The sequence below is a fragment of the Physcomitrium patens genome, chromosome 2 (genome assembly GCF_059467195.1).
Source record: "Physcomitrium patens ecotype Gransden chromosome 2, ASM5946719v1, whole genome shotgun sequence".
Taxonomy (NCBI): Eukaryota; Viridiplantae; Streptophyta; class Bryopsida; order Funariales; family Funariaceae; genus Physcomitrium; species Physcomitrium patens.
Genome location: NC_143411.1, coordinates 5647653 through 5719741, shown reverse-complemented (window position 1 = coordinate 5719741; position 72089 = coordinate 5647653). Strand labels below are relative to the sequence as shown.

Here is a 72089-nt window from a genome sequence, read left to right as displayed (position 1 = left end):
TTCGATGGAATATCAAGACCAAGCGACCATGCAATAAGTTGTACTATCGAAGATTGGGACCATTTATCATCCTGAAGCAAATCAATCTAGTGGTGTACCGTCTGGAATTACCGACTTCTATGAAGGTACATCCAATCTTTGATGTTTCTCTGTTGGAGCCTTATCGAGAGTCGTCTTTTCTTGGAAGAGTGCAATGTCCGCCACCTAGTATTGAGATTAAGAACTACAAGAAATACGAGGTTGAAAAGGTGCTAGATTCACGGCGAAGGTGGAGCAAGTTGAAGTATCTTATTCATTGGTGCGGCTACGACATTAACGAGTGAATGTGGGAGCGAGCTGAAAATCTTACCAATGTACTGCAAAAGGTACAGAAGTTTCATCAACAATATCCTCATAAACCTAAGCCAGTTCGACAATAGCTTCCTTCTAAAGCTTGCACATCCAAGAATATAAGAAAGGAGGAGAGCACCACTAAAATTCGCAGTTGATGTAGTTATTTTCTCCAAGATAAAGTAGAATTTTTTCAGTAGCCATAGTTTGGTCTTCTGATATGGATAGCCAAGAGATAGATACTATGCCAATCAGATTATTTCAACTGACTAGCTCACGAAGGTGACCCCGAGATGAAGAACCACCTACACTATGATGACGACAGAGGATACCGAGTAACCAATCACTAGTGATTGTATTTGAGTCCGAACTTGCTTACGATGGTCAGCCAGAAGGCGTGTTTGCAGGACAATTTCACAATGAGGACACGGAAGTTCATGCTTGGTCAAAAATTGAAGGAGTGGGCCACTACCGTTGGCTTTAAGGGCCGATGAACCACTTGCTTTATGAACAACAGTTGGAGTTCATAGCAGACGTTATGCGATAGATCTTCATTTTTTTGCATTGGTACTGAATAACAATAACATTGCTTCTTAGAGACCTCGAAGCTAAAGGAATAGATGATGTTAGGGACACATTCCTTAGAACGTTCTAGAGACAAGTTTCTAGAACCTTCTAGAAGCAAGTCTTTGGAACCTTCTAGAAGCTTCTTAGTTAGTAGAAGATGTTAGGAACATAGTCCTTAGAACCTTTTAGAGATAAGTTTCTAGATCCTTCTAGAAGCAAGTCTCTGGAACCTTCTAGAAGCTTTCTAGTTAGTAGAAGTTAGTTGAGAAGCTTCCTAAATAGGAGTATATATTAGAATCGAGGCTGAAGAGTTCTTCAGTCTCAACAACACATCTTTTGGAGCTCTAGCTCACCTCTCTGGTGTTGTTCTTGTATTCATCTGATTAATCTAGTTCTTGCCAATTCTTCTTGAACTTCTTGTTAGATCTCGAGTCTATATTTCTGTGTCCGTGACACACGATACATTCTTCTACAAAATAAACACCTTTCTTTGCTAATTATGGTTATCATCTACGACTTGATACTTTTGACTTTTTAAAAGTTGATAATCTTGTTGTGAAAGATTTGGCGATTCATTTATCAGAGCTACATGCAACGATGAAGGTGCTGTTAAAAGAGGCTCAAGAACAACAAAAGGTCAATGCGGATGTCTATCGAAAGGAACAACCACCATTCCTCTTGGGTGATAAGCTACTTCATCACAATATCAAGACCACTCGTCCTTGTGACAAGTTGGACTATCAAAGGCTCGGACCATTTTTTATTTCTGCACAAATCAATCAAGTTGCATATCGTTTACATCTACTGGAGTCAATGAAAATCCATCCAATATTCCATGTATCTCTTCTTAAACCACACAAGACAATGGACATACCAAGAAGACGACAAGCTCCACCTCCTCATACAGAAGTGGGCAATAATGAAGAGTTTGAAGTAGAAGAAGTCTTAGATTCAAGGCGGCGCCAAAATAAATTAGAATATCTTATCCATTGGTGCGGATATGATATAAGTGAATGCACATGGGAGCTAATAAAGAATCTTACAAATGTAGCAAAGGTGGTGGAGGCTTTTCATTGACGACATCCATCAAAATGAAGATGAAAACCTTCTTTATAAAAGAAACAACATCTAAGGAAGATAACATTCTACTTTCAATCCTTGTTTGTTGCTTCTTTGTAGTTGTGACGCTCAAGAGATGGAGTACCAACAACCAGCGGATTCGACTCAAGAACCTTCATTTGTTGACCTACCGGATGAGACATTACGATTGTCACAACCTTCAAGACAATGCAATCGAGATGGAGATCTTCAAGAACGACATGTTCTTCCTCGAATAGATGGCGAGATACAACGCGTTTGGTATCACGATTTGAGAAGGGACTTCTGATGTTTGGTGATTTTGCTAGAGGTAGAAACAACTCTTGATGGTGTTCCAAATGTTCTATTCAAAGGAAGTTATGAAGGCCTCAACAATGATCAAATAACTAGGTGGTCTTCTCGCCTTGGTATGGAACACTACCGATGGTTGAGAGGCCCTATCAATCATCTTCGAAGAGAACAAAGATCAGAGTATGTGGCGAATACAATTCGTCGCATCATAGATTTTCTCAACATATGATGACCGCTCCTCGTGGAACTCGTCCCTAGAAGGGGGGGTAATGTCTTAGATATACTCATATAAGCTAGTAATTACATATACAAATAGGTAGAAGTAAGTAAAAGTAGGTAAAAATAAGTTAATTCTATAATATTTAATATAAAAGCTTCCTAGAAGCTTTATAGACATTGCTTTGACTTCATAGGTATCTTTAATTGACTTTTTGGATTAGAAACGTGGTCAAAAAGTTGGCCATGTACCACACATGTTGTTAGCTTAAAGATCAAGCTAACTATGTGGTCCACACATAGAAAAACTTATCTTGTAAGTCAAGGTATGTATCCTACAAAGTCAACACATATTGGAGGTCTTATAGAACGTTGCCACGTAGCCTCTAGTTAGATAGTATATATAGAGAGAAGAGTGAAGCCTTCTTCACTCTTGTCAACTCCTTTCTTGCTTCTAGTCTAGTTTCAAGGGTTTCTAGTTTTCTTGTCTTTTGGCAATAGCCATTCCAGTTTCTCTTTCAATATATATACTTGTTTATTTATATTTTGTTACCTTTCTTTGAGTGAAGGCTCACTTCCCTGAATTTCTTTTTTATCGAGTTCTTGTCCTTAACATTATCCCAATGTGTTGCTTCGTTCCATTTTACTTCTTTAGTTAGATCTAAAAAGGTACTACTTATAGTAGCGACTTTTACCTTATCTTCCAATTCATCTTTCAAGTCAAGTCTCTGTAATAAGTTGTCTAGCACAATATCTTGTCACACTTGCTTATACTCAATTTGGATATCAAAAAGTTTGTTTTTCTTTTTCTCAACAATGATGCCATGATTTCATATTTTTTAGATGTAAATCATATAGCAAGGATCGATGGTTAGTCCAAACAACCACTAACTATTTCAATAAATAGTGTCGCTATATTTTTGTAGCATGTATAATTATTAATTATTTTTGATCACGTTGTCATGTTGTGGTTTGGCTATTATATGAAAATAATATAATTATGTACATAATATATAATTTATTAAGTAACAGTGTGAGAGCCATGTTAGTAGATTTTAGTTGGTTGTAGAATATAATTTGATTATTACTATGTTAAGAGGTTGTTTAAAAAGATTACTATAGAATTTGTATAACTTTAATTTTCTTTTGATAGTGGCTTTTAAGATTGGTTTTGGTTGATAGTAACTTCTAAATATTTAGAATCACCTTTGTTAGACATTGGTGACCTGTAAAAATTTATTTTGGTTCTTTTATTTGATGTCTAAAGCATAAATTATATAAATCTTATAAAAAAAAAAAAGATTGAAGAAGGGTTTTGGTAGCAAAGGGAGTAATTAGGGCACCAATATAGATGAATGGAGATGAATGATGAAAATCTCCATTCCTATTGGTTAAAAATCATGACCAATGGACTTTGAGGAGGCTGTCTGAGGCCATATTAGGGATTAGGGTTAGTTTTTTGGGCCATTCGAGCTTTGAAGGCTAGGGTCAGCAAGTTTAGGTTTTTGGCTATGGTTTTGATGCAAGTTTTGTATGGTTTGGAGTTTATATGAAGGAGATACAAGCGCTCAAAGTTAAGGTGTTGATTTGGAAGCTATTGTCACTCTTTTTGTCATAACGCACGCGTACAGATAGCAATTGAAGATTGGCGACTACGACTAGAGAGAACACTTTTGCAGCTACGCTTTTTGCATACTGCTTGTTGGATTCTAAGTTTGGATGAATGAGTTATTGGATTTTGAAGTCAATACATGCAATCTAAGGGTAGTAAGTGACGTGATTTACTAGTAGTTGTGTCTTGAGCTATATCTTGAGCAATTTGATAAGGTTTTTACTTAAAATTTTAAAAAATGTATAATTTCATGTAAGTAAACTTTATGCATAAGTTTTATAACATTTGAGTATAGGATTCTTGAGATATTAAGAAAATAGTGTTTGGATGCTTGATAATTAGGATTTAGAGCATCTGCTAGGATTTCTTAGGTGTTCGAAGATTGGGAGTGAATTTGTAGTTGGTTTTTTTTTGTGGTAAAAGATCAGGATGAATTATACCTATCTTATAAATTTGAGACAAACTAAATAGTTAGAACAAGAGTTATGAATTTCTAAAGTTTGGAACAAGAAAACCTTTTGCGGAAAAAATATGTTTGAAGGAATTTTGTTATATTTTGAGTTTTATGGAAAATAAAGGAGTTTTGGAAGGCTAATACAAGATTCATATAAAGGTTTAAGCTACATTCTCTACATCTAAATACCTAGTGTATTTCCAAAGAGCAAATCAAGCCATATGACAATGTATAGAGTAATTGCACTCTACACTTATCAGGGACATGAATCTCAAAGAAAGAAAATCCTTAATACACTCTTATTTCACTGAAAAGAACTAGAAATTCACTCAAAATTTAATGTAACATTAACTAAAATGACTATTGGCAAAAATAAGAAGACTAGAAAGTCTTGAAATAAGACTAAAGACTAAAACGACATTGACAAGAGTGAAGATGGCTTCACTCTTACCTCCATATATACTCTTTACTAGGAGCTATGTAGCAATGTCCTATAAGACCTCTAAAACATACTTACTTTGCTAGCCACATGTCTTAACTTGTAAGGCAAGTTATCTATGTATGCACCACATGGTTAGCTTTTTCTACAAGCTATTATACGGAGTTAACTTGTTCAACAAGCTATCAACATGTGGTTAACTTATTGGCTAAGTTTTTGACCTACAAACACATCTAAAGTCAAAACTACATCTTTGAAGCTTTTAGGAAGCTTCACTAGAAGATTTTATGAAATTAATCTATATTTACCTATGTCTACCTAATCATATAAGTAATTATTGAAGTAAATGTATATGTCCATGACATTATCTCCTCTTTTAGAGATGAGTTCCATGAAGAGAAGTCTTCATATATTGATCAAGTCTAAAATGTAGTGAATTGTATTCGCCTCATATTTTGATCTTTGTTCTCTTTGAAGATGGTTGATAGGCCCTCTTAGCCATTGATAGTGTTTCATACCAAAGCAACAAGACCACCCTATTATTTGGTCGTTGTTGAGGCCTTTGTAACTTCCTTCAAATAAAATATTTAGAACACCTTCAAGAGTTGTTCCTACCTCTAATAAATCACCAAACATAGAGAGTCTCTTCCAAGGTTGTGATACCAAATACATTGTATCTCACCATTTATTCAACAAAAGACATGTCATTCTTGAGGATCTTCATCTCGATTCCATTGTCTTGAGGGTTATGACAATCACAATGTCTCTTCTAGTAAATCCGCAAATAAAAGCTCTTAAGTTGAATCTGTTGATTGTTGATTCTCCATCTCCTTAGCATCACAAATATATACAACTTACAAAGAAAGTTAGAAGATATAATGTTATCTTCCTTTGATCTTGTTTCTTTTATAGCAAAAATTTGTTATTCTTTATCTTGATTTTGATGGATTTTATTGATGAAAAGCTTCAACTTTCTTCGTTGCATTTGCAAGATTCTTTGATAGCACCCATGTATATTCACTAATATCATATCTGTGCCAATGAACAAGATATTCCAATCTTTTTTGATACCGCCTTGAATCTAAGACTTCTTCTACCTCAAACTCTTGATTATTATCTACTTCTATAGAAAGAGGTGGCATTTGTCTTCTTTCCAAAATATTCACTGTCTTATATGGCTCAAGAAGGGACACATGAAATACAAGGTGTATCTTCATAGACTCTGGTAGATATAATCGATAAGCAATAGAATTGATTTGTTCACAAATAGAAAAAGATCCTAGCCTATAATAGTCCAACTTATCATAAAGACAAGTAATCTTGATATTGCAATAAAATAACTATACTTTATTACCTATGTTGAATTATATTTGCTCCTTGCGATAGACATCTACATTGGTCTTTTGCTATCCTTGAGCTTCTTTTAATTATATCTTAATTGTTGCATATAGCTGTGATAAATGATTTGTTAAATCTTCCATTGCAGGATTATCAACTTTTGAAAAGTCAAAAGTATCAAGTTAAGATTTTAATCATAATTAGCAAAGAAAGATGTTTGTTGAATAGAAGTAAATTATTGTATGCAAACTTTGCTAATTGCAAAAGAATTGTCCAATCATCTTGATGATAGTTGATATTACACCTCAAATATTGTTTCAAAATTTGATTCACATATTCCGTTTGCTCATTGATTTAAAGATGAAAAGCCAAAGAAATTTTTATATCTATCTTTAAAATCTTAAATATGGTTTTCTAAAATCTTGATACAAATTGAGTCCTCCTATCTGATATAGTATCTTTTGGCAATCCATAATAGCGATAGATATTATCGATAAAAAACTTAGCTGTTTCTTTACCTCAAATAGATTTTATACATAGTACAAAATATGCCATTTTGGTGAAGAGATATACAATTATAAATATAGAATCATCGAACTTGAGACTAAAAGATCTATGATAAAATCTATAGAAACAAAAGATCATGGTTGTTCTAGAATATGTAACAGTTGAAGCAGTCCACAAGATCTATGGTTAGGAGTTTTGGATCTTGAACAAGTATCATATAATTGTATAAAGTCTTTTATCGCCTTCCACATTTGCAGCCACTAAAAATCTCTAAATATAAGTTCTAAAGTCTTATTGTATCCATAATATCGTGTTGCTAAAAAATCATGATAAGCTTGAAGGATACATAATCATGCCTTGCTTTCTAAAATATAAAGGCAATCTTTGAAATATAATAGGTTGTTCTTGGATTTAAACTTTAAAGTGTCATAGGACTTAGAGGAAGTATTCTTGATATCATGAATAAGAGGATCAAAAGACATACTTGATTGAATTTTCTTGACAAAGGTTGAATCAACAGTCAATGCTGATTTTATTGCTTGAAGATGAAAATGCTTGGGCTTCAAAAAGATCATTCTTTGTTGATCAAAAGATGCATGTCCTTCTTTTAGTACAAGATAAAAATATCTTGAAAGAACATTGTCATATAGCATGATTTGCTATTTGGAAATATACTAGGTATCTAGCTATAGAGAGTGTAGCTTAAACCTTTATATGAATCTTGTATTAGCCTTCCAAAACTCCTTTATTTTCCATAAAACTCAAAATATAACAAAAACCCCTTCAAAACATATTTTTTCCGTGAAGGGTTTTCTTGTCCTGAACTTTAGAAAATCATAACTCTTGATCTAACCATTCAGTTTGTCTCAAATTTATAAGATAGGTAGAATTCACCCTGATCTTTTATCACAAAAAAAAAAACCAGCTGCAAATTCACTCCCAATCTTCTAACATCTAAGAAATCCTAGCAGATGCTCTAAACCCTAATTTTCAAGCACCCAAACACTATTTTCTTAATATCTCAAGAATCCTATACTCAAATGTTATAAAACTTATGTACAAAGTTTATTAACATAAAATTATACATTTTCTGAAATTTTGAGTGAAAACCTTGTCAACTTTCTCAAGATATAGCTCAAGAGACAACCACTAGCAAATCGGGTTACTTACTATCCTTAGATTGCATGTACTGACTTCAAAATCCAATAAGTCATTCATTTCAACTTGGAATCCAAGAAGTAGTATGTGAAAAGTATAGCCGCAAAAGTATTCTCTATAGTTGCAGTCACCGATCCTCAATTGCTATCTATACATATGCGTTATGCCAAAAAGCGTGACAATAGCTTCCAAATCAACACCTTAACTTTGAGCAATTGTATCTCATTCATATAAACTCCAAACCATACAAAACTTGCACCAAAACCATAGCAAAAAACCTAAACTTGCTGATCCTAGCCTTCAAAGCTCGAATAGCTCCGAGAATCTAACCCTAATCCCTAATATGGCCTCAAAAAGCCTCCTCGAAGCCCATTGGTCATGATTTTTGACCAATAGGAATGGAGATTTTTATCATTCATCTCCATTCATCAATATTAGTGCCTTAATTACTCCATTTGCTATGAAAACCTTTCTTCAATCTTTTTTCTTGTAAGATTTACATAATTTATGCTCTAAATACCAAATAAAAGAACCAAAATAAGTTTTCAAAGGTCACCAATGTCTAATAAAGGTGACTCTAAATATTTAGAAGTTACTATCAACCAAAACCAATCTTAAAAGCTACTATCAAAAGAAAATTAAAGTTATTACAAATTCTATAGTAATCTTTTTAAACAACCTCTTAACAAAGTAATAATCAAATTATATTCTACAACCAACTAAAATCTACTAACATGGCTCTCATCATGTTACTTAATAAATTATATATTAAATACATAATTACATTATTTTCATATAGTAGCCGAACTACAACATGATAGCATCTGATAGACCTTGTTGTTTTTTGGATCGATAAGTGAACTTGAAATTGAAACAAGATAAAGACATGCTCAAATGGGCTTGATGATGTTTCAAAACACGTGCTGACATGAAGTACTCGAGGTTCTTATGATCCGTATATATAATAATTGGACTTAAAGCGCCTTCTAAATAATAACACCATTCTTGAAATAAATCCATAATTACAAAGACCTCTTTATCATGGATCTCATAATTAATTTTGGCTACTAAAATTTTTTTGGAATAAAAAGCTATTAGATGGAGTTTATCATCAATTTCCATTTGTAACAACACAACACCTATAGCAAAGTCTGATAGATTTGTTTTTATAAAAAGTACCTTGAAAAAGTCGACATAATACAAGATTAGTACAGAAGTAAATTCCTTTTTTAAAGCATCAAATGATGCTTCTGCTTCTTTATTCCACTCATGTTTGTTTTTATAAGTCAAACGTATAAGTCAAGCTATAACTTAAAAAAAATTCTTGATGAAGATTCTATAGTAATTAGTAAAGCCTAAAAAGCATTGCACATCTTATATTGTTCTTGGAATCTTCCAATCTATGATAGTTTGGATCTTCTTGGGATCCATGATAAGGCCTTTGTTGGAAATGATGCATCCTAAAAAGTCAACTTGATTAGTATGGAATACACACTTTTTCAACTCAGCATATAATCTTATATCTCTAAGTTTTTGTATCACACAATAAATATGAAGTTCATATTCTTTTATATTCTGAAAATAGATTAGAATGTCATCTAAGGAGCAAATGACAAAATCACCTAAAAATTCACAAAAAAACATCATTCATAAGATACTGAAAAGTAGCCAATGCATTCGTGAGTCCAAAAGGCATGACATTATCTTCAAAATGTCTATATCTACTTTGAAAATCAATCTTTCATTCATCTTCTTCTTTGATACAAACTAAATTATATGCTTCTCAATTGATTTGTAAAAAAAAAAAGAAGAATACAGATATTTTTTTAGAACATTGTTCTTATGATTTGTAAAAAAAAAATATCTGTATTCTTTTTTTAAAAAATTTCTTAGAATTCTTCATATTCGCTAGAAATATCACTTGATGTTTTTCCATCATTAGAAGTGGATGTAGCATATATAGCAAAAGATGATCCTTCTTTTGTAACATACATGAAAACTCTTATACCTAACAATAAAGGTTTAGATATACTAGACTCATGTACTTCTACTTCATTAACTTAATCTTGGATTATAATACCAAAAAAATTAAGATTACAAGAAATCCAATCTATTTGAAGGTTATATTTTTCTAGCCAAAATAATCCTAAAATAATCAGATTAGAGAGAGATCTTATTACATTAAATACTATTATGCTATTATAATCTTTAATTGTTACATTTAAAGGAATAGTCTTATGGATAATATTTCTAAAAGACAACTAATAACCATCTATGACTTCTACATGTATGGATTTAGTTTTTTTGATTAAAGGTATTTTTGATTTTTGACAAAATCTTTGTCTATAAAACAAGCTAAAGTTCCTGAATCTAATAAGGCAAGGACTTTGTGATTTTTAGGTCCTAAACATACATCTATTATAAAACAGGATGAGGGATCTGAGTAGAGAATATGATCTTTACTAGGTATTGTACATGATTCTACTCCATGGTCTCTATTGTAGCTGGAGTAACTCGTTTTTTGATATATTATCTTCTTTGGTAATTGTGCTCCTCATTTTATAATTGTGTTGCTTCTTTGGACAATGTTGATTAGTGCGCTTAGCTTTTCTATAGTATAAACACAAACCCTCTTAGCAACGTCGAGTCTTTTCTTACTTTGTGAGAATTTATAATGTATTGTATCAATTTACATTGGTTTCAGCCTTGAAGAATACATTTCAAAAAACTTAAAAGGTGTCACTATTACTTGACTTGTTCCTCTTGACCCAAGTCTTTGTTCTTGATGCCTTTCAAATAATTGATTATCACATGTAATGGCTTGAGCAATAAATTGTTTCAAAGATTTTATTTTTGGTATTGTTAATAACAAATCTTTGACAATATCTTTCAATCCATATCGAAATTGATTGATGAGTGTTTAATCATTCTAATCCACATCACAAGCAAGGTTTTAGAATTCAGCAACATATGTAGTGGTTGTTCGTAATCCTTATTGTAAAGATAAGAGTTTGGTCTTTGCTACTCATTCTCGATCACTTTCTCCAAATGTCACAATAACACTTCTATGAATGAATTTAAATCATAAAAGAGTCATAAAACTTTTTTCCATTAAAGGTGCAAAACAAGAGAGAGTACTTCCTAATAGAAGTGTGCTTATGAATCTAATTTGAATAGGATGCAACCTTAAATAGAACTTGACTTGTTGCAAAAATCTTAGAAATTTTGAACTTATTCCATCAAACTTCTCAAGTATACTAATCATTATCCCCGTCATACTTATAGAAGTAAAACTCCCTAGATTTGGTTGTAAAGTCGATCTATTTTCTTCCTTTAATTGTACAACTTCTTGCCATAGTATCAAGGACAAGAAAATAATAAAGACAAATAAACAAGTGAGACTTCTTTCATAGAAAGATGAAAAAATAGAAATAACTTGATATATATATTAAGAAAGAAACTGAAATGGCTATTGACAAAAGCCAAGAAAACTAGAGATCCTTGAAACTAGACTAGAAGCAAGAAAGGACTTGACAAGAGTGAAGAAGGCTTCACTCTTGTCTCTATATATACTATCTAACGAGGCACTACATGGCGACGTTCTATAAGACCTCTAATATGTATTGACTTTGTATGACACATGCCTTGACTTACAAGATAAGTTTTTTTACATATAGGCCACATAAGTAGCTTGGTCTTCAAGCTAACAACATGTGTGGCAAGTGGCCAACTTGTTGAGCACGTTTCTAATCCAAAAATTCAATTAAAGATACCTATAAAGTCAAAATAGTGTCTATGAAGCTTTTAGGAAGCTTCTGTACTAAATACTATAGAATTAACTTACTTTTATCTACTTTTACTTAATTCAATCTATTTATATATGTAATTATTGGCTTACATGAGTATGTCCATGACATTACCCTCCCTTCTAGAAATGAGTTCCATGAGGAGCAATCATCATATGTTAAAAAAATCTATGATGTGACAAATTGTATTCGCCACATACTCTGATCTTTGTTCTCTTCAAAGATGATTGATAGGACCTTTCAATCATTGGTAGTGTCTCATACCAAGGCTGCAAGACCATCCACTTATTTGATCATTGTTGAAGCCTTCATAACTTCCTTCGAATAAAATATTTAGAACACCATCAAGAGTTGTTCCTACCTCAAGTAAAATCATCAAACATTGGGAGTCCCTTCCAAGGTCGTGATATCAAATGTATTGTATCTCGCCATCTATTTAAGGAAGAACATGTCATTCTTGAAGATCTTGAAGGTTGAAAAAATCGTAATGTCTCATTCGGTAGGTCAGCAAACAAAGGTTCTTGAGTCGAATCAATTGGTTATTGGTTCTCCATCTCCTAAGCATCACAACTACAAAGAAGCTACAAACAATGATTGAAAGTAGAATGATATCTTGCCTAGATCTTATTTCTTTGATAAAGAAGGTTTTCATCTTGATTTTGATGGATGTCGTCAATGAAAAGCCTCCACCACCTTTGCTGTATTTATAAGATTCTTTACTAGCTTCCATGTGCATTCACTAATATCATATCCACGCCAATGGACAAGATATTCCAATTTATTTTGGTGTCACCTTGAATATAAGACTTCTTCTACTTCAAACTCTTCATTATTATTTACTTCTATAAGAGGAGGTGGAGCTTGTTTTCTTCTTGGTATGTCTACTATCTTGTATAGTTCAAGAAGAGACACGTGGAATACTAGATGGATTTTCATTGACTCTGGTAGATGTAAACGATATGCAACTAGATTGATTTGTATAGAAATAGAAAATGGTCCAAGCCTTTGATAGTCCAACATGTCACAAAGATGAGTGGTCTTGATAATGCGACGAAGTAATCATACCTTATCACCCATGTGAAATGGTGGTTGTTCTTTTCAATAGACATCTGCATTAACCTTTTGTTATTCTTGAGCTTCTTTTAATTATGCCTTTATCGTTGCATGTAGCTCTAACAAATGAATTGCCAAATCTTTCGCAGCACGATTATCAACTTTTAAAAAGTCAAAAGTATCAAGTCGTGGATGATAACCATAATTGACAAAGAAAGGTATTTGTTTTGTAGAAGAATGTATCAAGTTATTATAATCAAACTCTGCCAATGGCAAAAGAGTTGTCCAATCATCTTGTTGGTAGTTAATGATACATCTTAAATATTGCTCCAAAACTTGATTAACATGCTCTATTTATCCATCAATTTGATGATGGAATGCTGAAGATACTTTTATATCTACTGTGATTACTCGTTTTACTTATTCCGGAAGAAACCTCCCAGAATAAACCTATATAAAGGGATTCAAACATGGGGAATGACCATGTATATGAGCTCCAATTGTTAGGATCATGCAATTAACTGCTACTACTGAATGCTTACCATACCAAAGAATACTTAATTTTTCCTCTTATTGTCCACTCTCTCATATCAATACAATAACATCCACGACAACGATTTCACTACCTTGTATAATTCACGAACACACAAGCATATCCCAAATCTTGGAACGAACAACTTCCAATCCATAGAATCTAATCAAGATAATTCCTTCGATTACAATTCCTCTCCACTAAACTTACAACCTTGCTATAAACAATGACTGGAAACTTCCATACGTCCTCAATCTTTCACAACAATTGATAAATAGTGATCCATAAACAACTTTGTAAATCAAACATTAATTCATTAAATTGATTCTCTTCACTAGAATCAATACTAATACGAAAGAAATAAGAAAATTAAAAAGAAGAGATAGCACCAAGCTAATCCCCGGCTCAGTACTATTGTAGTTTGGCCCTCCATTCACAACTCTCACAGTCTAGCCCTCGGCTCACAACTCTCACAGTCTGGCCCTCGGCTTACGACTCTCACAGTCTGGCCCTCGGCTTACGACTCTCACAATCTGGCATTTTCTTTCCCTCTCCCATCCTCCTTATACTACCCCCGAGATACCAACTCCTATACTACAGATGATAACTACTTTTCCTGACTATTCATCCATTCTACCTATTGAACTACTTTTTCAGCAGTAATCTATCCTTGTTTACACTATACACTAGGTATCTATATTCTGAAAATAACTACTTATTCTACATAGCCCCACTCCTAACTATGCAGCATCCTCGCAAACACTCAATTGATACCTATCTAAAAATTATCTAACAAAACTCTACAAAAATTGTGATCTCTCTAGCCTATCTAATTAATCAATTGTCACAGTATCTGTTATTAGTTCCATCGATTTTGGTTCCAACTACAAATCTTCGTCCTCCTCTAATCCTTCCATCGGCTCCTGCCTCAACTGAGCTGAAAGGTCTTCATTGTACTCACCCAGTTCATGGACTTGAGCTTCCAAATTCAAGATCTGGGCATCTCTCAATTCCAACTGGTGCTAAAAGTGACTCCTCTCTTCTGGAACTTCGAGAACTGGCAACGTCGATACTTGTGCTTGACCAATATTGACTAAATCCTCTGCCAATCTTATCACCTCGGCGTTCAAGGCCTCAATTTCAGCCCTTAACCGCTCCATTTCACATTTGTATTGGTCACTCAATACCAATTTCTCTTGCGCCAATAACTCGGTCTTTTCTCGTTCCATTACCAACTGACCCTTCACTTTTTCTAGTTCCAAAATTGAATTACTGCGAGCCCAAAATAGCTCTTACTGTAGGTCTCCACTATGCGTTCTCTTTCTTGTGACTGGCTCCTCAATGTTAACTTTTATTTGCAACTACTACTCTCGAAAATATAAGAAATACAAGAAAATGCCACTCCAGCCAACCCAAAAAAACACCACAAAATGACTTTAACTGGTGCCCCACTCCTATTCTTTTACTACCTAGTGATAATACCAATATGTTATCCATACTGTCCATTGTCGAGGTAGAGAGAGTTTGCCTCAAGAAAACGTTGGACTTCTAGCTGTCACTAATTATTCAATCAAGCTTGAAAATAAGGGAAGCCCTAAGTTTATATATATTTTTTCTCTTTTTGAATAATTACACCAAATACACAATCCTCTAATAACCCACAACTTCCAAAATATGATAAAATCTTCTAAATCCTTGTTTATTTTTATGTGGAGAATTTCCCGAACTTCAACACCTTATATCTCTTAATCCGACCGTCCAAACAAACTCTAATTTTACATGAGGTACTAATGTATTCTTATTAACTTCTACAAAACTTTTCAACCGCAAATTCATTGCAGATCTTGAGATATCTTGAAATCTCTAACAGCCGCTTCAAACCCTTGTCTTTATACATCCGCATGCAATTCTCTTTATATCTCACAAAATGTAAGCTCAAATGCCACGAAATTTGTATGTATAGCTTCTTAACACAAAATTTTACATTATCCAAAAAATTTTGAGCTAAAAATTTGTCTAAAAACTCAAGTTATGGCTTCAACTATTACTACAAACAAACCCGCTTACTTACTGCTTTTGATTTGGAAGCGTCGCCTTCAACTCCTTACAACTCCTTCATATAAACTCCAAAAGTAATAATTCTTTCGTAAAAGATGTAGGCCTTGAAATCATCGTTCTAGTCGCTCCTTCCGATCTTCAAAAGCTGCTGTAAAACTCCTTATACTCTCAAAAGAGTAACAATATGTCGTAAATAAACACCTTAACTTCAAACGGCTATAACTTTTTCACCCTAACTCCAAATCCTCTAATTGTTGCACAAAAATTGTATCCCAAATCCTAAACTTTACAACCTTAGCTTGTAATCTCCAAATGCCCTCAAAAGAGGAACCCTAATCCCTAATAAGGCCTCGGACAGCCTCCTTGAAGCCCATTGGCATGGCCTTCGACCAGTAGGGATGAAGTTTCTCATTCTTTGCCTTCATCCGACCATGCCTTGCTTTCATCCCTCTCAATTAGCCTCCTATTAGTTTATATTTTCATCCTTAGGCTTCTACCTTCTCCCAAGGCTTCATACTAAACATTTAGGTCCTATATATATATATATATATATATATAATGTCAAAATCAAAAGAAATAAAGAAACAAGGTAAAGTTTCTTATACCAACTCCTTTTAGTTTAATCTACTAGCCACTCTAACATACATCTAGATTTATCAACATATAATATGTTTTAACTAATTTTTACATACTGTAAGCATTTACAGTACGACACCGTGAAAGGTAATGAGAAATAATCTTTCTTGGTGGCTGCATTAAGTTTCCAAAAATCCTGATAATTTCCATTCTTTTTTAATACCATCACGATTGGCGACATCCATGCACTATGCAGAACATGATAAATAAAATCCACGTCGATAAGTTTATCTAATTCCTCTTTCACTAAAAGGAAATATTTTAGTTTAAGCCGGTGTTGCCTCTGTCGTACCGGTTTAGTGTTCTCTTCTAAAATAATACGATGCTCACAGACTTCAGTGGGAATACCTTTTAAATCATCATAAGTCCAAGCAAAAGCGGATTTATGATGCAAGAAAAATTTGGTCCAGCAGGTCAACTCTTGTTCTTTAATACCTTTGTAGACCTTAATTGTCTGAGGTTCTGCTGTGGTCGCCAAGTTGATAGTTTGACATAAAGGTACAACGGTGATGTTTTTTTTAATCCCCGCACTGGTTTAAAATCAATCGATAAGTTCGACATGTATGAAGTACTGAATCATGTGTCTAGGGCACTAACATGGTGCACATCATACTTCGTCATCCAATCAATACTAACATAATCCGAGTTTTTTGAGTCCGTCAGGTATATCAAGTACTCCCCCGGACCTCTACATTGATACACCACTCCAGGGTATAGTGCTCCTTCCACGGGCGCCTTCGTAATTGGTGCTACTACGTTGTCATCGGAGCTAAGCTCATCGTCCAACGTTAATTCAGATGCTGGCAATTGAGACTCCTCGTGATAGTGTACAAGGTACATTTGTAACACCATTTTATCTCTGCCTTTGCCAATTGTTAAAGTACTCCGATTCCAATCGTTCTTGGCCTTTGCTTGATAAAGCCAGGGTCGTCTCAATAAAATTAGATATGATAAAGTCAAACGTTGTAACCGAAAGATGATATAGTCGATTTCATATGCAATACCAGTAATCATAGTTTGAACACTCCGTAAGATACCCATTGGTTTAACCCAGCTATGATCTGCCATCCGTAATACTAATATCGTGGGTACTAAGTGTTCCAAATCTAAAGCATCCATTGTATCAGCGTTCATTAAATTGACGCTGGAACCACCATCTACCTGAACACCTGAGATCATAACACCGTCATTCAAAACATCGATGGTTGGTGCACCTGGGTCAAGGTTCAAATTGACTTCACAAACTTCTTTATTACGATGCTTATACCATATTAATGATGAATTCAATGTAGAACGGTACTTTGGTGCGACTGCTAGAAGTTGCTTCATAGAATAGAAGGCCGAATAGCATCCAGATCCTTCAAAATATCATAAGGTTCTATATTTAGGATAATTTCTAATGCCCTCTTTTTTTTCATTGGTTTGAGTTTAACTCCATGAGATAAGATATTCTTCCGCCCTGGACTCGGAATTGGAACAGCACCCGGGGCTTCTTTGGAATTTTCACCCCCGAGAGGATCTTTCAACGGATAGGACGTTTCTCGGAACTGTGTAGAGATTGGAACTGCTTGGAATGGAATTGAAGCCTCCGTTATTGGGACCTCATTGGATTGTGTCACCGAGTCACGTCTCATACTGGATACGAAGTCCGTAACAGGATCTAGATTGGATGGTTTCGATAAATTGGCATGTGAAACCAAATTGAGTTCCTTAGTCTGTTGAGGTCTCAATATTGGGATACGTCCCAATACTAATATTGGTTCGTTTAGCCCCATGGACGGCGCTACTTGCTCTCCTGTGATTAGTTCATCTATATCGTGAATTAGATTCTTGTCTTTTTATTGACCTTTGGTAAGCACTACGTTCACCACCTTGACACGATGTAGTAGTGCGTCTTGTTAAACAGGGCCTTTGTCCTCCGTCGGTTGGCTTGTTTGTATTTGTTGGTCCCGATTATTATAATTAAAGGATGCATTGCATTGCTGATACGTGTGACCAGAGTGCTTACAATTTCCACATATTAGAGCATAGTCATCACTGGCCCTTGGATTAGGACATTCATTCGTATAATGACCAATTTGTCTACAACGATAGCAATGAAGTGGTCTCCTACCAACTCCTTTAGGGATATTGGGTGTCTCTACGGGTATATAACGGCTAAGTTTGTTCTATGTCGGATGAGTAAAGGATCCTGGTTGACCCATTGTTACTGTAGAGTCTGGCATTGGCTTCGTCATGGGTGGATATTGATGGTATTTTGGTTGGTTCATCGCCAATCCGTGAGTATTGGATACACCTTCTTGGTAAAATTCAGAGTTTAGAAAATTAGAATAATTCCTGTTTTATTTATTCGCTCGATTTCCATTCCAGCCAAACCTATTTTCCGTTTGCACTTGATTGACGTCCCATTGAGTTGGTTGAGTCATTATCTAGTTACTGAGTTGTTGTTGCTTTTGTAAATTCCAACAGTTGGTGGTAATATGCTTGCCCCCGCAAAAGGTACAGTGTACAGTCATTTGGGGTGGTGAAGGACATTCTGTTACTAAATGACCTTGCCTCTTACAATTGTTGCACTAGACATTGGGATGCATATTGGTTGATTTATGCCTTTTTTCTTTATCCTTGGCCAGATTCACAACCAATTCATCCATTTTTTTCGACAATGTTAAAAGCAATGACTCATTGGGATCTCTTGATACCAATGCATTTGGCAATTCCTTTGTAAGTATTGGTTTCTGATATGCAGAATAAGACGCATACGGATGTGATGATGATGGTGGTACAGCTTGCAATGGAACGGCATCCACTATTCCCTGTGGAATTGTACCATAATCATTCCTTCCTAGATAACTTCCCGATGCGTCATTCCAATTTGTCATTTGATAACCTCCTTGAGATGGAATCATTGTGGCTCCAACTGTTAAGTTTTTGTCATAGTGACATTCCTCCTATATTTTTGCTCACTTAAGAGATGATGCAATGGTGGCTGATTGGGCCTCCTTTACAAATATTTTCAATTTTGGTGGATGTAGTCCATTAACCAATATGGACAACACAAATGATTTCGGCATTTGGTTATTTGGCTATTTTCAAAGTATATCCGCTATACGACCATAATATGACTGTATCGCTTCTCCTGGTACCATTCTACTGTTCATTAATTTTTCTCCAAGATGTTCTTCAAAACCAATTGGTCGAAAATGGGCTAAAAATATATTTTTCAATGCCTCCGAATTGATAAATTGTCCTACAGGTTGGCGGTTATACCACTCAAACATTGTATCTTTCAATGTTGCTGGCAGCCATCTCAGCCAAATGTCTTTTGTTCTTCCATTATTGGCTACACACGCTATCAAGAATTGAGACAAATGTTGATCTGGATCCACACATGGCAAACCCCAAAAAATAGGTAATGACACAACGCTAGTCGTTCGATCGCCCACTGCATCTATTTGAACTACAATCGGAACTGCTGGTCCTCCAGACGTCATTAAAGATGTCGGTGTTCTGCTCAATTTCTTATTAAAATAAAAATTGTCTCCTGCAAAAGTCTTTTTCGGACTTCCAGGCCTTCTCGATTGACTATTATTATCCCCAAATAATTTTACTGGTTGAATATGCGATAAAAATGACAGGTTTTGATATACTCTGAATTGGTCTTTATTGGTAAGTGATCTATGTCGATCTTCAGAACCAGTCTTGTTAGGATCAAACGTATTTCCAATTGAGAAGATACCTAGTGGGGTACCTAATTCCTCTGTGCCTTCCTCGTTTTCCATTAACGGCTTCGAGAGGTTTGCTGGACTATTAGCAGTGCTCCCCGCGAGTGCACTTGGCAATTTCTTTAACAATATGTACTTCTGAAATATTAGAGGTTGATCGTCTTCTGGGTATGATCGAATATGTCGAGAGGCATGCAACCACGGCTTAATCCAACTTTGTCGATGCTTCTTTTTTAATTTACAATCTTGCTCATTACGCAACAAATTTCTTGCTTGCGATTGCTTTGTTCTTTTTTTTGATTGCTTTATTCTCTTTGCTGTTAAATTCTGATTCTTAATAACCATACTCTTTCATTATTTCTATTGAGTTTGCTTCCTAATCTCTTTTACTGCTTCGACAGTTAATTTCTAACACTGAATAATGTTTTCAATCCCCGGCATCGACGCTAAAATGTGATTACTCGTTTTACTTATTCCGGAAGAAACCTCCCAGAATAAAGCTATATAGGGGGATTCGAACACGGGGAATGACCATGTATATGAGCTCCAATTGTTAGGGTCAAACAATTAACTGCTACTGCTGAATGCTTACTATACCAAAGAATACTTAACTTTTTTTCCTACTGTCCACTCTCTCATATCAATACAATAACATCCACGACAACGATTTCACTACCCTGTATAATTCACGAATACACAAGCATATCCCAAACCTTGGAACGAACAACTTTCAATCCACAGAATCTAATCAAGACAATTCCTTCGATTACAATTCCTCTCCACTAAACTTACAACCTTGCAATAAACAGTGACTGGAAACTTCCATACGTCCTCAATCTTTCACAACAATTGATAAATAGTGATCCATAAACAACTTTGCAAATCAAACATTAATTCATTAAATCAATTCTCTTCACTAGAATCAACACTAACACAAAAGAAATAAGAAAACTAAGAAGAAGAGATAGCACCAAGCTTATCCCCGGCTCCGTACTATCGTAGTCTGGTCCTCTGCTCACAACTCTCACAGTCTCGCCCTCGGCTCACAACTCTCACAGTTTGGCCCTCGCTCACAACTCTCACAATCTGGCCCTCGACTCAAAACTCTCACAGTCTGGCCCTCGACTAACAACTCTCACAGTCTGGCATTTTCTTCCCCTCTCCCATCCTCCTTATACTACCTCCAAGATACCAACTCCTATACTACAGATGATAACTACTTTTCCTGACTATTCATCCATTCTACCTGCTGAACTATCTTTTCAACAATTATCTATCCCTGTTTACACTATACACTAGGTATCTATATTCTGAAAATAACTACTTATTCTACATCCACTTTTAGAATCTTGAAAAGAGTCCATCAAAATCTTGATACAAATTGAGTTCTCTTATCTGATATAATATCCTTGGGTAATCCATGATAGCAATAGATATTGTTAAGAAAGAGCTTGATTGTTTCTTCACCTGTGATAGATTTTGTACATGGTATAAAATATGCCATCTTGGTAAAATGCCAATTATGTGAGCCCAAAAGTTGTTTAACATCGTTGGTTAAACTAAAAAAATCTAAAAAAAATGAGGATTTTGATTATGTTTTGTTATAATAAGTTAGTTATAGACATTAATGTTAGTGGCTTATTGATGATTAGTAGTGGAAAGAAAAATCAAGGGAGAAGAGAGTGGTGGGAAAGATAAGAAAAAGAGCCAAAAGAAAAAAAAAAAAAAAAAAAAAACAAAAAAAAAAACAAAAAGGCCAAGAAGAAAGAAAGAAGAAGATGAAGAGGGACAAGGAGAAGAAAATAATTAGAAGTAAATTTATTGTGATGGGTTTGTCAAATTGTTGGTTCTTAATGATCTAGAACTTAGATTTGGGTGTATGAATAGTCAAACTTGATGTTTAAATATGTTTTAAACACATTGGTGGAGTTAGTTTTGTCAAAAAACGCTTCGAATTGGAGATTTTGGGCATGTCCAGCACTAAAATCGGATTTAGGACTTAGGGTTAATGTGGGCCCTTGATCTTGATTAGGGTTGGTGGATTCGGATGGTGGAGATGTGGCCGCCACCCTTTGGTCTCTTCCTACTTGGATAAGAGGGTGGGGGTGGCCACACTCGCTCTCTCTCTCTTTTTTTTTTTTGGGACGAAGCCATGCCAAATTGCATCCCCACGTACCCTTGTTTCTATAGAGCTGCAATTGCGCAGCTGTAGTGTATTAGTTATCTGGAAATAGAACGTCAAACTTTACCAATAGTTAGATCTTGTCGTTAGCTTCCTCGGGACAGTAGGCACGCTTTGTTTGGAGAGAAAACAAGAAAGTTGTGGTGGTTTTAGTGACAAGGAGGTCAGCTGCTGGCCAGATCTGGAGGTCCGACTTTGGAATGCGAGTGTTGGTGGACAGTATTGAATTTGGAGCTGAAACTTTTGTGGGGGATGGTTCTTGTTGTCAGCTTTGCAAGGACTATTTGCACGCTTAGATTGAGTAAAGGCCAAGGAAGTTATGGTGGTTGGAGTGAAGAGGAGTCGGCCGTGGTGAAGATGTAGCACTCCGCCAACTCAAGCTACTTTGGAAGGTCATATCTTGGAATTCACTCAAGATTTTCAAGAAAAAATTATTGGAGGTGATGCGGCTTCAATTCTAGTTTCTGGAATGCTAAAGCATATGCGTTGCACAACTGGAATGGAGCAAGGGCAAGGGTTTTTGTGGCCAGGGATGCTCTGACTAGGCCGAGAAAGTCAGGCAACTTTGAGGCAAGATTTCTCTTAGCTTAATTGTTGTTTTGCATTGAATTTTGTTGGAGGACAAGCGCTTGTAAGTCTACTTTCTAAAATAGCAAAGCTTGTTATAAACAAGTTAGTGATGCAACCATTGTAGTGGAATTCGTGCAAGGGGGTCGCTACCATGACTTGGAAGGTGGCGACTTCCAATTTTCTTTAATTTTTAGGATGAATCTTGGATGAATTAGGTCAATTGTACGAATTGTCAGTTGGGTGATAAGTTGACTTATGGTTGGATGAATGAATCTTTAGATGAAAATTAGATGAACAAACTTTGAATGAATGAATATTATAGAATGAATGAGATTTAAGGGATGGATGATTGATGAAGGGAAATTTAGGATGAATGAACTTAGGGTTTATGGATGAACTTAGGGTTTATGGATGAACTTAGGGTTTATAGATGAACTTAGGGTTTTTGGATGAACTTAGGGTTTCTAGATGAACTTAGGATTTCTGGATGAACTTAGGATTTATGGATGAACTTAGGGTTTATGGATGAACTTAGGATTTATAGATGAATTTAGGATTTATGGATGAACTTAGGATTTATGAATGAACTTAGGGTTTATAAAAATTATGTGTGAGTGAAGTTAATCCACTTGACTACTAAACGCAATTAAGGGTGGAGGAATTTAGCTCACATAAATGGTGCGTTTGCTGGGAGCCAATCTTAGAGACGTTGTCTAACAATTTTTTTTTTTTTTTTTTTTTTTTTTTTTGAGTTGAGATGATTGATTACATGGAGGAAGGAAATAATAGGAGCAAGATGATGGGGTCGTGATTGGAAGGAGCACAGCAGAAGGTATGTGGGTCTTGGAGATATCTATAGTAGTTTGTGCTAGAAACCTTAGCATGTGATCGAGAGGCCGGTGGTATACTAATTGTGCAGGAAGCTGGAATTGCATGAGGTAAACCATCATACATTGAATGATCTATGTTAACTTAGGATTGTAATTCGTCGTTGTCGTTGCCTTGTTAGTGGGTAATGCCTCGGCAGTGAGCTGAATTGAGAACGAGGGGGGTTCTGGCCGCGAAGGCAGAATCACAATGTCTCGTTTACTGACCGGGTAAGCCCCACAACATAGGTTGTACCGTATGCCAAGATTGGACTAGCGGGCTGGTTTGCCTTAGTGAATTCCATGTCATCACCCATAAATACTATCTTGGTGGTTTGCGTTCCCTACCCACCTGAGGGTAGGCTAGATTATTAATTATCAATTTAAAAATTTCAAAAAAAAAAAAAAAAAAAAAAAAAATGGGTTGGTAGGTAATGAGAGAAGGTCAGTGAGGACATTTAGATGTTCCTGAAAACTAGATCTCAAAAACCTACTTTGAACCAAGGACTTGAACATATTGGAAGACGTGGGGGCAAGGTCATGGATAACAAGGAAGCAGCCCCTTCTCGGAATACACTCATTAATAGTAGAAGCAATGAAGAATTTCTTGGAGGAGACATTAGAAGGAATTTAGAAAAGGCTTTAGGAGATGTCAGGGGCAGCAAGCTATTGGAGGAGTTGGAAGTGGAGGAGTTAGAGATAGAACACGTAGACCTTGAAGACGGAGTGTTTGGAGACGTGAACCTTAGGGAAATAGGAGAACAGGATAGGACCTTGGACTTTGTGCCTGCGGTCGAAGGATTTGTTCATGAGATGGCGACGGAGTGGCTTCCAGCTTTAGATCCCTTAGTTAGGCCATGAGGTTTGCCCGTGGCTATGCCAGCAGGGCTATTAGCGCCCACAGTTCCAGGGAATCTCCCCAAGTTCTATGGCACCAAGGACGAGGATCCAACCCTACACATGGAGAGGTACATAGAGATTTTGACAACATCCCTCATTAGGATCGAGGGGTATTACCTAGTTTGGTTCTCCAGAACCTTACACGATGAGGCTTACAATTGGTACCGGGACCATGATGAGGGACATTTTACCACGTGGTCCCAGTTGCAAGTAGCCTTCTTAAACCACTTTAGGCCGGAGGTTGGACAAAGTACAGCCTTGAGAGCACTGGGAGCGGTACGACAGCAAAGAGACGAGGAAATGGCTAACTACATCAGGAGGTTTGACTTGGTCTGCATGCGTTATGTAAGAGGATTGTTGAATGGCGATACGTTAAAGCAATTCTTCATTGAAGGATTTGCTAATCGATCTACAATCAAGGGAGTATTAGAGAGAAACCCAGCCACTTTGGAGGAAGCCAAAACAGCGGCGCGCGTTGTAGATTTAATCGAGAGAAGTTATGAAAGGCATTGGACGAAGGAAGATGAGTCTATCCCGGGGTTTATTCCAATTAATCCCGTAAGCCAAGCGGTAGGACCAAGCACGTCAAGTACACCTCCGATAGTCAACAATGGTGCCCAATATTACAATGTCATGCCCACGGCCACCAGAGCTCCGGTACCCTTATTGGCGTTACCAGAGCCACAATTGGAGAAGAAAGTGGAGGACTTGGAGAAGAAAATACATATCGGACAAGAAGGTTTTCAAGACTCCATGATGAAGCAGATCCAAGCCTTGACTGAACAGATGGCATTCATGGTAAAGAATCAAAATTCAAACATCCCACCTCCTCGGATAGAGTCTGGTAACCATAACTCGGGGGTTTGGTGCACTACTTGTGGCCAAAATGGGCATTCATCTCTTCAGTGCCGAGTAAGGCCTCAAGGTAATCCAAATCCTCAATCATATCAGCCAACACAAGGCTATGGAAGAGATAGAGGACCTCAGCAGCGGCAAGGAGGTTATCAAGGTAGTCCTCAAGGATATGGTAGAAGTGGCAAGCCTCGGAAGGAGTACCATGAGCTTTGCAGGAGATGGCATGAGCCGGGTCAGTGCTGGGATGATGGCCAACCATGGCCATGTGGCAATTGTGGTGGCAATCATCCTACCCATGAATGTAGACAACTTGATAAGGTAATTCAACTACCACCACCAATAACAAATCCTTATGAGAACGTGCGGAATAACATGAGAGAACAGAGACGACCTCGTGGTGATGATCAGAGGGGCCTAAAACCTCCTAATCTCTACTACAACTATTAGGATTTCAGACAAAACCATCAACCTCCGGAAGGATTACAAACCCGCCAAGGTTATATCCTAGTTGCCCAAAATCAACAAGGCGGCTATCAAAACTATGCAAACCAGAAACAAGGTCCATCTTCTAACCAAGATGTTAGAGTAGCAGAAGAGGTCTTATTGAAGGGTCCTGCGCCATCTCTAGCAAAGACCACAATGGTGATTGAAGAACATGAAGCACCTTCTAATTTAGTGACCCACGAATTGAAGAAAGACGGAGGCGATGGCCATGAGAATGCTACTTTGGCTGTGATTACCTGAGGGCAAGCTCATAGGCAATCACCAATCGATGAAGAAGACTCAGATAGTAGTGAGTCTGAAGAGTTGTTGGATTTAGTAGCTCTTGAGGCGGCTGCAAAGGAGGCGACAAGAATTACAAGGGAGGTAGGCACCGCAGTAGGTGATGAAAGGTCATCTGAAGGCTCTGATCCAAGTAAAGGGTTAGAACCGGGTGAATGGGAGGGTCCAGATATTCCAGAGGAAGAGTTTGGAGGATTGGGTCGTACGACACCAACCTCTTACTAGAAGTATGATCTCTGCAGGGACTTGCAGAGGATAAAGGCTGACATCTCAATTGCTCAACTATTGAAGATATCTCCTTTGATGAGGAAGAGTTTCAAAGAAGGATTGCCTAGGGCGAAGATGAAGAAGAAGACTCAGAAGAGCACAGTGGCTAGGGTACAAGCATCTATTAGGCCAGTGGATATGAAGGCAGTGGAGATCGAGGTCACTATCGTGGACAAGGTGGTTCCGAATGTGCTCATTGATGGAGGTAGTGGGCTTAACATCATGCCACTTCATACCATAGAGAAGTTGGGGTTGAATTTAACCGGACCTTCACCATTTGTATTAAACATGGCAGATCAGAGTCCTGCTAGGCCTTTAAGCCAGATCACGAACTGTAAAATCTCTACAGGAGGGGAGGATTATTTAGTGACCTTCCATGTTATCAGGATGCACACTTCCAAAGAATCTTTTCCACTTCTCTTAGGTCGTCCGTGGTTGAGGATGGCCAATGCCACCATCATGTGGGGTGGTGATAAGCCCTCCATAGTTTACGGTCCATATGAAAATTCCACTAAAGTTAGAATCAAGCCTTTGATAGGACTCGAGGTGGTTGACACCATATCTATTGGAGAAGGTAAACCATTAAAATCCGTGGATGGGATGACGTTTGAAGCTGAGGTTCAAACCTTGAAGTATCTTGGTCCAAATCTCTACCATTGGTCAGACAATGGAGAGTATGCCAAGTGGCTCTAGGACAACCCTGATTCTTCATCAGAATTGACGGCAGGATTGAATCTCATTGGAATGGAGTTAGACGATGGTTTGACACTTTTAATTGAGGTAGATGTCCATTTGATTGGAATAGAGGATGTTGAAGGAGTAGAGGTTTTAGAGGAAAGTGAGCATTTGGGAGGATCATTGAAATTTAAGACTGGTTCTTCGAGAATTACGGTTGGAGAAGACGTTTTCAATTATCCCAATGTGCCTTCGGATTGATATCGAGATAACAATGAGCAATCTCACGTTGCTAAGGAAGACTGGAAGTTTGTGACAGTGGAGTTTGAAGGAGAAGAACCAAGACAAATGAAGATGGGAAGCCAACTAGAGGATGAAGAGATCAATGCCTACTGTGAGTTGGTAAGAGAGTATCGAGAGGTCTTTGCATGGTCTTACAAGGAGTTAAAGGGGATTCCTCTTGAGATTGTAGAACATCGAATTCCCTTGATGACCGATGCAGTGTCGATCAGGCAAAAGGAGAGGAGAATGAATCCTCAGCTTCAATTGATTGTGAAAGAGGAACTGGAAAAATTACTCCAAGCAGGTTTTATTAAACCTGTTGAGATCACAGATTGGGTCTCTCCCATGGTGCTTGTAAAGAAGAAGAATGGTAAACTTAGGGTGTGTTTGGATTGTAGGAAGTTGAATTTTTACACCCAAAAAGACCACTTTCCCTTGCCATTTATCGCTAGCATCTTGGAAGAAGTGGCAGGTCACGATTTATACACATTTATGGATGGATATTCTGGATACAACCAAGTGTCTATTGCACCTGAAGATCGACACAAGACTGCATTTACAACACCTTGGGGGACGTTTATGTGGCATGTGATGCCATTTGGATTATGTAACGCCCCTCCTACTTTCTAACGTCTGGTGATGTCTATCTTCTCAGACTTGTTATACAAATCAATGACCGTGTTCATTGATGATTTCAGCACCCAATCTGATGCAGATTCTCACATTCATTTGGTGAAAGAAAGCTTAGAGAGGTACAAGAAAGCTCGAATGGCCCTGAATCCAGAAAAAACCTATCTTGCCTTGACTAGAGGCATTTTGTTGGGATATATGGTTAGTAAGAGGGGTCGTGAGCCCGAGCCAGAAAAAATGAAGGTAATTCAGAATTTATCACCTCCTATCAGTGTGAAGGAAGTGCAACGTGTATTGGGACACACCGATTGGTATAGGGAGTTGATTGAAGATTACACCACTATTACCCTTCCCATCACTAGCCTTCACAAGAAAGGCACCAAATTTATATGGACTCAGGCTTGTAATGATGCTTTCGAGGTTCTAAAGAAGGAATTATCTTCTTATCCAATATTGAGGCCGCCGAGGTGGGGCTTGCCTTTCCACATCTATTGTGATGCAAGTGCGGTGGCGATTGGGAGCATTCTGTGCCAACTTGTAGAAGGCCCAAGCAAGGGCAAGGATCATCCAATTGCCTACGCTAGTAGGCAATTAAATCTTACAGAGAAAAATTATTCCACCACTGAGAAGGAATGTCTAGCCATGGTGTTCTCAGCTAAGAAGTTTAGACATTATCTGTTGAGCAACAAAGTGGTTTTTTATGTGGATCACATGGCCATCAAGTATTTGGTTAACAAACCTGAGTTGAACAGTCGGCTAGCTAGGTGGGTCTTGTTGCTACAAGAGTTTGATTACACTGTGGAGTACAAACCTGGATCCGTACACAAACAAGCAGATCACATGTCGAGATTGCCTGGAGGAATGGAGATCCACCCGATTGATGATAGATTGATAGACGAGAGTCTTTTCTTGGTGACAGCTAGACCAGCATGGTATTCTAGGATTATTGAGTTCTTGACTACTCAACAATTGCCAGTGGATTTATCCAAGGACGAGAGGTGGAAGATTCGGGTCAATAGTCGTCATTTTGTGGTGTTAGGGAACCGGTTGTATCGACGTGGATTGGATGGAGTGTTAAGACGTTGTGTGATGGAAGATGAGGTTCCTTCCATTTTGTCGGCTTATCATGACAGTGCGTGTGGCGGACATTTTTCTGGCCAATTGACTGGTCAGAAAATTCTTAGGGCTGGTTATTACTGGCCAACACTCTTCAAGGACGCTCATACCTATGTGAGGCGTTGTGATGCATGTCAGAGATTTGTTAGGAATGACATTCACATGCAGTTGCCGCTTCACATTTCCCTACCATTGGTGCCATTCGAGAAGTGGGGCATCGATTACGTGGGAGAGATTCATCCTCATTCATCTCGATGAATGGCATATATTGTAGTGGCCACTGAATATCTCACTAAGTGGGCTGAAGCCAAGGCTGTGAGGACAAATGATGCCAAGAATGCTGCAATCTTTCTCTTTGAGAATGTGATTACTAGATTTGGAGTCCCGAAGATCCTTGTGAGTGATCGAGGTACTCATTTCCTCAACGAGGTGATTGAATCCATGACTGAGCGATTCTAGATTGATCACCGGAAGACTACATCCTATCACCCTCAAACCAATGGTCAGACAAAGCGAGTCAACCAAACACTTGGTACTATATTGAGGAAAACTGTTAGAGACTCCAAGCGTGATTGGGATGTGAAACTGCCAGCCGCCTTATGGGCATATAGAACAACATTCAAGGTCACCACGCAGGCTATGCCATTCTCTCTAGTCTATGGACTGGAAGCAGTTTTACCAATTGAGTTTGAGGTTCCATCCCTTCGGATTGCAGTAGATTCCAGATTGACTGACAGACAATCTTTAAAGACAAGGTTGTACGAGCTCGAGGCATTGGATGAGAGCAGAAGACGAGGGGCTCAACACATTGAGGCCATTCAGAGGCGACGCAAGGTCGTGTTTGATAAACGGAACAAGACTCGGGTCTTGCAACCTGGTATGTTAGTATTGTTACAAGATGCTCGGAAGATCGACTTTCCAAGCAAGTTTGATGCCGTATGGTTGGGTCCTTATCTTGTCAAGGAGGTGTTTTTAAACAACTCCATGCAATTGGAGACCTTGAATGGTCAATTGTTTTCCACACGAACATCAGGTACCAGGTATAAAGAATATAAGACATGAGGGAGCACAATTTTGGGCAAGAGCTCCACCTTTCTATCTTATGACAAGGCGATAGTATGAACTAGCATGGTGAAAATACTTTAAAGGACAAAAATTGGCAACTACAAGCTGGATTCGTCCCTTGATGGTCGCCAATTATGTGAGCCCAAAAGTTGGTTTACATTGTTGGTTAAACTAAAAAAATCTAAAAAAAATGAGGATTTTGATTATGTTTTGTTATAATAAGTTAGTTATAGACATTAATGTTAGTGGCTTATTGATGATTAGTAGTGGAAAGAAAAATCAAGGGAGAAGAGAGTGGTGGAAAAGATAAGAAAAAGAGCCAAAAGAAAAAAAAAAAAAAAAAAAAAAAAACAAAAAAAAAAAACAAAAAGGCCAAGAAGAAAGAAGGAAGAAGATGAAGAGGGACAAGGAGAAGAAAATAATTAGAAGTAAATTTATTGTGATGGGTTTGTCAAATTGTTGGTTTTTAATGATCTAGAACTTAGATTTGGGTGTATGAATAGTCAAACTTGATGTTTAAATATGATTTAAACAGATTGGTGGAGTTAGTTTTGTCAAAAAATGCTTCGAATTGGGGATTTTGGGCATGTCCAGCACTAAAATCGGATTTAGGACTTAGGGTTAATGTGGGCCCTTGATCTTGATTAGGGTTGGTGGATTCGGATGGTGGAGATGTGGCCGCCACCCTTTGGTCTCTTCCTACTTGGATAAGAGGGTGGGGGTGGCCACACTCGCTCTCTCTCTCTTTTTTTTTGGGGGCGAAGCCATGCCAAATTGCATCCCCACGTATCCTTGTTTCTATAGAGCTGCAATTGCGCAGCTGTAGTGTATTAGTTATCTGGAAATAGAACGTCAAACTTTACCAATAGTTAGATCTTGTTGTTAGCTTCCTCGGGACAGTAGGCACGCTTTGTTTGGAGAGAAAACAAGAAAGTTGTGGTGGTTTTAGTGACAAGGAGGTCAGCTGCCGGCCAGATCTGGAGGTCCGACTTTGGAAGGCGAGTGTTGGCGGACAGTATTGAATTTGGAGCTGAAACTTTTGTGGGGGATGGTTCTTGTTGTCAGCTTTGCAAGGACTATTTGCACGCTTAGATTGAGTAAAGGCCAAGGAAGTTATGGTGGTTGGAGTGAAGAGGAGTCGGCCGTGGTGAAGATGTAGCACTCCGCCAACTCAAGCTACTTTGGAAGGTCATATCTTGGAATTCACTCAAGATTTTCAAGAAAAAATTATTGGAGGTGATGCGGCTTCAATTCTAGTTTCTGGAATGCTAAAGCATATGCGTTGCACAACTGGAATGGAGCAAGGGCAAGGGTTTTTGTGGCCAGGGATGCTCTGACTAGGCCGAGAAAGTCAGGCAACTTTGAGGCAAGATTTCTCTTAGCTTAATTGTTGTTTTGCATTGAATTTTGTTGGAGGACAAGCGCTTGTAAGTCTACTTTCTAAAATAGCAAAGCTTGTTATAAACAAGTTAGTGATGCAACCATTGTAGTGGAATTCGTGCAAGGGGGTCGCTACCATGACTTGGAAGGTGGCGACTTCCAATTTTCTTTAATTTTTAGGATGAATCTTGGATGAATTAGGTCAATTGTACGAATTGTCAGTTGGATGATAAGTTGACTTATGGTTGGATGAATGAATCTTTAGATGAAAATTGGATGAACAAACTTTGAATGAATGAATGTTATAGAATGAATGAGATTTAAGGGATGGATGATTGATGAAGGGAAATTTAGGATGAATGAACTTAGGGTTTATGGATGAACTTAGGGTTTATGGATGAACTTAGGGTTTTTGGATGAACTTAGGGTTTCTGGATGAACTTAGGGTTTCTGGATGAACTTAGGATTTATGGATGAACTTAGGGTTTATAAAAATTATGTGTGAGTGAAGTTAATCTACTTGACTACTAAACACAATTAAGGGTGGAGGAATTTAGCTCACATCTACTATCATGAATATAGAGTCATAAGAACTTGAGATTGGAAGATCTATGATTAAATCCATAGAAATAGAAGTCCATGGTTGTTTTGGAATGGATAATGGCTGAAGAAGTCCGTAAGGTCGATGATAAGGAATTTTTGATCTCGAGCAAACATCACAAGATTGTACAAAATCTTTGACTGCTTTCTACATTTGGAGCCACCAAAAGTCCCTGGATATTAGTTCCAACATTTTATTGTATTCAAAATGTCTTGCTGTTGGAAAGTCATTATGAGCTTGAAAAACTCGTAATCCAGCTTCACCTTCTGGAACATATAGGCATCTCTCAAAATATAGTAGATTCTTCTTGAATTCAAACTTGGAAGTATTATAAGACTTTGAAGGATTTTCCTTAGTATCACGAATAAGAGGATCAGAAGACATACTTGACTGAACTTGTTTAATGAAAGTTGAATCAACAGTTAGTGTTGATTTCATTGCTCAAAGATGAAGATGCTCTAGCTTCAAGAGAATTGTCCGTTATTGATTAAAAGGAGCATCTCCTTCCTTTGGTGGAAGATAAGATTGTCTAGAGAGTACATCTGACAAACCTTGTTGTTTTCTTGGTCAATAAGTGATCTTGAATTCGAATCTTGATAAAAACATACTCCAACGGGCTTCGCGACAATTCAAAACACGTTGTCTTATGGCGTGATTTTCTATCTAGGACTACACTGGGTATCTAGCTGTAGAGAGTTTAGGTTTCTTTTTTATATAATGCCTTAGCTCCCAAAAACAAACTCCTTGCTTTGTATAAAAATTCAAAATATCTTAAAATTCTTCAAAATATATTTCTTCCCGCCAAGGACCTTTTTACATCAGACTTTGAAAATTCATAAAAGCTAATCGAACCGTTCACTTTGTTTCAAATTTCTACATAAACTAGATGCTATACTTAAATTTTACCACAAAAAAATTGAACCGTACATCTATCACCGATCGTTCGGCATCTAAGAAACCCTAGCAGGTGCACAAAACCCTAACTTACAAGCTTCCGAAAACTATTTTCCTTATATCTCTTAAACCCAAGCTCCAAATCACACAAAACTTGTATAGAAAGCTTTACAACAAGATTACACTCAATCTTGAAAATTTTGAGCTAAAACCTCATCAGATTGTCTAAGATATAGCTCAAATCACAAGCACAAGTAATTCGGGCTACTTACTACCCTTAGATATCAAGCGCTGACTTCAACTGCCAATATCTCCTTCATAAAAGCTTGGAATTCGATAAACAGTATGCACAAACTGTAGCCGAAAAAGTTTTCTCTTCAAATCCGGTCGCCGATCCTCGTTTGCTGTCCGTATGCGTGCGGTATGCTCAAAAGAGTGACAGTACGTCGAAAACTTACACCTTAACTTTGAGCGCCTATAACTTCTTCATATAAACCCCAAATGACACAAATGTTGCACCAAAACCATATCCAAAAACCTAAACCTTCTGACCCTAGCCTCAAAAACTCGAATGGCCACGAGAAACTAACCCTAATCCCTAATATGGCCTCGGGCAGCCTCCTCAAAGCCCATTGGTCATGATTTTTGACCAATAGGAATGGAGATTTTTATTATTTATCTCCATTCATCCATATTGGTGCCCTAATTAATCCTTTTGCTACCAAAACCCCCTTCTTCATCCCTTTTTTTATAAGATTTTTACAATGAGTCTTTTTAACACCAAATAAAAAATCCAAAAGAAGTTTTCAAAGGTCACCAATGTTTAACAAAGGTGATTCTAATTATTTAGAAGTCACTATGAACTAAACCAATCTTAAAAGCCACTATGAAAACAAAATCAAAGTTATAAAAATTCTATAGTAACCTTTTTAAACAACCTCTTCTCAAGATAATAACCAAATTATATTCTACAACCAACTAAAATCTAATAATATGGCTCTTACCATGTTACTTAATAAATTATATATTAAGTAAATAATTACATTATTTTCATATAGTAGCCGAACCACAACACGACAACGTGCTGACATAAAATATTCAAGGTTCTTGTGATCTGTATATACTATAACTGGGCTAGAAGCACCTTCTAGATAATGGCGCTATTCTTGAAAAGAATCCATGAATGCAAGAAGTTCTTTGTCATGGATCTCGTAGTTGACATTGGCTGTTGAAAATTTTCTAGAATAAAAAGCTATTGGATGAAGTTTATCATCTGTTCCCATTTGTTACAATACTGCATCGAAAGTAAATTGTGATGCGTCTATTTCTATAAAAAAATGGCTTAGAAAAATTGACGTGATACAAGATTGGTACAAAAACAAAGGTTGTCTTCAAAGCTTCAAATGCCACTTCTGCTTCTTGATTCCATTGAAGTTTGTCTTTGCAAGTCAAATGTATAAGTGGAGCTGCAACTTGAGAGAAGACTTTGATGAAGATTCGATAGTAGTTGACAAATCCCAAAAAGCAATGGACATCTCTCACCATTTTTGGGATCTTTCAATCCATAATAGTTTGAACTTGCTTAGGATCCATCATAAGTCCATCATTTGAAATGATGTATCCTAAGAAGTCGACTTGAGTAGTATGAAATATACACTTTTCTATCTTGGCATAGAGTCCTGCATCTCTTATTTTTTGTAATACTTGGCGAACATGAAGTTCATGTTCTTCTGGGTTCTTAGAATAGATTAAGATGTCGTCTAGGTAACAAACAACAAAATCATCTAAAAACTCCCAATAGACATCATTCATTAGATGTTGGAATACTATTGGTATATTTGTAAGTCTAAAAGACATGACATTGTATTCAAAATGTCTATATCTTGTTTGAAACATAGTCTTCTATTCATCTCCTTTTTTGATGCATACTAAATTATATGCTCTCCATAGATACATTTTTGTATAGATCTTAGCTTGATTCAACTGATCAAGAAGTCTAGATATCAAAGCTAGTGGGTACCTATTTTTTATAGTGATTTTGTTGAGTCCTTGATAATCAACACACATCCACAATGATCCATCTTTTTTCTTCACAAATAAAATTGGTACTCCTGCTGGAGATTTGGAATGATGTATGAAGTTCTTGGCCAAATTCTCTTCAATATACTCCTTGAGGTCAGCTAACTCATTTTGAGATAAATTGTAGATTGGTCCAAATGGTAGTTGTGCTCCTTCTTGAAGGTCAATTGAGTAGTCATAGGAATGATGTTCTGGAAGAGTATCCGCATTCTTCTTCTCAAATACATCTTGAAAATCTTGATATTGGCTTGGAATGCCACTTGAAGTCTTTTCATCAGTAGAAATAGGTGTGGCATAAATGATACAAGGTGATCTTTCTTTTGCAACATGTAAGAAAGCACTTATACCTACAAATATAAGTTTAATTATACCAGACTTATGGCTTTCTACTTGATTAACTACACTCTTAGTTATACTTTCAGAAGAGTCAAGACTACAAGAAGTCCAATCTATTTTAGGGTTATATTTTTTTAGCCATGATAAATCTAAAATGACTAGATTATAGAAAAATCTAATGATATTAAATATTATAAAGCTACTATAACCATTAGTTGCTACTTCTTTAGGAAGAATTTTATGATTAATATCTCTTGAACATAATGGATGACCATCTATGACTTCTACATGAACAGGTTTAGTTTTGTGCACTAAAAGTATGCTATGTCTTTTAGCAAATTTTTCATCTAAGAAACATACTGAGGCTCTTCAATCTAATAAGGCAGAGGCTTTGTGATATTTAGGTCCTAGAATAACATTTATCATAAAACATGTAGAAGGTTTTGAGGAGAGGATAGGACCTTCACTAGGCGTTGTAAAAGATTCCAGCCGCATGGTTCCTATTGTAGCTGGACAAGTTCGTTTTCCAACATGCTATCTTCTTTAATTGTCGTACTCTTCATTTTATGGTTGCGTCGCTTCTTTGGACAATGTAGAGCATTGTGCTTAGATTCTCCACAATATAAGCATAATCTTTTTTGACGATGATGAGTCTTTTTTTGCTCAATAAGAGGTTTGAGATGTATTGCATCAATTTACATATCTTCTACTTTCAAATGTATGTGTTGAAGAGGTGTTGGTGTTGCCATTGAATTATAGTATTGTTGAGGTCCACTTGTATGCTTCTCGGATCAAAATTCAAAAAGGTGATTGTCGCACTTCATAGCAAAGTCAATTGCTTGACTTAGTGTTTGAAAATCAGATAAGTTGAGCATTAAATTTTTTACCTCATATTGTAATCCATTGAAAAATTGGCTAATAAGATCAGCATCATCCCACTTAATATCAATTGTAAGTTGTTAAAATTATGAAGCATACAATGTTATTGATCCATTACCTTGTCATAAAATATAGATCATATTGGTTGCAACACGAATTGCATCATGTTCTCCATACATGGATCAAAACTCCGCCAAAAAAGCTTCTAGATTATCTAATATTGGATCTCGTCGTTCAAGAAAAGATGAAAACCATGATAATGTTGAACTTGAAAGAAGCTTACCAATGAATCTAACTTGCGATCGTGGAGTTGGATAGCTTTGGAGTTGAAGTTCAATCATAAGTTGTACTTGATTGATAAATCCTCGAAACTTGGATCTGGTACCATCAAACTTCTCGGGTAGGACAATTCTTGGTTCTCTAACATTTGAAGGGTATTCCACCATAGGAGAAAGGACATGGTTTGGTGTAGATGTTGAAGCAGTTCCAACCATTTTTATATCTTCACTTCCTGCCAATCTTATTGTTCTTTGTGGTGGTAAATTGAGTTGATGCATCGCAAGCATTAACTCCCTTAATTGCTCTGCATTTGTGCCATTGCACTCTTCATTTCAACAAGTTCTGCCATGATAACACTTAGAAAAGAGAAGATGTCTAATATTGCTCAAGATAAATAGAAGAGAAGACTTGAGAACAAAGAAAATACTAAGGACAATATTAGTTTAGAAGAGAGTAATCTGCAACTTCGAATATACTTGTATCTTATCAAGAAAAAGAGGTAGTCCACTCTTAATCAAGATTAGACAAATCTCTAATATTATATGTGTACTCTTGTCAATCTCCCAAGGACAAGAACATGATAAAGATAAATAAACAAGTGAGACTTCTCTCATAGAAAGATGACAAAATAGAAATAACTTGATATATATATTAAAAAAGAAATTGAAAAGGCTATTGCTAAAAGCCAAGAAAACTAGAGATCCTTGAAACTAGACTAGAAGCAAGAAAGGAGTTGACAAGAGTAAAGAAGGCTTCATTCTTGTCTCTATATATACTATCTAACGAGGGACTATGTGGCGACGTTCTATAGGACCTCCAATATGTGTTGACTTTGTAGGACACATGCGTTGACTTACAAGGCAAGTTTTTCTACGTGTGGGTCACATTGTTAGCTTGATCTTCAAGTTAACAACATGGGTGGCACGTGGCTAACTTGTTGACCATGTTTCTTATCTAAAAAGTCAATTAAAGACATCTATAAAGTCAAAATAGTATCTTTGAAGCTTCTAGAAAGCTTCTATACCAAATACTATAGAATTAACTTACTTTTATCTTCTTTTATTTACTTCTATCTATTTATATATATAATTACTAGCTTACATGAGTATGTCCATGACACATAGACTATGAACTTCTTCCATAGTGTAGGCATAGTACATCCATGATTCATATTAGAAATACATGAGATTTCCATTGTAAAAGTATTGACAAGCTCATAAAGATCTATAATAGTTATAAATCTATTCTAACTTCTCCTAGGTGTAGCGTCCATAATCTTTTCTTCTATAGGCAACTCAAACAAATCCAAAAAAATTAAATTAGAGGAAGGTAATTCACAACCTCTAATAAATATTTCCACAAAGAGGGGTAATATATTCTCTTAAAAGAAAGATCAATGTTAGAAAATAAGTTTTTTTTTGTTTAAAATATAAGTAGTCCACAACCTTCAAAATACAACAATAGAAGTGGAATAATCCACTCACTTCTAAAATAAGATAAAAATAGTATGTTAATACTCTTGTCAAATCTTTAAGGATATGAATCTTAAAAAAATAAAATCCTCAATATATTCTTGTGTCACTAAGGAGAACTAAAAAGTCACTCAAAAGTTAATGTAATATTAACTAGAATGGCTATTGCCAAAAACAAGAAGACTAGAAGTCTTGAAACAAGACTAAGGACTAGAATGGCATTGATAAGAGTGAAGAAGGCTTCACTCTTGCCTCCATATATACTCTTAACTAGGAGCTATGCAGTAATGTTCTATAGGACCTCCAAAACAAGTTGACTTTGTTAGCCACATGTATTAACTTACAAGGCAAGTTATCTATGTATGTACCACATGGTTAACTTGTTCCACAAGCTACCAACATGTGATTAACTTGTTGGCCAAGTTTCTAACCTACAAATACATCTAAATTCAAAATCGCATCTATGAAGCTTCTATGAAGCTTTACTAAAAGACTTTATGAAATAAATCTATATTTGCTTACTTCTACCTAATTATATAAGTAATTATTGAAGTAAATGTACATATTTGTGACAGTACTTTTAAGCTTACATGATTCATATTCCACATGTTGAAGGTCCCTATCAAAATTTTATTAAAGGACTGTTCTAATAGCAAAGTTCGAAGCATCAATGTTAAGCATACAAGAAAGATTAAGATAATATGATTGGAATATTAGAGCAGATATAAGTACCTCCTTTAACTTATCAAAGGCATTTTTTTGTTCTATTTTCCATTCAAATGGAGCATCCTTCTCTAATAGGTTTGTCAATGAAGCAAAAATATGAGCAAATCGCCAAACAATATGGCGATAGTATTCAACAAGGCCTAAAAATGAGCAAACTACAGAAGCATCCCTAATGGTTGACCAATCTTTCATTGCTTTCATCTTATCTTACTCCATATGCACACCTTTGGAGGATACCTTATGCCTCAAGAAGGTGACTTTTGACTTCCAAAGTTTACATTTTGATTGCTTGGAATAGAAGTGATTATCTTATAATTGGCGTAATACTTTTTGTAGGTGTTGTTCATGCTCTTCAAGGATTTTATTATATACAAGAATATCATCAATAAAAATGACTACATACTTATCTAAAAGGCCTCAAAACAATCTGTTCATTTGACCTATAAAAGAAGTTGGAGCATTAGTAAGGCCAAAGGATAAAACCTGCCATTCGAAATATCCTTAGTATGTACAAAATGTCATCTTTTTTCTATTCTCTCTTACATTAGATGTTTGCCAATAGCCACTCCAAAGATCCAATTTACTAAAAATAATCATATCTCAAAATTGATCAATAAGATTATTCACACGTAGAAGTGGATATGCATTTTTAATAGTCTGCTTATTAAAGCCTTGATAGTTGATGTAAAGATAAAGTCTACTATCTTTTTTAGGTGCAATGAGTATAGATGCTTTCAATGGTAATGTGCTTTCTCAAATGAAGCCTTTCTCTAAGAGTTCATCCAATGTCTTCCATAGCTCTTCAAGTTCTTTTGGTATTAGGAAATAAATTGATCAGCTTGTTGCTTTGGCTTTAAGCAATAGTTCTATTTGAAAGGAGGCATCTTGATCAGGAGGTACGCTAGTAGGTAGGTCAGTTGGAAAGACATCTTGATACTTTTGTATGAGTTTATTTATTTGTTCTACTCCTTCAATTGTCTTTTCTACCATTGACATAAGATTTTGAACCACTATATATATCGATTGTTCATACTCTATTTGCTTCTTCATAAAAATCATCTCTACAAATAAGTCTTTAGTTGTAGGTTGTATTTTCTCTTCACTTGATGTGGAGGTGCAAAGAGTCACTTTGCATCTTCCATCTTTAAAAGAGATTATCCTTGATATCCAATCAATTTGTTTGTTTTTTATTTTTAGCCATAGCATACCAAAGATAACATCATATTTTAGCTTTGTCACCTTAAATTTTTCTCTTCAGATATAGGCATCTATCAATCTTAGGTTTTTTTTTTACACATCTCATTCAATACGTTCTCTCAATCATTTGTAAGATATATACTTCCTTCCTTGATTGCCTTAGTTTTAATTTCAATCCGATTGAAAATTTCAGTTAAGATGTAATTTTTTGTAGAGCCACAATGTATAAGTACTTGACATGGTTGCCCTCTTGTTAGTTCCATTAAATGTACCAGTCGACTCTTTTTATAGTTGTCTGAGGCCATGCCATTTGTCTTTGAGAGATAGTAGCTATCATGAGTATTAGCCCTCAGTGCCTTTATTGAGGAGCCTCATTTTCCTACTCTCATTTATTATCGACTTAGTAAATTTTGAGACTGTAAATCTGTCTTATCTTGCTGGTGCTTGAATTTTGACATTTTGGACAACCTCCAATTTGATGGCCTAACTCTTGACAATAGAAATACAATCTCTTTTATACAAACATTTTTCATCTTTATGGTGTCAATGATCTTTGTAGGCATCAATCTCCATTGGCATTGGTTGTTGTGCCATAGTATTAGATAGCGGCATAAGACTTTGTATTATAGGTCATGCTCCACAATTTCTAAAATCTATACTATCAACTATCTTTGCAATCCGAATGGCCTCTTCAAATGATTATAAATCTTTTAGCTCTATTTCTTATTAGATCTCACGTTTCAAACCTTGTAAGAATCAATCCATCATCTTTGCCTCCAAAATATTATCAATTTAGAGATTTATAAACTTGAATAGGGAGACATAATCTTGCACTGACCTAGCTTGTGTAAGATTTACCAACTGATCGTATGCTATCTTTTCTACATAGATGGACCAAAATTGATTCTTAAACTTAATATCAAACTCCTCCCAATCACAAAATCTACCTTAAGCTTCATAGCTTTGAACTCACTCTCGCTACCAAATGGCTATTGTATCTCTCAAATAGTTGGCTGCATATATAATTCCTTCAGTGGTATCTGCTCCAGATAGTTGGAGGTATTGTCGCATGTTGAAGAGCCATTGATATACATCTTCTTGTCTTAAAGTCCCAAAATATGTATTAGGCTTACTCAATTTCAACCTAGCAAATATCGACTCTCTTATCTTTGAGGCTTTTATTTGTCCTTACAAAGTAGCTATCTGACCTAAGAGGTATTATATTTAAGTCTTCATCTGAGATTGCTCTACAATATCTTCCATACTATAATTTCTTTGTTAGACTCTACTATTATAATGTCTTTTCACCTCTCAATTGACTTTTTAAGAGTAGTAAGTCGTAGCCTCAACATAATATCCAGTGTGACCACAACAACTAATCTTGGGCTAGATGATGACTATTGACACCCTACCAAAAATAAACAATCTAATACTTACTCTGATATCAATGAAATAGGATCAAACTATCTTAAAAACTTAATATCCTTCTATTCTACAGCAATATAAAGCCTCATCACAAAATAGGACAAAATAAATTATGACAAAATTGAATGGAATTAAATAAAATAAGACATGGAAGACAAAACTGAGAAAATAGAAATAGAAAAAGAGTAGAATTGAATAGAAAGATATAAAACCAAATTTTATTAAGAGAAAGGATCTAAAGCCATACCTGACCAGATGTCCCAAAAGACCTTGGTAAGTCCTATTCCATAATAGGCCAAACCTAGATAACCGCCTTAAATTCTTTTTTGGATATTCTATACTAGATCCTACTGAATTCATTAATCTAATTCTAATTCTAGAAACTTCCATGGTTCTAACTATCTATAGAATTATCTTATCTATATCTTGTTACATAGATTGGTCTTATTTCACTAAATACTCTAAAATCCTAAATCTTAAATCTAAATTCTAAAATCTAAACTTAATAAACTTGGTTGCAATCTTAAATCTTGAATTCTAAAATTAGCTTCTTTGATATAATTATAGTAATAAGAATCTATTTTAATTGACTTCTTTATATTAAGAAGTCAAAACAAAGAACCCATATTAGTATTGAGCAAACAACTATAGTTTGTGCTTGTAATAAATGCCTTGATTTGTATTAGATGTGTAACTTCTTTGCCACTTAGAAAGATATTTTTTTTTTGCTTGTAGTAGTTTAGTATAATTCATAGAGCTTGTTATTAGTTTGATGAAGGTAATTTTTTTTGTGAATTGTTTATATGTTTCATATGATTATCTTAAGTTTGGTAGTTGTAGATGGAATGTCTTTTATAAATTAGAAGTTTATTGCTACTTTTGGATTATGAATCTAGGTTTTTCAATGCAACATTTATCACTCACAATAAGCTATTTTATTTCCATAGTATAAATTTGTCTTAATTTAAAATTAGATTATATTTTATTTCAATATTATAAATTTATCTTAATTTAATTTTAAATTAAGACATATTTTAATTTTAAAATTAGATTTATCATAATCTTAGTATGAAAAGAGATATCATATCATTTTTATTTTCTTATGTTTTTAAAAATAAAAACATATTTAAATCCTAAATAATGCTATTAGATCTAAAAGCACAACAAATAAGATGATAAGTAACTTCAAAATTCCAAAAAAAGAAGTAAAAATTCTATATAATACTATTATAATCCTAAATTCTAAATTCCAAATCTAATCCTAAATTCTAAATCTAAAACCTAAATTCTAAACCATATAAATTTAGTTACAACTATAAATTCTAAACTTTAAATTTGATTGATTTTATATAAATTATAGAAGTGCCAACTTATTGCAATACATTCTTTTTTGTGAAGAATGTATTGCACAAAGCCCACATTGCTATTGAACAAGAAAGTATAATGCATGTTTGTAAAGATAGCCTTAGTTTGTTTTAGGAGTGTAGCCTCTTTGTCATCCAATAATGCATATAGTTTTTTCTTTCATTAATTTTGTAAAATTCACAAAGCTTGGTTGTTGCCAATTTGATTAGGAAAACTTTACTTGTAAATTGTTTAGGTATCTCATAAAAAAAATTTGAATTTTTTGGATTTATGAATGGTCTATCTAAAAAAATCTGTATTTTTTGCAAGTTTAGGACTTCAAATCTACATTGTCCAATGCAACAAAAACCATTCACATTAAGATATTTTGTTTTTACAATATAAATATGTTTAAATTTAGATTTTTTATAATCTTAGTATAAAAAGAGATATTGTATCATTTTAAAATCCTAATATCTTCAAAAAATAAAATAAAAAATAACACATACACATATACATACACATGCTTAAGTTCTAAATAAAAAAATTTGGAATAAAAAACATCAAAAGTAAGGAGAAGAGGGGGGTAGAGATAGGTGACCACGAAACTCCATAAAACTAAGATAAAAAACCATAGAAAGGCCCTTGTAATCCTAAAAAACCTAAATCGTTGATTTCAGCTTAAATCCAAAATACAAAATCCAAATTATTTATTGTAAATCCTAAATCTAATAAATCTGGTTGCAAAGCTAAATCCAGTTGCTTAAATGTAAATTTTGACAGTGTGAACTAATTACAATCCACTCCTTTGTATGATAAAGGCATTGTTCAAAGTCCATAAATTTGATTAAGGTAGAGTTTGGCCATAGTGCTATTAATTGAGACTAATTTTTTTAATATTATTGGCCTAAAGTACTTAGAGAAGATCAGATTTTTTTTATTGCATACAATTAAAAAAATAATTTTTAAAATTCATATAATAATAATAATCATTATTTATTTTATATCTGATAGTTATTAATTAATTGGTAAATTTAATTTATTTAATATATAATTTTTTAGAATTTCTATTTATTATATTATAAATTTATAGGAATCTTATAATATTTCTATGAAATAATTATATTTATTTTTTTATAATTTAATTAATAAAGTATCATTAATTCTTTTCAAAGAAGACATAGTATTTAGTCAGATGCAACAAAATAATATTGAGAATGTATAGATTTTCTTATATGCAATTTTAAAATTTTATAGAAAAATTATTTAGCATATCAAATTGATTTAAAATAAAATTTTAATATTCTAGAATTTCTATATTAAAATTTATGTATTTTAATTTTTTAAATTTTTTTCTAATTAATATTTGTAGTTCAAAATGATAGAAACATCAATTAGTTGTCTTTACAAAATTGAATGGCACTTATGCAACTTAAGTATAGAATTCCTACTTACATATAATATACTAGTCTTTTTTATTTTTATATAAATAGATATTAGATATAAACTAATATTTTCTAATTAAAAATTTATAAAAATACATAAAAAAATACATGAGACATCTAATTATGTTGTAGAAATTTATAAAATATTGTATTGCATGTACATACTATAAAAAATTATATATATAGAATAAAAATATTTTATGAAATATATGTTAATATTATATAAAAACGATATTGTTTCTATAATTATTTCTATCTATTGTAATGATTTTTTCCCATTAAACTATATTCTTATTATTCTATTAGAATTACTCAAGATATCTCTATAGATGTGAAAATCTCCACTCTATTTTATTTTTTTTATTTAGTTTTTTTTTCTAAGATTTTGGATTATTAATAATTAAATCAAAGTTTCTTATTTACTGCTAGTATCATTTTTCTTATAGCAGATTAAAAAATTCCATTTTAATCATAACTCAAAATATATTAATGGAATTAAAAAACCATATTAACTATTCTATAAAGTTTATTTTGATCAACAATTTATAAAAATTTAATTTAATTCATGTATTCAAACCTTTGCAAAATATTCTAGCAATTTAATTTAAATTTAGTTAACATAAAAATAGACTAAATTAATTTTCCATTAAGTTAATGACAATGTCACATTGGTAGCTTAACTAGCAATCCCAATTTAAAGCTCAATCCTAAATTCTAATAGAATTTGAATGTTTTCAGCACACACACAATCATTTAAGACTATGATCTCTTCACACACAAACTCCAACATCTGCCAATGGTAAGAGGAAATAGTTCACAAGTATGGAGGAGGAGATGTTGTGCAGATTTGTAGGTAGAAAGTGTTGAGAATCTGGAAGGTGTCAATGGTGCTGTTCTTATGAAACAAAAAAGCAACTGGGTGTCTTCGGTTGTTGCTGAAAAGTGAAGACCTTACGCAGTACACAAGCAGGTAATGGACAGATGTGTGCATGAAGAAGGACCTCTGGGTTATTAGGCATCTTTGCTTTCTGATATGATGCAGCCTTTACGACTGTTCACTACCAGAGAATATTAACTCACAAATCTTGTTGTGCACTTAACATCAGACCTTGTAGGCCTCTCACGGCCGCTGGAGCCACTTTGAGTCGAAATCAGAGTAATGAAACCGCATGAAACTTTGAAATGCCTGTCATGTCGATCTACCGCTCCACGCCTTGTTGGGCCTTTCACTTTTCATCAACTGAGGAAGGTTCTGCTGAACGTGAATTGTGTGTGGAACCGGATGTGAACTTGTGCTGAATATCTGGGTGTCAACACCCCAGTGCCAGGCCGTATCGCTGATTATTTCTCCGTCTGTCGGTGTTCGATTTGTGTTATTTTGTTTTAAAGTTTCAGAGCACGTAGCTTTACAAATAACCAGCACGGTTCTCTCATTGTCAGGTTTTGAAGTCACATTGAAACATGCTAAACTTGGTAGAAGTTAGTAAAAACTTCGCCAGAGAATGAGGATGCAAGTGTGATGGATCTTAGAAAGTCTTGACGTCGCAATGTAGACAGTCAACCAAGAGGCAAAAAAGCTTTTAAATGGGAAAAGCCCCCAACAAAAGTGTCAGTTAGCACAGAGGGTTGAGAAGGCCGGTAGGAGTTATCGAACGCATACGCAAATGCAATCAGAGGATGACCTCGGCTAAACAACCTTGCCAACCTAAAAAAATGTTGAATTACAGCGAATTAAGCCCAAAATATCTCATACAAGAATTTGTGCGTTATATAACAAGGTCCAGATTGCATCGTTGTGAGTTTCTGTTTAATCAACATTTAAAGTCACTTTAAGAAGTGTCGTAATAGATTCCCGCTTGTTATACCAACAGGTATGAACTAATAAAGTGAGGAGTCCGCAATTTAATACAATGTGGCACTTCAAAAATTGAGTCACGAAATCCTCGATTCTTCAAGGAGACAATTCTATACAGTTAACAAAGTGTTTCAAACGCAACAGTCACTAAACTTGTTCCACTAGTGTGGCGCATGAGAGACTAGCTGTCAAGAAGAGGTCATCATCCAACAATTAACCCCCGAAATTTATACCCTGTGCCAACGGTAGATCGTTGCCGTAATTGATAGTACTGCAGTATAGCAACGGATGTATATTAGTGGATCAGCACATCAAGGAGATAATCTATACTAATTTCCTATTGCACAGAGCTTCGATCTATAAGCTTTCATGTCAGATAGAACCAAACACATCAAGGACAAGCATAATTGTGGTTGTCCATCGTGAAGGTTGGCAACGCAGACATGATTCGAGAAATAAACTTGAAAAGATCAGGACCATAGCGAGGCAAGACGGTATTGACCGCAAAAAAAAACATCTATTGTGTATGCTCTGCATAAATATTCATCAGATAAATAAAGCTCTGAGTCGTATGAGTACCAGGTTGCACGGTGCATGTATTGCTTCCATGAATCACTACCCGCTTCCCTTCCGCCCCCTGTTGCCTTCTCTCCACCGAATGCTCCCCCAATCTCCGCTCCATTGGTTGGTATGTTCACATTGACAATACCACAATCACTGCCTGTAGGTCTGCAAACGAGAGAAACATCTTGCTTGTCACTAAAATGTAAAAATTCGAAATGAAGTAAATGAGGTGCATGAAGTAGCTTCCTCGTACATTGTCACTAATAACCACATTTATAATAAAGCCTGACTATTCTCCGAAGAATTTATGGTACCTATCCACCATGAAAAGATTCTACCACAAAATACAGGTTTTGACGTAGTAATTACAGAAAAGATTAAAATTAAAAATTGTACTGAGCAAGTTATTACATCCTTCTTAGACATTCTGTGATCAAGAAAGAGGGTTTGAACCCGGCTATATCACACTCCCGCCTGACAACAACAAATTCTGGCTTATCTGAGTAGAAACATTGCTATATTACCCAAGATGAGCAACATTCACCGAAGGGACTTAACTCAGGGTCATTTTGCTGAACCGGTTAACAGAACCTCAACACCTAGAGGCTTTTTCTGAGTCCAGAACCTGCAGACTGGCTACTATGTCTATAATGAATGCGTTAAAATTGGGTTTGAGAGTAGAAGAGTTCGAGAGACTAACCCAATCCAAGTGAAAATTGTTTCTGGGTTGCGAGTGAAAATAGAGCTGCTGAGGCCCTGTGGCACTGAGTTGTTCAGCTCAATGGCCTCCTCCAACGACTGAAGACAGAACCCACTCATATTTTGTCAAACTGGCACCAGCGTTTGATTAAGTATATAGTAGAGGACGATGCAGCATAGAATGAAGGTAAACTAATACAATCTAAGGCAGGCCGTGGACAAAATATAAGAAGAAAGAACTAACCTACATCATAGTAGTAGGTAATCCAAACGGCATACCTTGATTTTGAAGACATACAGGACGGGACCAAACAATTCTTCCCTCACAATTTCTGCATCATGTGATATCTCGACTACAGTCGGTTCGACAAAGTTGCCATCACGATCAATCACAGAGCCACCAGTCAAAATTTTGCCGCCCTGAAAAGCGTATCCAGTCCAAAATTCAAAAGTTTTATGCTGAGGTATGAGGCAATAAATGAAATCAGACGCACTTAACCCTTGCATTACTATCAAAACATAAGCACGGACTACTAAGCTACCTTTTGTGATTATGATTATTTATTGGGGTACCCTACGCTTCGGTTCTGATACAATGGTGCTAAATACAATCAATGCTCAAGGCTAATTTCTAAGCACACTCAGCTGAATAAGCACGTTAGTGACATGAAGGTACAGAATCATTGCCTGAGCCTTGATTTTCTTAATACCCTCTTCGAAGCATGCCTTAGAGTGCTTGGAATGAAGGGGTCCACACAATGTGGTTTCATCTACTGCATTTCCAGTTTTAACTTGCTTGTATGCCTTCAGCAGACCCGCCAGCATGTCATCATAGACTTTCTCGTGCACAATCTGAACCAACGAAGGTGTAAATAATCATCAACGCCGCAAATAATGGCCATAAGGACTCTCCGCATAAAACCGTTATAACACTGAGAACTACTGCTGCTATTTTGCACATCAAATATAACATGACTGCACGACCAAGTTTGTCTTCCTGACTCCAAATCTCCAAGTAATGTGGACATGACCTGGGATGCTCACAGAAAACTACTAATAGAGAAACAAATGGTATACTACTCTGCAAGACCAGAGGAAATTCGTGACGTATGTTTACCAGGCGCCGGCAGGTGGTACAACGTTGACCGGCAGTACCAACAGCTGCAAACAAAACAGCACGTACAGCCAGTGGCAAGACTGCATCGTCCATCACAATTATTGCATTGTTCCCACTAAGCTCCAGCAAGGTTTTGCCATGCCTTGCATGCACAATACTTTGCACCAACAATCCCACCTGGTTTACAAGCACATGAAAAAATTATCTCGGTTGATCTTAGCAATAGACAAGCTACGGATATATGATTATACCAGGTGAACTTCAATGACAAGCTTCATTGATAATATGAAGATTATGCCAGATTGCAGCAGCTGCACTAAGTGTCCTAGGCATGGCCTGAAACTCTATGATATTGTGCAAGCTTCCAAATAGTAATTCGCACACGAAGGTTAAGAGGATACTGCAAGCAGAAAGGAAAATCTTCAACGTTTTCTGACGTTCTTGACCATTCTCGAATGTTTTGAAAAATATCTCAAATTTGCTTATGCTTCTTTGGATGCTTTCTCTTCAATGCCTCAGAATTCTAGGTTGCCTACTTTCACCTATACACCCTCCATTTTCTCACGTTTGTCTAGCTTTTGAGATGGACTCTCTTCGGCTCTCTGTTTTCGTTGTTCTCAGGGCGTTTTGCGTTTTCGGTAACACTGTTTTTAAAACGAAAGAATCATATCAAAATTGAGAAAACGAGCAGAAATTACCTTGGTGCTACCAGTGAATGACACAAGTGGGATACGAGTGTCATATGCGATGGCACTACCAATTTCAGCACCCCCACATACACAGGTGAAAATGCCACCAGGTAGTTTATTTCGCTCCAAAACCTCAGCAATAACTTTAGTCGTAGCCAAGGTCACCAGTGGCGTTGTTGGTGCTCCCTTCCTACCCAACACGGCAAGTATTTACCCATTGTCACTTCCCTTGAGAAAACGAAACAGAAAACGTACAAAATGTCACATTCTCTAATGATGAATGATCAGATTAGTATCCTACATCGTCACCGCGCGTTGCAGTGTCAATCCTCGGTCTCACTGGAACAGGGGTTGGGATGCCAGTTCATAGGTTCTTTACAGGAGACTGATACGGCTATACACATTGCTAAAACTTTGGTATAACACCAACGATTTCCACTTAAGTTCGTCAAACACTCAGTACCACAAGACTAGTGCTTGATATGTTAAGGCGTGAAATTATGACCAAATCAAAAGTTACGGTTTCTTATTTAAAGAGGTCTCACCATACAACGCAGTTGCCACACACAAGAGCGATACATGCATTCCATCCTGCAGCCAAAGACCAAAAATCAATACGGTAAGAGTAATTATTTCAAAGACGACACTTTGGTACTGCATGTCACGAATAGTTTTACATTTAGGCAACAATGCAAGGGCATAAGAGAGGCACTACCGAGTACGGCGCAAGGAAAATTGAATGCAGTGATTACTCCAACTATACCCAATGGATTCCACACCTGTATGAGTCCCAGCATAAATGGTTTTAATTCTCTGATTAAACTTTCGAAGTAATGGAATTTGGTGCTAAACTTTGACTGGGTATTTCTTAAATATTAAATCTAATAGGGTAATCCTCTACCCATTGTAAGCAAAGATCACCACACTGTTTCTGAAGACAGCAGTGAACATCCGTATCGGTCCCGAAGCTGGCGAAATGTGACACTCTAATTACTTCTTTACTTGATACTTGTGACACGCTTGCACAGAAAGGCAAAGATTCACAAAAAATGATAACTAAACACTTTTTTTAAAACGTGGATGAGAATGTACCTCCATCATGGCGTGATTTGGACCTGCCAACAATGAGACACATACTGATATGAGAAACTTTATAATTCTAGGTGTTAATAAAATTCAAGTTCTTTTGACGCTGGTCCTATCTTGCAAACAGAAACTGCGGAAAATCAAATTGACCGATAGTTCTTTACGCAGTATACATGCAAAATTGAGGTACGCCAGGATGCTCACGTTCAGAAGGTATAATGGAACCGCTGAGCTGCCGACTCAATCCAACTGCATAGTCACACATATCTATAAACTCCTGCAGAGCAATGGAATAAGTAGGAGCATTAAACCTGGGTGGGATTCCAGACCTAATAAGTGAGGTAAAACTCTTAATTAAAACATCTTTGTTTGTTATGACATGCACCTTTAGCCGCACATACCTGTACTTCTCCGATGCCTTCAGCCAAAATCTTGCCCATCTCAAGAGAGACAAGCTTACCCAAAAGTGGGAGTTTATCTCTTAGACCGTCCCCAATCTGACGAACTATTTCGCCCCTCTTTGGAGCTGGAGTCTGCGCATCAAGATCATGTCATTATCATTTAAACCTCTCCAAGTAATGTGAAAGGAGACCAGTACAATCGGATGAAGAGATTGAGTTATAGATTCCTGATTTGAGATCGCCATGCATTCAGTGAAAATAAAGGAAGCTGCACAGCTATTGAACAGTCACTGAAGCACAGACACAAATTCATTTGAATCATTAATAAAAGCGAAATGAAATACAGGGACAGGGTGTATCACCAGCATCCACATTCTACGTGCTTCGGCACAGGCTCTCATACTGTCTTCATAGTCTTCAAGTGAAGCCTCTCTGACAGATGCAATTGGCTACACAACAAACACCACTTCCCATCAAAGATGACTTAACCCTGACTCCAGCTTTTTCAAGGCGCATTCCAATGAACGTGACTTGAAACAATCTATTCAGAGGTATTTTTACGGCCACAAGTACACATGATGTATACATGGACTAATATAAAACAGAAAGAGGACTAAAGATATAGAAATATATATAATCAAGATATTGTACCTTGTTGTCAGATGGATTGACAGACGTTACAGTGGGACCGTTTGCTCGCCACACACCACCTCCGTAGCAACCCAGATTCTCAGGAGAAATACCCAATTCATTCAGGAACAGGTAATCTTCTCTCTCAAATTCAACTCCCATCTTCTTTGCTTCTGCAGCACACAATCAAAGGTAGGAACAATTTGATGTGATGCCCCACCTTCTCTCCAGTCGTCGAAGAATGCTACCTGACAGGATCCAATAAGCATCCAAAAATCGGTATACAGCAAAACAATCACCGAATGAATAGGAAAAGGATAGAATGCCACGTCACTCTCAAGCCTACAATCCCTTGAATCAATCCATGACATGCGACAGTACCCTATTCAACTGATTCTTCAAAATCTGATTCCTGCATGGATCTTAAAACAAAAATTTGAAAGGGGTGGATCAAATAAAACTGAAAATTGAAACCTCGATCGGCAATTTACCCAAACAACGTTCAATTATAGTAAGAAAAATCAGGATTCTAAACTCAAGTTCCTCAAATACAACCATACAACTGATGTAACCGAGGACATGCCAACTAACTCAGCACAATATCCCAACTCGTGGCCTGGCTGGTTAGCAAGCGACTCCAAGCGACCTTCCTTGATCACAACTTACGTAAACAAAAACAGCGCTCTCAATCTCCAGACACAATAGTGCGAAATTCAGCAACGGAAACAACACACCGATCCTCTCTGATCTCAAAACACAATTGCGATCTGCTGCAAATGGAACCCAACAGGGGCAATGCAACGAGGAAACGTCAGGGGACCTAGAAACTGAGCGAGGAGGAGGAGACGGGGAGGAATGGGAAGAAGAAGGTGGGGCGGTATAAAGAGGGGGCAAGAACTAGAGGAATCGATCGATGAGCATGGGCAACGACGAGGCGTGTTCGATGCGGATTCGTGACGAGACGAAGATGAAGAGCAAATCGAACAAGGCAAGTGAGTGACAGTGCTGAAGCAGGATCATTCACGTGATCGGGTGAGACAGCGACTCGCATTTCCACGCCTCCCGATGAGGCTGGTGATGCAATGCCGCGCCAGCAACCCCCCCCCCCCCCCCCCCCCCCCTCGCAATGGACGACCTATCTGCCTCGCGATGTTGTTGTTGTTGATGCACCACCTGCCCGGTTTCGGGTATCTTCCGCTCCTCTGATCCGGGTATCCTCCCTTCTTCTACTCCGGAAAGGGTCCTGAATATTATTCATCTTTTGCCATTGATTATCTCATGAATAGAAACTATTTCATAACATATTTGTGATTCAATAAGAAAAATAAACATATTTTACTTTAATCTTAATTTTTCTTTAATTGTACTAATATGCAATACTATTATGAATTAATTTTCTTCTCACTTTTATATTGCAAGTTTCAAATTAAAACTTTAATAATTATTATATATATATATATATATACAACTCCTATTTCACAAATAATTAAATATTAATAGTGATTAAAGAGTATTAGAAAGAAAAAAATTATTAAATGCTCTCTTTCTATTAATAAGATAATGTTGACGCTACCACTGTTTTTTTGCTATTCCCACCATGATTTACTATCTACCACATGCCACTATAGTGTTTACTACTCTCCCAACAATGTGTAAGCAACTTATCATATTTTTTGGTTTCTTTATTCTAATTTAAAAATTATCAATATATATAGTATTAAATAATATTTAAAAATATATTATTATAAATTTAGTAAATATATATTTTTTAATTAATATTTTCAATATATATATGTATAATAAAAATATTAAATGTATATTCTTTATTTCAAAAATATATTATATATATAATGATCCCCTTGATTGATCCTCCAAAAAACAATAATCCTCAATAACTAATCAAATATAAATGAAATTGACTCCATTCTATGGTGCATAATTAATAACCTCTAATCTTTGAAAATTTATTAATTCTTATTAAATTTTATTAATTAATAGAGATAATTAACAAAGGCCACGTGGTTGGCAAGGCTACATGGCTATATGTAATTGGGCAAGGCAAGAACATGTGGCTACTAAGGCAGGAGCAAACAACTTTGGTTGTAGGCCCTAACAAGGATGATTTCTATTGTGCCTTTAATGCAGCACCTCTAATAATTTAAATTTTTTCATAATTAATATTTTTTCTTGCAAAAAATACAATGATTGATAAGAAAAATACTATAAATAGAATATATATATATATATATATATATATATAGCATTGACAAAGTTTGTAGGTAGCAAGTGGTAGATGGAATGTGGTGGTGATAGTAGTAAAAACTAAGGTAGCATTAGCAATAAGATATATATATATATATATATATATATTCTTTTAAGAATAGTAGAATAACCAAAATATTTTTTAAATAGATATAATTTAAATATGTCTTAATACTCTTAATATATATATATATATTTGAAATATATTGGCATTGTAAGAATTTTTTTTATGAGCATATATATATATATATATATATATATATATATATATATCAAAGTTAATATTATTTTTAGAAAATTTAATAAGTTTAGATTATAAGAAGATATTTTTTGCATATAAAATTATTTTAATAAATATTTTAATTAGAAAATTATAAAAAAAAATAAAACAAAGTAAAAACTGATGAGATTATTTTATTTAGTTCTAAAATTAAAACTCTTACTTGAATCTTACAAAATATCAATAATCAAAATATTAAATGGTTTTTATAAATAAATTTGGTAAGGACGTGCACTATTTGATAAAATATCTTTTCATACACAAAGATTTAATATTGACTACAGATTATTGGATTTTAGATTTGTGGCAACAAAAGCTTCATTAGTGTCTAAGTGATATAGTCAAGATGTATCCTAAATAATTGTGTATAAAAAACAGGGGGTTTATTGTAATATTAAAAATAATATTTTTGTATAAAATTAGATTTAATTAGGTATTTATTTATATTTATTGCAATTTTATGTTTGAAAGTTTCAATTCAATTTAATTTAATTCATATTTATTTATCTTAATCAGAAATTAGTAATGTTATTAATAGAAGTTTTAAAATTACCATTATCTCATCAAAACAAACTGTGGTATAAACAACAAGAGTTATAATATCACCATAAACAATGATTGATGGAATAATAACATTTCCAAAGCCTATTAGATTATAAGATGTATTAGTGTCATATCAGAATGCTCAATGTGCATAAAGTTTTATGTTTAACTTTATTTTAAGCAACATGATTAAAGTTTTATAAGATTTTCATTTTTGAAAAATATTTATAATATGATTTGAGCAATTTATAAAATGTGTGTGTATAAAATGTGTACAATAATTTATTGACACAGTTACTAAACTTTGGTGGTAGCATTACCCAAAATTACTAAAAATATAATTCTTTTTATTAATAATTTTTTTATAAATTCAGCATCATTATTTCTTACAAACTATAATTTTTATTGACTGTCATGATGGTGCAAAAAAAAAAAATATTAACAAATTCAAAATTCCTATGGTGGTTTCAAAAGCTACCACTTGTTGCAGTATTCAAACGGAATCGAACCAGCACCATACAATACCAATTATTCAAAAGACGCTACACTAGCTGGGTCATGTTACCAATGTTCTTTCAAATGTGCCCAAGAGTTAATCATGGAAAGGAAAGTTGTTTCCATCCAGTCACAGTCACTTTTGTGTGAAGTTTCTCACCACCTCAGAAAGTTCAGGAAAAATGCTTCTGACTTGATCAACCTGGCATTGTTGGCATACTCAATGGTTGGTAAAGAAGTTCTACCCACCTTGGCAATCAAGGAACTGTTACCCACCACATGTTCCTGCACATCAATTTTGCGCAACAAAGTAAGGCCATGCCCATCAATTTGATATCTGGCAGTCATTGTGAAGGGTTGTGTTAGATAATTGAGTCGATTTAAATGAGGTGAAGGTCAGTGAATCTCTCATTTAGGATCATCTTTCATTCAACTGCCTTAATTACGACGTTCATTTGCGACAACATGCATAGTTCTGAAGGACTCTGCACGTCGTTGTTTCTTAGTCAATTAATATGATTACAACTCATGTACAGGTAATGTCACAGAACAAAGATCTCATGTGCTCAAGCAGGGACTAAACTTCAATACCAACGACGAACAATATGTTTAGATTGTTTTGACAGCAAAAGATGGGCCTCTGAGGAACACATTTGCAAAATATTGCAAAATAGGACAGGTCGAAGCTACGATGGAGACTAAAGATGAGAGTGAGATCGAAGCGGGATCCAAATTACTGTTCAGTTGCTAACCGCAGACCACAGAATCTTATCCAGGCACTGTGCCCAGACGTAGCTATCAAATCTGTCCAGTGAAACTACTGCCAGAAACCTTAGAAATGGCTTTGCCGGTAAGTCCTTACATCTTCTGCGCAAAAGGTAGAAGATCTTTAAAATAGCACAATGACTTCAGTTCAATGAACACGGTTGAGTTTCAGAACAGAGGAGATTCAGCTGCTACTTTTTGCAATGCGAATGTAGAGATTACCAGCCTTAAGTTGACCAAGCAATTGTTCGTAGTGTCATACAATAACTATGAAGAAAAGTAGCAGCCGACTCTCTGCAACGGACAGCACATAACCGTTATCTAAGGATATTCTATGCATCTCTTCATGAATACACACATGGTTGTGAGAACAACTACGAATTTCAGAAACAGAGTGGACTTAAAAAGTAGTCACTTGTTTGCGTCAAGAATGTACCTTCAAGAATTGTGGAACGAGGAAAATCTCTGAAAACAGCTATCTGCGTTCAATGATTAAACATTCTGAGCTTAAGAAAACTACATGGTCATAAAATGGGTCAAATAGGATGAGTGCAGGCGTTTAATATACAAATCCTCAAATATATTAAAACAATTGAATGTTGTTAATTGGTTGTCACACCATTTAACTGAGAAAAACTCCGAAATTGAATTTTCTATGAAGGCTGATCATACCAACTTTGAAAAAAAATTAATAAAAATGAATTCAAGTCACAATGCAGAAACCACAAAAATAAACGACAGCAGTAATTTCAGTCTTATTGGTACTCACCTGCCAACAATTTGAGAGATAATAAGCCATGAACACCATACCTATTACATTCCTTCTTTTGGAGGTCGTTTATGCGGAAGATTGGGTTCATTTACACAAGCAATGGCTCATTTTCTTTTCTTTTCTTTTCTTTTTCACTCCTTTCCAGCCAGAAGCTTCCTGGCCACTTCCAGAAACTTCGTAACTAAACATCGAATACGTTTATAAAAACCGCGTCTGATCCTAATAAAATCACATAGTTGATCCCATTAAGGGCGCCATATAGGAAAACTCAACAAATTGGCCAGCAGAAGACACAGAGGAAGAAATAATCTCAGCGTCTTTTCCAGAGTAGCATCTAAGAAATCATCCTACAACAACGAAACACACAGAAAATCTAAATACATGTTATTTATAAGCTATGTCGCAACAATTCGATGGAGAAATGAGAAATACTTACGATTGGGTTGACCATCCCAAAAAATATCCACAATAAAACCGAGTATTACGCTTGCCCGCTAATTTAAACCCTCCGTAAAATCACAAGCGCCAACCTCCTCTGCCACTGGTCGCCACTTCGCATCCCAAGTAAATTCATTCCCTTGTACAATAACCAAGACCATCCTTGGCGTCACTCCAACTGACTTTGAAACAGGGATCTTTAGAGAGGAACGGGATATCGCATCCTCACAAGAGGCTGCATCACGCTTAGCTTTTAATTTGCATTTCACATAGACGAGTAATCTTTCAGGTGGGGACGATGGTCCGCATTTGAAGTTTCAGACTTGAATTCAGGGGACTTTAAAGGAGTCTCTTCCCGCCCTCTTCCTCTTTTTCTTCTCCCTTCTACCTTCGCTCTCCAAGTCTTGTTCACATTGAAACCAGCAAAAGCCATGTAAGTATCAGCTTTATAAGAAGTGATATGTGGCTTCTCATATGAATAGACATCACTTGCTCTGCTTTCTTGTTCTTTGCCCTATTTTCCACCTCGACCTGTTACCATTCCTCCCTTGATCCCTCACCCCAAGGAATAATTCACGGGGCGCCATTCCCCATTGTTCCCGTCGTTCAAACCCGATTTCCCTGCATGGGAAGAGCAATCATTCATAACTACGTAGCCACTAACCATTTGTTTGTCATCTCAGCGTCATCTTTGGAGTCACTTGAAGGCTACAAGCAACAGACCATCAGAATGTGGAAATAGTATCACAAGTGTGCAACACGGATCATGGCAACTGATTCAAACTGAAAACCCTCAAAGGTGAAGGAGAAATCTCCGAAACTTACATCCTCGATAGTGTCGGAACTATAAAGGTACAATCCTGGCCTTAACGCAGATCCCAAGGTGCTTACCCCCTCCTCCACCATCTAGCACAAACCCGAGGACTCCTCTTCAATCATGGAAAGGATTTTAATCAGCGCAATGTAGTGAACGATCAAGAATGCTGAGTGAAAGAATGTCATAATTCCATGCCTTCTCCGACCAGATAAACCACAAACTCTAAAAATATTTGCCCAACTTACATTCAACGAAATCGATTCAAACCCAAGCTAATATAATATTCGATGTACCCCCTAACCATGTGGATAAATGTAAGTCTACTACTATGCCGCCTGCAGTTGTCAATTTTGCTCCAATCAGGCCCATTTACTTCGACACTCGTACAAAATTCCAGATAAAGAACCAAGGAGGTTCCGGTACTCAACCCGACAGCTTCACATCGCCAATAGAAATCCGCACACAACTGTAAAGTTGTACTACGAAGTCTTCATCTCAATGAAAAACGCAATTCACAATTTGCACATAATGCTCAATTCACGTGCGGAACAATTACGAAGTTGCAACTGAGGCCAAATCCTAAAACTCCTCTTGAATGTACGAGACCAGAATTTCGTATATACTACTAAAAATGCCAAAAATACATCGACTGAAAGTAACGACACCATGAAACAGCGGAAAAAACCTAGAAAAACAGAATTAAACTGACCAGCGCATCACAGGATTCACATCAACCTCGGCCTCCGCGGTCCAATCTAGCGCTCCGTGAAGGCTCTACACAACCGCAACGCTTCGTTCCTTTGCTCGAATTCCAGTTAAGAAAAGTCCTTCGAGGGCAAACAGGCTTTCGATCGAGGAGCAAGCGAGCGAGAGAGGCTGCTTCGTTGAATGGTGTTGGTGTTACACAACAGCATCGCATCAATGCAGTTGGAAACTGTTGCGCTTCACGCGAGCTGGACATGGACATGGAGTACGAGACAAAACACAAAACTAGGGCAAGCCCTACCAACGATCATTGTTGGATGATCTCCGTCCTGGATGTCTTCTGTTCATCCACCTCCGTCGTGTCTCCGTCGCTGCATCGTTCTTTTCCGTTTGTTCTCGTCGCCGTTTTGCTTATCTCATTTACGGTACTACACACAGTACGTATATTTGATATGTCGTATGAAGCGTTAAATAAAAAAATTCTGAGTAATTTTCTGAATCTTTTACCTTTATATTAATTTAATTTTTTAATATATATACATACATATATATTCACACATACACACAAATATCTATATTCATATATGTATATGTATATATATATATATATATATATACAATTGATCCTCTATAAGCCAATACTTTCTAGTATCCAATACAAATCATGCTCCACCAGCTGCATTCCTATACTCTAAATTGATATCCTCTGATCTCCAATATTTGATAGAAATTTTTTAACATATGTGATGAAATCAATATATAGAAGATGTAGATGAAGGCCAACAGTAACTGTATTATATAAGGAATAACTATTAGATTTTGTAATATAAGTAATGCATAATATCTAAGTGATTACAATTGGGGCTAAAGCTAAGAATCAAGTAAAGTTTGGTATTTTTTTTTGGCTTCTCTATGCATGTTGAATTTTCTCAGTAATATTATGAACTATAAGATGGAATAGAATGAAAGGTTAAGGATCTTAATAAATCTTTGGCAAATATTGAATATCTCTTTGGATGTCATTTTTTATTTTACTTCATCTAGTTTCTCAATATTGTCAATATCATTTTCATTTCTTGCTACTATTTCAACAAGTTCTTTATCTATGAATTGTTTATGGATAGTTTCTTCTTCCATAGGATTAAGAAATACTTCAATAGACATTGAGTTGTAAATATTCAATTGCTGTATTAATGAAGATAATTTATTATCATTGATTATCTTTTCAAGATTATGCCATGGATAAGAACTCAATAAAAGTAAATAAATAAGTAAGACTTTCTCAAAAGAATATGATAAAATAGAAATAAAGAAGTATGAATTTTAAAAAAGAAATTAGAATGGCTATTGCCAAAAGACAAAGAAAGTAGAGACTCTTGAAACTAGACTAGAAGCAAGAAAAAAATTGATAAGAGTGAAGAAGGCTTTACTCTTGCTTCTATAAATATTGTCCACCTAAGAGCTAAGTGGCAATGTTGTCATAATACATGAAGTCTTGCTTGAGAATGCTCTAGGCATCTGGTTGCGAAATATAGAATGGAAATTACAACAATAATATCCTAACTTTAATAGAATATTAACTAAATTCTAATTAGACCATAATAATGATAATTAAGCTTTAATCAAATTCAAAGAAACCTCAAATAAATTACAAAGAAACAATAAGAATCTTAAAGAAATATTAGAATGATCATAAATATATCTCAAATACATCTCAATTCAATCTTAATTTAATCCTAGTTAAAATCCTATTGGACTTCATTCAAACTTTAGGCCAAAAACTAATTAAATTTGAAATCTTAAACAAATCCTAATAAAATCCTAAATCCTAAATAAAATCCTAACCAAACTTTAAACCCTAAATCAACCCCTAACCAAACCTTAAACCCTAAACTAAATCTTAACCAAATCCTAATCCTAAATCAAACCCTAACCAAATCCTAAACCAAATGCTAAATCTTAAATCAAACCCTAGTAATTCATACAACAGATTTAAACCTCAATTACTAATGAATGAATCACTGATCTTAACTCAAAATTTACACGCTTTTTAACAATTAAATTGACAATAAGTACAATATTTTTTGAAAAGAATCAAAATTATCAAATAAATGATAGCCTCAAAAACGTGCTTGGATATTGGCTGGCCCCCTTCTCTAACCTTGTGTCACGGACATACTCATGTAAGCTTGTAATTACATATACAAATAGGTGGAAGTAAGTAAAAGTAAATAAAAGTAAATTAATTCTATAGTATTTAATATGGAAGCTTCCTAGAAGCTTCATAGATGCTGCTTTGACTTCATAGGTGTCTTTAATTAACTTTTTGGATTAAAAACGTGGTCAACAAGTTGGCCATGTGCCACACATGTTGTTAGCTTGAAGACCAAGCTAACAATATGGTCCACACATAGAAAAACTTGCCTTGTAAGTCAAGACATGTGTCCTACAAAGTCAACACATATTGAAGGTCCTATAGAACGTCGCCACATAGCCCCTAGTTAGATAGTATATATAGAGACAAGAGTGAAGCCCTCTTCACTCTTGTCAACTCCTTTCTTGCTTCTAGTCTAGTTTCAAGGGTCTCTAATTTTCTTATCTTTTGGCAATAGCCATTCCAATTTTTCTTTCAATATATATACTTGTTTAATTATATTTTGTTACCTTTCTTTGAGTGAAGGCTCACTTACCTGAATTTCTTTTTTATCAAGTTCTTGTCCTTGACAGATTGACAAGAGTACACCTACAATATTAGAGCTTTGTCTAATCTTGATTAAGTGTGGGTTACCCCTTTTTCTTCATAAGATATAAGCATATTAGAAGTTGCGGATTACCTTCTTTTAGACTGATATTGTCCTTAGTATTTTCTTTGTTCCCAAGTCTTCTCTTCTATTTGTCTAGAGCAATATTATACATCTTCTCTTTTCTAAGTGTTATCATGGCAGAACTTCTTGAAATGAAGAGTGCAATGGCACAAATGCAAGAGCAATTGAGGAAGTTAATGCTTGCAATGTATCAACTCAATTTACCACCACAAAGAGCAACAAGATTGGCAAGAAGTGAAGATATAGAAATGGTTGGAATTGCTTCAACATCTGCACTAAACCATGTCTTTTTTCCTATGGTGGAATGCCCTTCAAATGTTAGAGAACCAAGAATTGCCCTATCCGAGAAGTTTGATGGCACCAAATCCAAGTTTTGAGGATTTATCAATCAAGTGTAACTTGTGATTGAACTTCAATCCCAAAGCTATCCAACTTCAGGATCGTAAGTTAGATTCATTGGTACGCTTCTTTCAGGTTTAGCACTATCATGGTTTTCATCTTTTCTTGAATGACAAGATTCAATATTAGATAATCTAGAGGCTTTTTTGGCAGAGTTTCGATCCATGTATGGAGAACATGATGCAATTTGTGTTGCAACCAATAAGATCCGTATTTTACGACAAGGTAATCGTTCAGAAATGTTGTATGCTTTACAATTTTGACAACTTGCAACTGATATCAAGTGGGATGATGCTACACTTATTAGCCAATTTCTCTACGGATTACACTATGAGGTAAAAAAATTAATGCTCAACTTACCAGATCATCAAACATTGAGTCAAGCAATTGACTTTGCTGTAAAGTGCAACAATTACCTTTTTGAATTTTGATCTAAGAACCATACAAGTGGACCTCAACGTTACTATAATTCAATAGCAATACCAACACCTCTTCAACACATACATTCGAAAGTAGAGGATATACAAATTGATACAGTACGTTTCAAACTTCTTATTGAGCAAGAAAAGACTCGTCATCGTCAAGAAGGATTATGTTTATATTGTGGAGAACCAAAGCACACTACTCAACATTGTCTAAAGAAACGATGCAATCACAAAATGAGGAGTATGCTTGTGAAAGAAGATAATATGTCAGAAAACGAGTTTATCCAGCTACAATAGGGACCATGCGGCTAGAACCTTGTACAATATCTAGTAAAGGTCCTATTCTCTCCTCAGAGCCTTCTCCTTGTTTTACATTAAATATTATTTTAGGACCTAAACATTACAAAGTCTCTGCCTTGTTAGATTCAGGAGCCTCAGCATGTTTTTTAGATGAAGAATTTACTAAAAGACATAACATATCTTTAGTAAAGAAAACTAAACATGTTCAGGTAGAAGTCATAGATGGTCGTCCATTGTCTTCTGGAGATATTACTCACAAAACCCTTCCTATAGAAGTAATAATCAATGGTCATAATAGTTTTATAGTATTTAATATCATTAGATCTCCCTCTAATCCAATCATTTTAGGTTTATCGTGGTTAGAAAAATACAACCCTCAAATAGATTGGATTTTCTGAACTCTTACTTTTTCTAAAAGTATAACTAACACTGTAGTTAATCAAGTAGAGAGTCATAAGTCCAGGTCAATTAAACCCGTATTTATAGGTGCAAAAGCTTTCTTGCATGCTGCTATGAAAGAATCACCATATATTATTTATGCCACACCTATTTTTACTAGTGAAAAGACTTCAAGTGACATTCCAAGCCAATATCAAGAATTTCAAGATGTATTAGAAAAACAAAATGCAGATACACTCCTTGAATATTGTCCCTATGATTGCTCAATTGACCTTCAAGAAGGAGCACAATCGCCATTCGGACCAATCTACAGTTTATCACAAAATGAGTTGACTGAATTCAAGGAGTATATTGAAGAAAATCTAGCCAAGAATTTCATATGCAATTCTAATTCTCCGGCAGGAGCTTCAATGCTATTTGTAAAGAAAAAAGATGGATCATTGCGGATGTGTGTTGATTATTGAGGACTCAACAAGATTACCATCAAGAACAGGTATCCACTACTTTTAATATCTGAACTTCTTGATCAGCTGAATCAAGCTAAGATCTATACAAAAATAGATCTTCGGGGAGCATACAATCTAGTACGCATCAAAGAAGGAGATGAATGGAAGATTGCGTTTCGAACTAGGTATGGATATTTTGAATACAACGTCATGCCTTTTAGACTTAAAAATGCACCAACAACTTTTCTACATCTAATGAATAATATTTTTTGAGAATTTTTGGACGATTTTGTGGTCTGTTATCTAGACGACATCTTGATCTATTCTAAGAATCTAGAAGAACATGAACTTCATGTTCGTCGTGTGTTACAAAAATTAAGAGATGCAGGACTCTATGCCAAGATAGAAAAGTGTGTATTCCACACTACTCAAGTTGATTTCTTAGGTTACATCATTTCAAATGATGGACTTATGATGGATCCTAAGAAAGTTCAAACTATTATAGATTGGAAGATCTCAAAAATGGTAAGAGATGTCTAATGTTTTTTGGGATTTACTAACTACTATCAGATCTTCATCAAAGACTTCTCTCGAGTTGCAGCCTCACTTACACATTTGACTTGTAAAGACAAACTCCAATGGAATCAAGAAGCGGTAGTTGCTTTCAAATCTTTGAAGACAACATTTATTTCTGCACCAATCTTGTATTGTGTTGATTTTTCCAAAGCATTTTTTTTGGAAACAGATGCATCAGACTTTACTCTGGGTGTGATTTTATCACAAATGGGAATAGATGACAAACTTCATTGAGTAGCCTTTCATTCATGAAAATTCTCAGCAGCAGAAATCAATTATGACATCCATGACAAAGAACTTCTTATAATTGTGGATTCTTTTCAAGAATGGTGTCATTATCTAAAAGACGCTTTCAGTCCAGTCATCGTGTATACGGATCATAGAAACCTCGAATATTTTATGTCAGCACGGGTATTAAATTGTCGTCAAGCTCGTTGGAATATGTCTTTATCAAGATTTGAGTTCATCATGACTTATCGGCCACGAAAACAACAAGGTTTGTCCGATGCCTTGTCTAGACGTTCTTATCTTGCACCAAAAGAAGGAGGTGCAGCTTTTGAGCAATAAAGAACGGTTCTTTTGAAGCCGGAGCAATTTCATCTCCGAGCAATAAAATCAACATTGACTGTTGATTTAACTTTTCTTAAGTAAGTCCAGTTAAGTATGTCTTCAGACCCTCTTGTTCATGATATCAAGAATAATTCTTCTAAATCTAATGATCCCTCTAAATTTGAATTCAAGAACAACTTACTCTATTTTGAAGGATGCCTATATATTCTAGAAGGAGGAGCACGTTTACGTATTCTTCAAGTTCGTCACGACTTCTCAGCAATAAGATATTTTGAATATAATAAGACTTTAGAGCTGATATCTAAGGATTTTTGTGGCCTCAAATGTGGAAGGCAGTCAAAGATTTTGTACAATCATGTGATATTTGCTCAAGATCAAAAACTCCTCGTCATCGACCTTTTGGACTTCTTCAGCCATTATCTATTCCAGAACAACCATGATCTTTTGTTTCTATGGACTTCATTACGGATCTTCTAATCTCAGGTTCTTATGATTTTATATTCGTGATAGTAGATCATTTTATCAAGATGGCACATTTTGTACCATGTACAAAATCTATCATAGGTGAAGAAATAGCTAAGCTCTTTCTTGACAATATCTATCGCTATCATAGATTATCCAAGGATATTATATTAGATAGGGGAACTCAATTTGTATCAAGATTTTGGCAGACTCTTTTCAAGATTCTAAAAGTGGATATAAAACTATCTTCAGCATTCCATCCTCAAATTGATGGATAAACGAAGTGTGTTAATTAAATTTTGGAGCAATATTTAAGATGTACCATTAACTACCAACAAGATGATTGGACAACTCTTTTGCCATTGGCAGAGTTTGCTTACAATAACATGGTACATTCTTCTACAAAACAAATACCTTTCTTTGTTAATTATGGTTATCATCCGCGACTTGATACTTTTGACTTTTCAAAAGTTGATAATCCTGCTGTGAAAGATTTGGCGATTCATTTATCAGAGCTACATACAACGATGAAGGCATAGTTAAAAGATGCTCAAGAATAACAAAAGGTCAATGCGGATGTCTATCGAAAGGAACAACCACCATTCCTCTTGGGTGATAAGGTATGGCTACTTTGTCACAATATCAAGACCACTCGTCCTTGTAACAAGTTGGACTATCAAAGGCTTGGACCATTTTCTATTTCTACACAAATCAATCCAGTTGCATATCGTTTACATCTACTGAAGTCAATGAAAATCCATCCAATATTCTATGTGTCTCTTCTTGAACCATACAAGACAATGGACATACCAAAAAGACGATAAGCTCCACCTCCTCATATAGAAGTGAATAATAATGAAGAGTTTGAAGTAGAAGAAGTCTTAGATTCAAGGCGGTGTCGAAATAAATTGGAATATCTTGTCCATTGGCATGGATATGATATTAATGAACGCACATGGGAGCCAATAAAGAATCTTATAAATGCAGCAAAGACGGTAGAGGCTTTTCATCGATGACATTCATTAAAATGAAGATGAAAACCTTCTTTATAAAAAAAACAATATCTAGGCAAGATAACATTCTATTTTCAATCTTTGTTTGTAGCTTCTTTGTAGTTGTGACGCTCAAGAAATGGAGAACCAACAACCAGCGGATTCGACTCAAGAGCCTTTATTTGCTAACCTACCGAACAAGATATTACGATTGTCACAACCTTCAAGACAATGCAATCGAGATGAAGATCTTCAAGAATGACATGTTCTTTCTCGAATAGATGGCGAGATACAATGCATTTGGTATCACGATTTGAGAAGGGACTTTCGATGTTTGGTGATTTCGCTAGAGGTAGAAATAACTCCTGATGGTGTTCCAAATGTTCTATTCAAAGGAAGTTATGAAGGCCTCAACAATGATCAAATAATTGGGTGGTCTTCCCGCCTTGGTATGGGACACTACCGATGGTTGAGAGGCCCTATCAATCATCTTCGAAGAGAACAAAGATCAGAGTATGTGGTGAATACAATTTGTCGCATGATAGATTTCCTCAACATATGATGACTGCCATTCATGGAACTCGACCCTAGAAGGGGGGGTAATGTCTTGGACATACTCATGTAAGCTAGTAATTACATATACAAATAGATGGAAGTAAGTAAAAATAGGTAAAAATAAGTTAATTCTATAGTATTTAATATGGAAGCTTCCTAGAAGCTTCATAGATGCTGCTTTGACTTCATAGGTGTCTTTAATTGACTTTTTGGATTAGAAACATGGTCAAAAAGTTGGCCATGTGCCACACATGTTGTTAGCTTAAAGACCAAGCTAACTATGTGGCCCACACATAAAAAAACTTGCCTTGTAAGTCAACGCATGTGTCCTACAAAGTCAACACATATTGAAGGTCCTATAGAACGTCGCCACATAGCCCCTAGTTAGATAGTATATATAGAGACAAGAGTGAAGCCCTCTTCACTCTTGTCAACTTCTTTCTTGCTTCTAGTCTAGTTTCAAGGGTCTCTAGTTTTCTTATCTTTTGGCAATAGCCATTCCAGTTTCTCTTTCAATATACATACTTGTTTATTTATATTTTGTTACCTTTCTTTGAGTGAAGGCTCACTTGCATGAATTTCTTTTTTATCGAGTTCTTGTCCTTGACACCTTGTTGCCAATCTCTTAGAGCCAATATCTCTCCTTTTCACCATTTGATTGATCTCAAAATTCTCATACACATAGAAAAACAAGTTTAACATCCTCTCACATAAATTTCACTCCTATCCTACTAGTTAATTGTAAGAAATCTTAAAAATCTTTATTAGACCTAAAATTCTATTTTTAGAGACTTTGACACACTTAAACTTTAATAACCCTCAATTCAATTATTAGATTGAGCTAAGATTCACAACACATATTAAGCACAAATATGACCATTAACTTACAAGATTTCACCCGTAGATCTATTACAAAACTCTTGATATCTCTAGAAACGTCAATCCTATTTTATTTCATAAAATCTAAGTCATTTGAAATCAAACTTGACTTTGTTAAGCTCTTACAAAGTCATTACAAATCCAAATCACCCAAAACCAATGCTCATAGAAACTTTATTCAGTTTGCTATCATATTATACTCTTTGATTTGTAAAAAAATCCCGGAGTCAATGTTTAAACTCAATTTTGTGCCTTAGGGTCTGATTTTGACCCTGGTTCATAATTGAATCTATCCAGGTATCAATATCTAGTTTTTCTTAGTAAATTTTATTAGAATTTACTCTTAATTTTCTTCTAAAGATGCCTATATTGCTTAATTTTCCAATCTACTTTGTTTTGCCTTATTTATGGTCCTACAAAGTAAGTAGAAGTCACCTTTCTAAAAAGGCAGCATTAATATCTTTTAGTTTTACTACCCTTTTGACTATTAACTATATTTCTAAGATAATTTGCTGTCAAGGACAAGAATTCAATGAAAAAACAATTCAGACAAGTGAGCTTTCACTCAAAGAGAGGTAACAAAATATAATTAAACAAGTATATATATTGAAATAGAAACTGGAATGGCTATTGCCAAAAGACAAGAAAACTAGAGACCCTTGAAATTAGACTAGAAGCAAGAAAGGAGTAGACAAGAGTGAAGAAGCCTTCACTCTTGTCTCTATATATACTCTCTAACTAGGGGCTACGTGGCAACGTTCTATAGGACCTCCAATATGTGTTGACTTTGTAGGGCACATGCCTTGACTTACAAGGCAAGTTTTTCTACGTGCGGGCCACATAGTTAGCTTGATCTTCAAGCTAACAACATGTGTGGCACATGGCCAACTTGTTGATCACGTTTCTAATCCAAAAAGTCAATTAAAGACACCTATGAAGTCAAAGCAGCGTCTAGAAAATTTCTAAGAAGCTTCTATATTAAATATTATAGAATTAATTTACTTTTACCTACTTTTACTTACTTCTACCTATTTATATATGTAATTACTAGCTTACATGATTATGGTCGTGACATTATCCCCCTTTCTAGGGACGAGTTCTACGAGGAGCGGTCATCATATGTTGAGGAAATCTATGATGCGACGAATTGTATTCGTCACATACTTTGATCTCTGTTCTCTTCGAAGATGATTGATAGGGCCTCTCAACCATTGGTAGTGTCCCATACCAGGGCGGGAAGACCTCTCAGTTATTTGGTCATTGTTGAGGCCTTCGTAACTTCCTTCGAATAGAATATTTGGAACACCATCAGGAGTTGTTCCTACCTCTAGCAAAATCACCAAACATCAGAAAAGTCCTTTCCCAAATCGTGATACCAAACGCATTGTATCTCACCATCTATTCGAGGAAGAACATGTCGTTCTTGAAGATCTTCATCTTGATTGCATCGTCTTGAAGGTTGTGACAATCGTAATGTCTCGTCCGACAGGTCAGCAAATGAAGGCTCTTGAGTTAAATCCGTTGGTTGTTGGTTCTCCATCTCCTGAGCGCCACTACTACAACGAAGCTACGAACAAGAATTGAAAGTACAATGTTATCTTGCCTAGATATTGTTTCTTTTATAAAGAAGGTTTTCATCTTCATTTTGATAGATGTCGTCGATGAAAAGCCTCCACCACCTTTGCTGCATTTGCAAGATTTTTCATTGGCTCCCATGTGCGTTCACTAATATCATATCCATGCCAATGGACAAGATATTCTATTTTATTTTGACGCCGCCTTGAATCTAAGACTTCTTCTACTTCAAACTCTTCATTATTGTCCACTTCTATAGGAGGAGGTAGAGCTTGTCGTCTTCTTGGTATGTCCACTGTCTTGTATGGTTTAAGAAGAGACACGTGGAATACTGGATGGATTTTCATTATCTTCGGTAGATGTAAACGATATGCAACTGGATTGATTTGTGTAGAAATAGAAAATGGTCCCAGCCTTTGATAGTCCAACTTGTCGCAAGGACGAGTGGTCTTGATATTACGACGAAGTAGCCATACCTTATCACCCATGTTGAGTTGTCGTTGCTCCTTACGATATACATCTGCATTTATTTTTTGTCGTTCTTGAGCTTCCTTCAATTGTGCCTTCATTATTGCATGTAACTCTGACAACCGATTTGCCATATCTTCTGCTGCAGGATTATCAACTTTTGAAAAATCAAAAGCATCAAGTCGTGGATGATAGCCATAATTGGCAAAGAAAGGTGTTTGTTGCGTGGAGGAATGTACTGTATTATTATAAGCAAACTCTGCCAATGGCAGAAGGGTTGTCCAATCATCTTGTTGGTAGTTGATGGTACACCTTAAATACTGCTCCAAGACTTGGTTTACGCGCTCTGTTTGTCCATCAGTTTGAGGATGGAAAGCCGAACATAGCTTTATATCTACTTTTAAAATCTTAAAAAGAGTCCTCCAAAATCTCGACACAAATTGAGTTCCTCTATCCGATATGATATCTTTAGGTAATCCATGATAGCGATAGATATTATCAATGAAAAGCTTAGCTGTTTCTTCACCTGTTATAGATTTTGTACATGGCACAAAATATGCCATCTTAGTGAAACGATCTACTATCACAAATATAGAATCATAAGATCTTGAGCTTGGAAGATCTGTGATGAAATCCATAGAAACAGAAGACCATGGTTGTCCTGGTATAGGTAATGGCTGAAGAAGTCCGTAAGGTCGATGACGAGGAGTTTTTGATCTTGAACAAATATTACATGATTGTACAAAATCTTTGACTGACTTCCACATTTGTGGCCACCAAAAATCTCTTGATATGAGTTCCAAAGTCTTATTATATCCAAAGTATCTTGCTGCTGGAAAATCATGACGTGCTTGATGAACACGTAAACGTGCTTCTCCTTCTGGAACATATAAGTGTCCTTCAAAATATAATAGATTATTCTTGAAGTCGAACTTAGAAGAATCATGAGACTTAGAAGAGTTATTCTTAATATCATGAACAAGAGGGTCTAAGGACATACTGGACTGGATTTGCTTGAGAAAAGTTGAATCAACAGTCAATGTTGATTTCATTGCTCGGAGATGAAATTGCTCCGATTTCAAGAGGACCATTCTTTGTTGCTCAAAAGTTGCATCTCCTTCTTTTGGTGCAAAATAAGAACGTCTAGACAATGCATCGGACAAACCTTGTTGTTTTCCTGGTCGATAAGTGATAATGAACTCGAATCTTGACAAAGACATACTCCAATGAGCTTGACGACGATTCAACATGCATGCTGACATGAAATACTCGAGGTTCTTGTGATCTGTATACACAGTGACTGGACTAGAAGCGCCTTCTAGATAATGATGCCATTCTTGAAAGGAATTCATGATTGCAAGCAGTTCTTTATCGTGGATCTCATAATTAATCTCGGCTGCTGAGAATTTTCTTGAATGAAAAGCTATCGGATGAAGTTTGTCATCTGTTCCCATTTGTGACAAAACTGCACCCAAGGCAAAATCCAATGCATCTGTTTCCATAAAAAATGCCTTGGAAAAGTCAATACGATATAAGACTGGTGCAAATACAAACGATGTCTTCAAGGCTTCAAATGCTGCTTCTGCTTCTTGATTCCATTAGAATTTGTCTTTATTGGTCAAGCATGTAAGTGGAGCTGCAATTCGTGAAAAGTCTTTAATGAAGATCTGATAGTAATTGGTAAATCCCAAGAAACATTGGACATCTCTTACTGTCCTTAGAATCTTCCAATCCATGATTGTCTCGACTTTCTTAGAATCCATCATGAGACCATCATTTGAAATGATGTATCCTAAAAAGTCAACTTGAGTAGTGTGAAATACACACTTTTCCATCTTGGCGTACAATCCTGCATCTCTAAGTTTTTGTAATACTTGACGAACACATATTTCATGCTCTTCGACGTTGTTAGAATAGATCAGGATATCGTCTAGGTAACAGATGACAAAATTGTCTAAGAATTCATGAAATACATCATTCATGAGATGTTGAAAAGTAACTGGTGCATTCGTGAGTCCAAAAGGCATGACATTATATTCAAAATGTCCGTACCTGGTTCGAAACGCAGTCTTCCATTCATCTCCTTCCTTGATTCATACTAGATTATATGTTCCTCTTAGATCTATTTTTGTATAAATCTTAGCTTGATTCAACTGGTCAAGGAGTCTTGATATCAAAGGTAATGGATACCTGTTCTTGATTGTGATCTTGTTGAGTCCTCGATAGTCAACACACATTCGCAAAGATCCATCTTTTTTCTTTACGAATAGAATTGGAGCTCCTGCTAGAGATTTTGAATGGCATATGAAATTCTTCGCTAAATTCTTGTCAATATATGTCTTGAGTTCAGCCAACTCATCTTGCGATAAACTGTAAATTGGTCCAAATGGTGGCTGAGTTCCTTCCTTGAGGTCGATTGAACAATCATATGGGCGATGCTCAAGAAGAATATCTGCATTCTTTTTTTCAAAAACGTCTTGATAATCCTGATATTGACTTAGAATGCCACTTGAAGTCTTTACGCTTTCAGAAATAGGTGCAGCATAAATAGCAAAAGTTGATCCTTCTTTTGCTGCATATATAAATGCTTTTGCACTTATAAGTATGGGTTTTACTATACTAGATTTATAACTTTTTACTTGCTTGGTAGAACTATTAATAATACTTTGGAAAAAGTCAAGTTTATGAGAATTTCAATCTATTCGAGGGTTATATTTTTTTAGCTAGGATAAACCTAAAATAACTGGATTGGACAAGGATTTAATTATGTTAAAAGCTATGTAGCTAACATGACCGTTTATTGTTAGTTTTATAGGGCGAGTTTCATGAGTGACATCTCCAGAAGACAAAGGACGGCCATCAATGACTTCTACATGTACGGGTTTAGTTTTCTATATAAAAGGTATTTTATGACTTTTAACAAATTGTTCATCTAAAAAACATGCTGAGGCTCTCGAATCTAATAAAGAAAAGGCTTTGTAATTCTTAGGTCCTAAATATAATTCTATTATAAAATAAGAAGAGGGTTCTGAGGA

At 35.7% G+C, this 72089-nt stretch overlaps 2 protein-coding genes and 1 long non-coding RNA gene across 8 annotated transcripts; 1 reads left to right on the top strand and 2 right to left on the bottom strand.

The window, feature by feature from the left end:
- The first annotated feature begins 29201 nt into the window (after positions 1-29201).
- LOC141045073 (uncharacterized) lies at positions 29202-31100 on the top strand. The gene is made up of 3 exons (XM_073532139.1): positions 29202-29352; positions 29536-29976; positions 30958-31100. The coding sequence occupies exons 1-3, from the start codon at positions 29202-29204 to the stop codon at positions 31098-31100; spliced, it is 735 nt and encodes a 244-aa protein (XP_073388240.1).
- Positions 31101-45902: 14802 nt separating this feature from the next.
- Positions 45903-51950, bottom strand: LOC112278756 (aldehyde dehydrogenase family 7 member B4). Of its 2 annotated transcripts, none has more exons than XM_024512475.3 (15): positions 51773-51950; positions 51128-51354; positions 50839-50925; positions 50477-50608; positions 50280-50352; positions 50082-50104; positions 49705-49768; positions 49535-49580; positions 48999-49179; positions 48301-48477; positions 47871-48035; positions 47463-47603; positions 47185-47282; positions 46500-46649; positions 45903-46191 (listed from the first exon to the last, which is right to left on the bottom strand). In XM_024512475.3, the coding sequence occupies exons 2-15, from the start codon at positions 51266-51268 to the stop codon at positions 46134-46136; spliced, it is 1536 nt and encodes a 511-aa protein (XP_024368243.1). In that variant the 5' UTR covers positions 51269-51354; positions 51773-51950; the 3' UTR covers positions 45903-46133. The 2 variants fall into 2 exon arrangements, with proteins under 2 accessions (XP_024368243.1, XP_024368245.1); XM_024512477.3 differs by having other exon boundaries at positions 51841-51950.
- Positions 51951-54517: 2567 nt separating this feature from the next.
- LOC112273616 (uncharacterized) lies at positions 54518-58464 on the bottom strand. Of its 5 annotated transcripts, none has more exons than XR_016498375.1 (7): positions 58188-58464; positions 57487-57567; positions 56660-57282; positions 56262-56442; positions 55888-55930; positions 55674-55745; positions 54518-54971 (listed from the first exon to the last, which is right to left on the bottom strand). It is a non-coding gene; the product is annotated as an uncharacterized LOC112273616 (long non-coding RNA). The 5 variants fall into 5 exon arrangements; XR_016498376.1 differs by lacking the exon at positions 54518-54971 and adding an exon at positions 55270-55553; XR_002967092.3 differs by lacking the exon at positions 55674-55745 and having other exon boundaries at positions 57487-57590.
- Between the last annotated feature and the right edge of the window lie 13625 nt (positions 58465-72089).

Bases quoted from the DNA above. Each gene is read 5' to 3' on its own strand.
- LOC141045073 (XM_073532139.1), top strand. From the start codon at position 29,202: ATGGCATATATTGTAGTGGCCACTGAATATCTCACTAAGTGGGCTGAA. The intron at 29,353-29,535 runs GTACTCATTTCC...TGAAACTGCCAG, and splicing joins GATCCTTGTGAGTGATCGAG to CCGCCTTATGGGCATATAGA. The intron at 29,977-30,957 runs GTACCAGGTATA...TGGTGGTTTTAG, and splicing joins GTTTTCCACACGAACATCAG to TGACAAGGAGGTCAGCTGCC.
- LOC112278756 (XM_024512475.3), bottom strand. From the start codon at position 51,268: ATGGGAGTTGAATTTGAGAGAGAAGATTACCTGTTCCTGAATGAATTG. The intron at 50,926-51,127 runs GTACAATATCTT...TTTGTTGTGTAG, and splicing joins TCAATCCATCTGACAACAAG to CCAATTGCATCTGTCAGAGA. The intron at 50,353-50,476 runs GTATGTGCGGCT...ATTGCTCTGCAG, and splicing joins AAGGCATCGGAGAAGTACAG to GAGTTTATAGATATGTGTGA.